This window comes from Microtus oregoni, unplaced genomic scaffold, assembly GCF_018167655.1.
Source record: "Microtus oregoni isolate MIOR12 unplaced genomic scaffold, Mior012 000006F_ref0000085, whole genome shotgun sequence".
Taxonomy (NCBI): Eukaryota; Metazoa; Chordata; class Mammalia; order Rodentia; family Cricetidae; genus Microtus; species Microtus oregoni.
Window position 1 is genome coordinate 48,901,638 of NW_024543065.1, and position 70,776 is coordinate 48,972,413.

Below are 70,776 nucleotides of genomic sequence, written 5' to 3' on the forward strand. Positions count from 1 at the left end.
GACGCAAATACGTTGTCTGAGGCTTGGAAGTAGCAAAAAGACTGGAGAAAGACGCAGAAGGACTTTCTTCTCTCTCCCCTTGAGCAGATACAAGATGGTTTAATCCAAAACCTTGGGGTCTGAGAGCCTTGCCTGGCCCGGCGCTTCACAGTGGCCGGGTCTTCTAGGTTCCGTCCCTCTCCTGAAGGTTCCATCCTCTGCCGGTACAGTATGCTGGGATGACTCAGCGGGTGAAGGCGCTTGCCGTCAAGTGCGATGATATGAGTTCGATTCTGAGGACTCACGTGGCAGAAGGGGAACCAGACTCCCACAAATATTCCTCTGACCTCCATTTGCACGCTGTATCAATGTAAACAAACATGGGAATTTAAAAGGTGCACTAGAGCAATATGTAGGAATCTCCACTTGACTCTTGACCCTCTCAGGATCTGTACCCAGGACAGTCTCTGGATGCAAAACCTTTTCATTCATTCATTGGGCACTGCTGTATGCAGAGATTTGGTGCTTGACTGGACTGAGGACATCACAGTTCTCATTCCCTTTCTGGTCCTTTAGACAGTGTGACTCCTTATTCTAGGATTCAAGACACAGAAGGAAAAAGAACTTATATAAGGGTAGCAGAGACTACTGTACTGTATAGCACAGTATATGGTACCGTATACTAACTACTATATAGTTCCTTCGTTTAGAATAGGCAGTGACGCCGGGCGGTGGTGGCGCCTTTAATCCCAGCACTCGGGAGGCAGAGGCAGGTGGATCTCTGAGTTCGAGGCCAGCCTGGTCTACAAGAGCTAGTTCCAGGACAGGCTCCAAAGCTACAGAGAAACTCTGTCTCAAAAACAACAACAAAAGAATAGGAGGTGACATTCGTTCATTCTCTCTCTCCTCCTCCTGCTCCTTATTCATTAATTCTCTCTCCTTCTCCTCCTCCTCCTCCTCCTCCTCCTCCTCCTCCTCCTCCTCCTCATTCATTCTCTCTCTCCTCCCGTCATTTATTCATTCTCTCCACCTCCTGCTTCTTATTAATTCTCTCTTCTCCTCCTCCTCATTCATTCATTCTTCCTCTCTCCTCCTTCCCCCTCCTCCTTTTCGAGACAGGGTTTCTCTGTGTAGTCGTAGCTGTCCTGAAACTCTCTCTGCATAGATAAGGCTTAAGGCTGGCCTCAGTTTCAGAGATCTGCTGGCTTCCCGAGTGCTGGGAGAAAAGGTGTGCACCACATTGCGCGGCCAGAGTTGACTCTTTGTTGTCCATCAGCTTCTCGCCACTGTGATTGGCTGAGAGACAGACGTGTTAATCCGGTCAGACAACATAACGCCCCATCCAGAATAGGATGTAGGCTGAACCAATGAGAACCCTGCCCTGGATTTCTGTCTCTGGAACTTCTGGGATCAGAAATCTTTCTTTTGAGGTAGAGGGAGGCCATGGGAGAATTCATTCTTTCTGTAGATGCTGCCTGTGGCCTCCTCCCAAATCTGCTCTCATCTTAGGAAAGAAAACGTCTAGAGCAGAAGGGAATAAACTGACATAGAGCAGAGGCAGAGAGGAGGAGGGATGGATCTTGGGCGTAAACCGCAGCCTCTAACGCAAGAATGACTACATATAACAGCGATTCTCAGCACGTGGGTCGCGACCCCTTGGGGGTTGCATATCAGATATTTACATATGATTCATAACAGTAGCAAAATTACCGTTATGAAGTAGCTACAAAAATAATTTTATGGTTGGGGGGTCACCACAACGTGAGGAACTGTATTAAAGGGACGCAGCATTAAGAAGGTTGAGAACCGCTGAGATATGCCATTAAACTGTGCCCTCCAGGCTGTAGAGATGACCCAGTCGTTAAAAGCTAGGTTCACAACCAATAAATAAAATGTCCCCACACCTTTTTGAATAATGGTATCTTAGTTTGGTTTCTACTGCTGTAATAGAGGCCATGTCCAAAAGCAGCCTGAGGAGGAAAGGGTTTATTTAGCTACAGTCCTTCTTCTTCTTCTTTTTTTTTTTTTTTGTTTGGTTTTTCGAGACAGGGTTTCTCTGTGGCTTTGGAGCCTGTCCTGGAACTAGCTCTGTAGACCAGGCTGGTCTCGAACTCACAGAGATCCGCCTGCCTCTGCCTCCCGAGTGCTGGGATTAGCTTGAAGGGAAGTCAAAGCCACAGCTCAGGGCAGGAACTAAAGTAGAGGCCATGGAGGAACCCTTGTCCTGGCTTGCTCCTTATGAATTTCCAGCCTGCCCCCCCCCCCCCCCCCCCCCCGCTTTTTTGTTTTTGTTTTTCGAGACAAGGTTTCTCTGTTTAACAGTCCTGGTTGGATGTTCTAGAACTCACTCTGTAGACCAAGCTGATCTTAAACTCACAGAAATTCCCCTGCCTCTGCCTCCCTAGTACTGGGATTAAAGGTGTGCACCTCATGGATATATATATATATATATATATATATATATATATATATATATATACTCTAACTCACAACATATCAAAAATGATCTTGATCTTCTCACGCTTCTGTGCCTGGTTTAATCAAGGCTTAGATTGAACTCAGGACCGTCTGCATGCTAGGCAAACACTCTACTGAGGCTGTCATGTTCCGGCCCTAAGCCTGAATTCGAGCTGCCAGTCTTTGCTGTGAGGGATCCCAGGAGCAGCACACGTATTTTTCTCTGATGTCTTGTCCTCCCACTTTCCAGAATAATTGATGGTTTTGCTAGCTGCATTGCTAACCAGAGTAAAACCAACATTTCCCAGATGACCTGCCAGTTAGGTGTGACTCCTAGATGAAATTCTACTGAAGTATGCAAGTGGAAATTATATGTCCAATTTCTGGACAATATCTTTAAAAGAGAGTGTGATAGCTTTTTTGGGGGGGGCGGTTTCTGTTCTTTTATTTTCTCTTTTCTTGTCTCCCCTTTCCTTTATTTTGGAGACAGAGTTTCTTTGTGTAGCCCTGGCTGTCCTGGAACTACCTCTGTAGACCAGGCTGGCCTCGAACTCAGAGATCCTCCTGCCTCTGCCTCCTGAGTGCTGGGATTAAAGGCGTGTAATCCCATGTTCAGTTTTTGTTTTGTTTTGAAACAAGAGGTCTGAAAATCTGAGGTCACCTGGGCTCAGGTGTCAAGGGAAGTTTTTAAAAATTATTTTATTAATTTGTTTCTATGTCTGTGGGTATTTTGCCTGCATGTATCTCTGTGCACAACATTTATGCCTGGTACTTGAGGAGGCCAGAAGAGGGCTTTGAATCTCGTAGGATTGGAGTTACAGATGTTTGTGAACTGCTATGTGAATGTGGGAATTGAACCAGGTACTCAAGAAGAGCAGGCTCCAAAAGGAAGTTTCTTTAAGCAAATGTCATAGCAGATTATTTCTTTCTTTAAAAGTTTTGTTTCTTGGGCTGGAGAGATGGCTCAGAGGTTAAGAGCACTGCCTGTTTTTCCAGCGGCCCTGAGTTCAATTCCCAGCAACCACATGGTGGCTCACAACCATCTATAATGAGATCTGGTGCCTCTTCTGACATACAGGCATACATGCAGGCAGAACACTATATACATAATAAGTAAATACATCTTTTTAAAAGATTTATGTATGTATGTATGTATGTATACAGTATTCTGCCTGCATATATGCTTGCAGGCCAGAAGAGGACACCAGATCTCATTATAGATGGTTGTGAGATATTATAGATGGTGGTAGTCATTGGGAATTGAACTCAGGACCTCTGGTAGAGCAGCCTGGGTTCTTAACCTCTGAGGCATCTCTCCAGCCCCTCAGCCTGTTTTCTTATAGAATCCAGGATCAGCACCCTAGGAATGGCTCCACCTACTGTGAACCAGGCCCTCCTGCCTTATTCATCATTCAAGAAATTCAGGGGCTGGAGAGATGGCTCAGTGGTTAAGAGCATTGCCTGCTCTTCCAAAGGTCATGAGTTCAATTCCTAGCAACCACATGGTGGCTCACAACCATCTGTAATGAAGTTTGGTGCCCTCTTCTGGCCTGCAGATACACACACAGACAGAATATTGTATACATAATAAATAAATATTAAAAAAAAAGAAATTCAACACAGGCTTTCCTACAGGCCAGTCTGGTGGGGGCATCCTCTCAGTTGAGGGTCCCTCTTCTCAGATGACTCCAGCTTGTGTCAAGTTGACATAAAACTAGCCAGCACATGATCCACCTCTAGTTTTTCTAGACACTAGCAGCCACATGTCCATATTGCTTTCACACAGATATAAAACAAATTAAAAGCAAATAAATACAATACTAAAATTTTGGAGGCTGGAGAGATGGCTCAGCGGTTAAGAGCACTGGCTGCTCTTTCAGAGGTCCTGTGTTTAATTCCCAGCAGGCACATGGTGGCTCACAACCATCTATAATGAGATCTGGCAGTTGTAAGCTACCTGATGTGGATTCTGGGAATGGAACTGAAGAAGTAAATGCTCTTAACCACTGTGCAATTTCTCCAGCCCCCAATATAGTCTTTTTGCTTGTTTCTGACACACGGTCCTGCTGTGTGGCCCTGGCTGGCCTGGAATGCACAGAGACTCTACCTCTCAAGTGTTTCACAATCTATTCTTGATAGTACACTGCAATTAGATATGTGCAAATTAGATATATACAAGTTACTAATTCTGCTGTGTTCTCCTCCATTCTTTCCTCTCCTTTTCTTTTTTCTGTAGTCCTTGTCCTTGAACTCCCAGCCAATCCTCCTATCGCAGCTTCCTGAGCCCTGGGGTAACAGGTGGGAGCCACCACTCTCAGCTCCGAGATCACTTTTTACGTTGAGTCAGCTTCACACTTGGTTCACTGTCCACGTCCCTTCCTAAACAGTGTTAGGGAGAGCAGAGGTTTCTGGCAAGTTCCCAGTCTTGTTGATTATGTGATCTTTAGTGATTTCACGGGCATCTCTGAACCTCAGTCTCTTTCTCTGTGAAATGGGTACTGCAATAATTTTTCTCCCAAAAATTATCAGGGGGATTTAGTGGGACTGTATTCTTGGGATGTAACATCTCAGAACATAATTTATGACAACCTTAGCTGTCTGGCTGTTGAGTGTCTCCTTGCCAACAGAGTTGTCTACTGTGACCCTTGTAAAGTATATGTGTGAAGTGATCTATCAGAGAGACCCGAGTTTCTTGTGTTTTGCTTTTTAAAATCTGTATCTTTATTTACTTTCTTATTTTTATCCCATCTGTGTGGGTGTTTTGCCTGGATATATGACTGTGCACCATGTGCGTGCCTGGTGCCCTTGGAGGCCAGAAGAAAGCATCAGATCTCAGAGACTGGAGTTATAGGCAGCTGTGAGCCACCGTGTGTGCTGGGGCTTGAGTCTGGGTCCTCTGAGAAAGCTGCCAGAGCTCTTAACTGCGGAGCCATGTTTCCAGTCCCGAGACCTGGGTTTAAATATGGAAATAATCACTCCTTTGGTTCCTGTCTGTGTGATTTCAGGCAGAAGACTTTTAACCTCTCTGTTAGGTGGAGAACCTGGGTGGGGGTGGGGGGGGCACAGGCAATGCTGAGCGTATAGTCCAAAAGGTGTCCTGCAGTTCACTCATGGGCCACAAGAGGGCGATCTGGCGAAGAGTCTTACTATCTCTCCTAACAGGTTACTACCAGGGTTGATGGAACCCTGACCCTCTACCGGGGCAAAGGCACAGGTCTTGGATTCTGTTCTTTTTGTGGGATAACATAATTACTGATCCTCTTCTGATTTGGTGAGGGAAAAATCTACCGGTGTGTATTCCTTTTTAACAGCTTTGGAAGTAACGGTTCTCACCATGGCCACAGAGGGAGGGAGAGAGCCAGTCGGAACCACTGGCTTATTGAGGGTGGCGATTTGTCTCGGGATACAGTAATGTTTTATGCTAGAACTTCACAAGACTCCCTTAACTATGTTTTCAAGAATTGTCTTTATTTATTTCATTTTTTTTCAGATGCTGGGAATTGAATTAGCACTCCACCGCTAAGCCATATATCTCCAGCATCTTTACTTTTATTTAATTTACTGTTTTTTGCTTGCTTGTTTTTTGAGACAAGGTTTCTCTTTGTAGTTCTGGTTTTCCTGGAACTCCCTCTGTAGGTCAGGCTTGCCTTGAAGTCAGAGATCTGCCTGCCTCTGCCTCCTGAGTGCTGGGATTAAAGGTGTGCACCACCATTCCTATTGTCTGTCTGTCTTCTGCCTCTCTCTCTTCAACTAGTCATCTGTGTTTGCGTGTTTGTGTGTGCGTGCGTGTGCGTGCGTGCGTGTGCGTGCGTGTGCCATAGTGAATGTGTAGAGTCGGAGGACAGCTTGCTGGAGTCATTCTCACCTTCTACTGTAGGTTCTAATTTATGCCGTCAAATTCGCTCAGCACGTTCTTACCCACAGACCCACCTAAGAGGCTCCCCTCCCTTTTTTGAGACAAGGTCTTTCTACATAAATACATAGCCCTGGCTGTCCCAGAACTCACTCGAGACCACGCTGGTCTCTAACTCACAGTGATCTGCCTGCCTTTGCCTCCTGAATACTCAACTTCATTTTAGTTTTGAGGTTCCATCTTCCTAAGTGGTCCAAGCAGACCTTGAATTTGTTACCTACGGAGGTGAAGTGGGCCTTGTATTCTAATCCTCCCACCTCAACAACCTGAGCGGCTGACAGGATAGGTACTGAGCCATAGAACCCAATTACATATCTCAATGTCCCCTCTCTCAATTACGGTTAGCCGCCATTGTCCACCAGGGGGCGCTATGGGCACATTTATGATCATCCTGCTGTCTCCCAAGGTTTAGGACCCTCGGGGCGCTAAACCTCTTTGAACGTATCTCGGAATGACAACGTCCAAAACATTGGGTATAGCAAGTAGGGTGGCTGTCAGGAGTAGGATGAGATTACAAGAAGAATCTGGCGGTGTCACGCATTTTCTGGCCGCCGTTGCAGAGAGTCATGTGGGGGGGGGGGGGAATGAGGGAACATGTCTCCAGCTCACAGCCAGTAAAACCTGAGGACTTTCTTCAGCAGGGTGTTTGAAACTGGAGGTCCAGCCTGAGGTACTTGCAGCCCCAGATGTCCACTGGCAAGAGCCACAGACACCAAGCTACCCTAACCAGGAGATAAAGCTGAGCATGGTATCTCATACCTGTCATGCCAATACTTACGAGGCAGAGAAGTCACATGATTTTGAAGCCAACTTGGGCTACACAGTGAGTTCTAGCAAAGCCTTAGCTACGGAGGGAGACTCTGAAAAAGCCAAAACCAAATCAAACCTATAAAGGAAATAAAGAAAAGGAAAAATAAATTGTTGATTGTTATTATTTTTTTTTTTGTGGGACTGGGGATGAAATCTAGGATCTAATATATGCTTGGCAGGGGCTCTACCACTGAACCACACCCCAGCCCCTCACTGGGGGATTCTAGGCAGGGGCTCTACCACTGAGCCACACCCCAGTCCTTCCCTGGGGGATTCTAGACAGGGGCTCTACTGCTGAGTTTGTTTATGTAAATATGAGGGTACAAAGGTCAGGAGGTGGACTAATTGTCACTCACAAACAAGCCTGACTACATGAGTTTGAGCCCTAGAATCCTTGATGAAAGGAGAGAACCAACTTCTGAAAAAAAAAAAATTCTTCTGTCCTGCACACACACAGACTCACAGACACACAGCAGACACATGGTTACGCCGCCCTCCCCAACACACATTTAAAAGAGGGGAGTCGCCTTTGTAGCTATATTTTACTACGGACCACCAGGTGGCGCTCTGCATTTGGGAGCCATCATCAGGATTTAAATCTGCGCCACATCTGAGTCCGTGCTTTTGCTAATTTATGTAAGACTAGAACCCTGTTTTCTTGTTAAAATCTAAATCTCGAAGAGCATTGTGCTCTCATTCCCTTATTTTCGCGGAAGAACAGAAACAGCCATTTTTCGATTTCATAGAGACACCCTCACAGGTATTTATCCTCTACAAAATAGAGGTGAGGGTTAGCCACCATGTCACCATAGCAACAGATAATAAAAGAGCAATCAGGCTTCTTTGGGGGATTCTTTTTGTTCAGAGCTGGCAACAGTTTCTAAGAGGATCTCACATTCTTTTGTTCAAATTATCCTGTCAAGGACAGACTTACATAAACAGTCTTCAGGCTACTTCTGTGTGCAAAATGGTACCCTTCCCCAAACACCCGCAGGGGAAAACACACCTCCTTCACCTCACTTTTACTTTTGTATTTTATTTATTTGCTTTTTTTGTTTATTTGTTTAGATCTTCTTGAGACAGGGTCTCAGGTAACCTTGGCAGGTCTCAAACTCCTCATCCTCCTGCCTCCAACACCCCCCCCCCCCCCCCCCCCCCCCCCCCGTTTTTCCTACTTGCCCTTCCGGAGTGCTGAAACAACAGGCCCGAGACAATATAACTGGCTTCACGCGTTGCTGGGGATCAAATCCAGGGTTCCATCGTGCTAGGCAGGTATCCTACCACCAAAACTACACCCTAGTCCTTGACTTTATTTGAACTGCTAAATGGTGTTAATCTAAGGGTTTGTCTCATTTCCTGGCATCCAAAAAGGTGTGTGTGTGTGTGTGTGTGTGTGTGTGTGTGTGTGTGTTTCCCTGAGACAGGGCCTCTCTGTGTAGCCCTGGCTTTCCTGGAGCTTCCTCTGTAGACCATGCTGGCCTTGAACTCAGATCCATCTGCCTCTGCCTCCTGAGTACCCAGCTCAGAAAGTTCTTTTTTTAAAAAATTATTTATTTATTTATTATGAGTACAATATTCTGCCTGTGTATATGCCTGCAGGCCAGAAGAGGGCACAAGACCTCATTCCAGATGGTTGTGAGCCACCATGTGGTTGCTGGGAATTGAACTCGGGACCTTTGGAAGAGCAGTCAATGCTCTTAACCACTGAGCCATCTCTCCAGCCCTCAGCAAGTTCTTTATTGGTGTGTTAATAGTGGCCCCTCCACCACTGATGCTCCACGGTTGCCGTGATTCTTCTAGAAACGTCCTGGGTGCTGTACTTCTCTCTACAGGTAGAATCCATGGCTACTAAATCTCAAATAAGCCCACCAAACCCTCCTTGTGGTTGAGCAAATATTAGATCTAATCCGTCCACCCCTCTTCTGTGAAGCTTAACAGCATGGCTGCCTAAATAAGACCTGAATACTGACACTAGTTGGTGTACCAATGTGGGGGGAGGAGACCTCCCGAGACTCCCATGCCTGGAAGAACTACAGATGAGTAATAACTGCTGAGGGAGGGAGAGAATTACTCTTCCCCAGGGATGGACCCCTTATTGATTCTCCGCTGCAAGTGGTTAGTCCTAAAAAGCATAGACATATGAGCAACAATAAATGGAGTGAGCATTAAAAACTATATTCAAAGGAAACAAAATCCGAGCTAAAACTGGTGACTTCTTTACCTGAAGTCATCCTGGGGCTGAGCCACCACACCCAGCCTAAGAGGTTTGAATTTTAAAGGGCTCCCTCCTCCTGGTTCTCCCCTTTCCTTTCTTCCTTCCTCCATAGTTCCCACAACCTACTCCTGAGTGCCATAATCCCTGTGTTGTGGGGTTCACAGACACATAACACCGGGGCAGAGAGACCTTTATTTTATTTTTGGATTTATTTTATATAAATGCACGTTTTGCCTGCACAACATTTGTGCCTTGTGCCCACAGGGGTCAGAAGAGGGTGTCAGGTCCCCTGGACCTGGAACTACAGATGGTTGTGCGCTTCCATGTGGGAACTAGAAATTGAACTCAGGACCTCAGGAAGAGCAGCCGTATTTTATTTTTTAAAGATTTATTTATTTATTATGTGTACAATGTTCTGCCTGCATATATGCTTGCTTGTCAGAAGAGGGCACCAGATCTCATTACAGATGGTTGTACGCCACCAGGTGGGTGCTGGGAATTGAACTCAGGACCTCTGAAAGAGCAGTCAGTGCTCTTAAACTCAAGACAGAGTTTCATGTATCCCAGGCTAGCCTTAAACTGTACAGGTAGTTGAGGAAGACCTTGAACTTTTGATCCTTTCACTCACAAGTAAGGGGATTCCAGGTCTCCGGTTTATGTGGTCCCGGGGTTAGAACTCAGGGCTTTGTGAAAGCTGGGTAGGTACGCTCCTGACAGAGCCACAGCTCCAGCCCTGAGCAGGACCTTTAGTCTAGAAAGACATAGGAGGAGAATTCAGGGCTTGCTAGATAAGATTTAAAAAAGTGTGTGGTTGGGGCTGGAGAGATGGCTCAGAGGTTAAGAGCATTGCCTGCTCTTCCAAAGGTCCTGAGTTCAATTCCCAGCAACCACATGGTGGCTCACAACCATCTGTAATGAGGTCTGGTGCCCTCTTCTGGCCTTCAGGCATACACACAGACAGCATATTGTATACATAATAAATAAATATTTAAAAAAAAAAGTGGCTGGGCGATGGTGGCGCACGCCTTTAATCCCAGCACTCGGGAGGCGGAGGCAGGCGGATCTCTGTGAGTTCGAGACCAGCCTGGTCTACAGAGCTAGTTCCAGGACAGGCTCCAAAGCCACAGAGAAACACTGTCTCGGAGGAAAAAAAAAAAAAGTGTGTGGTTCCTCCACAGGCATTGGGGAGCCACAGAGAGGCTTAGAAGAGGGGAGGAGCAGAGCTAACTGTTTGTAAAGGGTGCACGGTGAAGGAATGGAAACGGAGCCTGGAGCTGGACCTGAGGCGGCTGCAGAAGGTTCAAACTGGGGATGATGAGAAGGCAAGAGGCATTTTCCTGGAGCAGAGGAGAGGGAAGAGGAAGAGGGAAGGAGACACTGGGCAGGGTACCTCTTCAACCGTCTGCCCACCAGCTTCTAAGATCTGGACAGGTGGTCCCTCACCCAAGATGGAAGACTGGGCTGCCTACTTAGGAGACACCAGGTCAGCCCAAGGAAAATGCCTAGGCATGGTGTAAACACCAGGGGGCGCCAGAGATCCGGTTAAAGATGATTGACGTGTATCTGGGGCTAGGTCTGAACCTGTATTCCCTGGGCACCTCACTCACACCGTATCCACACATCAGATACCTACACATTTTTTTAAAATGTATACATTTATTTACTTACGGTATTTTTTGGGTTCGGGGTCTTGATATATATAGCCTAGGCTAGCCTCCTGCCGCAGCTTTCCTCACTACTCAGTGCGCAGGCGCGCACTGTCTTCTGGTAGCGATGTCCACTTTCCAAGAACATATGAAAACAAAACTTTAGCATAAAGAAAAAAAGTGAAGGATCGCTCAGGAAAGGGGAGGAACAGGAGAAAGGAACCATTTTGTTTGTTTGCTTGCTTGTTTGTTTTTTAAAGGAATATTTTACTGGACACTGTGGGGCACGTTCCTCCTCCCATTACCAAGGAAGTAGAGGCAGAAAGATGATCAGGGATTCCAGACTAGTCTGGGTCACATGAGACCTGTCTCAAAATACCAGCAAGCAAGCAAACAAACAAACAGGTAAACAAACAAAAAAGAGAGTCATTTTAAACGCACGGAGGCAGGCAAGATCAACAATTCCTTATTTAAGTTAATTTATTTTAATGAACTATTATTAATTAATTGAAAAAATCCCAGCTCTTCAATACACGTATTCTGGGGGGCATTACCTCTTCCAGGATTCAGACGCGAGGTGGTTAAATGGATTTTGCGCTAATCTGGTTGCCAGGGCAACAGTGCCAGTGGGGCTGAAGAGGCAGCAGAAACAGGAGACAGAGGACCAACCTGTGTGCTCTCAACTCCCACACAGCTCAGTCATAGCCTGCTGCGCAAACAGCCCCGCAATCATTTGCTTATCTGGGGGTGCCAGGGAACATTGTGATGTATTCTCTAATGCACTGCCGCCTCTGACTCTCAGAAAATTCTAGAGTTTTCTCTTTCATGTTCTTCTAGCTGTCTTAGAAATGATCTTTTTATTTTTCTTCTCTTATTCTCCCTTCTCCTCCCCTCCCCTTTCCCCTCCCTCCTTCCTTCCCTCCCTCCCTCCCCATCTCTTCTTTTTGGAGACAGGGTTTCATTGTGTAGCCCTGGCTGTCCTGAAACTCTGCTTTGTAGACCAGGCTGGCCTTGAACTCAGAGTTCCATGCATCTCTGCCTCCCAAATGCTGGGATTAAGGGCATATGCCTCCATTGCCCACTTTTTGCTTGTTTATCATCCATCCATCCATTTGTTTTTTTATTGTGTGTGTGTATTCTCTTGCACAGGAGTGCATACTGTGTGTGTTTGTGTGTGTGTGTGTAGGTCAGGAGACACTTGCAGGACTCAGTTCTTTCCTTCCACCATGTGGGTCCCGAGGATGGTGTAGTGTGGAGACTGCTTGTTTGTCCCCTGCTGCCCAGAACTGAAATAATCACACTGAAACTGTATTAATTACAACACTGCTTGGCCTATTGGCTTATGCATACTTCTATCTCACTCTTTTTTTTAATGTTTTTTTTCCATTTTTTTTTTATTGAGAAAAGGAGAAAAAAAAGTTTCTACCTCTTCCCAGCCTCCCATTTCCCTCCCCCTCCTCCCACCCTTCTCCCCCTCTCCCCACTCCTTCCCCCCCCTACTCCTCTCCCCCTCCCTCTCCAGTTCAAAGAGCAGTCAGGGTTCCCTGCCCTGTGGTAAGTCCTAGGTCCTCCCCTCTCCGTCCATTCCTAGGAAGGTGAACATCCAAACTGGCTAGGCTCCCACAAAGCCAGCACATTACGTAGGTTCAAAACCCGTACCATTGTCCTTGGCTTCTCATCAGCCCTCATTGTTCGCCATGCTCAGAGAGTCCAGTTTTATCCCATGCTTTTTCAGTCACAGTCCAGCTGGCCTTGGTGAGCTCCCAATAGATCAGCTCCACTGTCTCAGTGGGTGGGTGCACCCCTCGTGGTTCCGACTTCTTTGCTCATGTTCTCCCTCCTTCTGCTCCTCATTTTTTTTAAATTTATTTATTTATTATGTATACAATATTCTGTCTGTATGCCTGAAGGCTAGAAGAGGGCGCCAGACCTCTTTACAGATGGCTGTGAGCCACCATGTGGTTGCTGGGAATTGAACTCAGGACCTTTGGAAGAGCAGGCAATGCTCTTAACCACTGAGCCATCTCTCCAGCCCCTCATTTTTTTTTTTTTTGGTTTTTCGAGACAGGGTTTCTCTGTGACTTTGGAGCCTGTCCCGGGCGATGGTGGCGCACGCCTTTAATCCCAGCACTCGGGAGGCAGAGGCAGGCGGATCTCTGTGAGTTCGAGACCAGCCTGGTCTACAGAGCTAGTTCTATCTCACTCTTATCTCTTAAATTAACCCATTTCTATTATTTTATATTTTACCATGTAGCTCGTGGCCTACCAGCAAGGGTCCCACTGGCGGCTTGTGTCTTTCCCCTCTAGTGGCTCCATGGCATCTCCTTGACTCCGCCTTCTTTCTCCCAGCATTCAGTTTACTCCCCCCCCCACCTAGCTCTGTTCTGCCCTGCTATAGGCTCAAAGCAGTTTCTTTATTCATTAACCAATAAAATCAACACATATGCAGAAGGACTTCCCACACCATTTCTCCTTTTCTGTTTAAATAAAAAAGGAAGGTTTTAACTTTAACATAGTAAAATTACATATAACAAAACAGGTATCAAGCAAGAATTAGAGTCACAATTTTTGTATCTGCTTTATCTTTTATCGTAACTAAGGAAAACTATAACTATTCTCCAACTCCATCAAAGATCCCAGAAAGATATATTACCTAAGTTAACAGGAGGTGCATTGTAAGCAACTTCCAAAACTCTAGAATTGACAGAGACATCTTGCTGCCTAGACAGTCACTCAAAGTTCTTCTGCAACATGGGGATCCATCTTCAGCCCACAGGCCCATAGTGTCTGGCAGACTTTTCTATGAAGCAGGAAATTTCAAAGACAGTTCCACCTATATTGGCAGTTTGTCAGTCACTTTCTTCTGTGTCCTGCAGAATGTCTGGAAGTCTCTTTCATGAAACAGGACAGTCTCACCTTTAGGCAAGTTCAACAGTCATTTTTCTGTGGCTCCTGCAAGTCCAACTGAACAATTCAAGCAAGGGCAGTTTCTTGCCTAAATGGCTAACAAACTCCATAAGGAGCCTCTTTGATACCCATCTTCCTCTTGAATTAATTGGTGCTGTTAGAAGTAGATGTGTCTCATTGTCATGAAAAGTCCTAAGTTATTAAAAACATTTTAAATGCCATATTCTGAAGATCTCTGAAAGATTTGAAGAATACTTATCTAATGAAAATATATCTCTATATACCTAGAAAACCTAACTAAAATGACTACAAGCTTGACTATTATAAATGACTATCTATTAACCTGTATTTCTTAATTATACATTACATTTTTAAATGAGCTACACAATCACAATACCTTAATCAAGAACAGAAATATACGTATAACAAGATTGACCTAAAATTTGTATCAATAGAAAAAGATCCATATCGCCGGGCGGTGGTGGCGCACGCCTTTATTCCCAGCACTTGGGAGGCAGAGGCAGGCGGATCTCTGTGAGTTCGAGACCAGCCTGGTCTACAAGAGCTAGTTCCAGGACAGGCTCCAAAACCACAGAGAAACCCTGTCTCGAAAAACCAAAAAAAAAAAAAAAAAAAAAAAAAGAAAAGAAAAAGATCCATATCAATGCAAATCTCTACAGTATATCTCCCTTTAAATGTAAACAAACATTTATAAACAATATTTGGAAATTTAGGTGTAAGTCTCTCCAAACTGCTTCCTGCTTTTTTCATTGAGCAAATCATTCTTTTGGGGGTGTTCATGGCAACATTTCAGGGGCTCTTTGTCCATCAAACCACATTAGTCTGGAAGGATTCCACAGGTTCCACAGGTTCTCACAAAAGAACCTCTTTTCCAAAACAACATTTCATTAGATCCATATTTTTAAGTCAAGGCACCTTTAGTATATATATATAATGTTGGTCTAGCTTAGCAGCCTGTACAATGAAACGTCTCTTTGTACTTAGCTCCTTCACAGTCAAAAAATTCAAAGAAAACACAATAATATACATAATTTAGACTTTTTGTGTATATTCCATCTTTATGGGGCTTATTTGTTTTTACTCTATTACTTTTTAATATTTATTTTATTATCTTTACTCCTTTAATTTATGATTGCTTGTACTCTCTCTTTTTTTAAATATTTATTTATTTATTATGTATACAATATTCTGTCTGTATGTATGTCTGCAGGCCAGAAGAGGGCACCAGACCTCATTCCAGATGGTTGTGAGTCACCATGTGATTGCTGGGAATTGAACTCAGGACCTTTGGAAGAGCAGGCAATGCTCTTAACCACTGAGCCATCTCTCCAGCCCCCTGTACTCTCTCTCTTTAAAGACTTGGTTTTATTTTTTTTAAACCATTTACCTTCTTTTATAATTATACTATTTTTCTTCTCTCTCCCAAGCCTACATACATTTTTAAACACACTGTGTCTTATTTGGACTTTTTTTTAAATGTCTGAATCTGTCCTATCGTGTATCTGTATCTGAAATCTTTTTCTGTCCAGAAGTGCTTCTTGAGATGTTAAATAGCGTTAATAGGACTAAGGCTGCTTTGCCTTTTGTCTCTGTCCAGTACAACATGACAAAGGTCCATTCACTGCCTCTGAGAGCCAGGGTCACAGCAGATGTGTGTTGCCATTAAGTAGCTTGTAGCACTCTGTTCACAAACTCCATTTAAATGCTCTGTAGCTGGGCTGCCCTAAAAAGTCAGAGTCTGCTAGCAGCACAGCTCAGGAAGCTGCAGGTTCAAACCACGTGGGTTTGTTTTTTTGTTTTTTGTTTTTGCTACCACTGAATCAGGAAAACCTCTCTTAAAGGAGCTACAGCATGCCACCAGCAAGTAGAGCCCATCTCAAAAAAAAAAAATGCTGCTAAACTTTGCTTTTTAGTGTCTAGAATTCCTTTCCAAGATTTCTCAGGTTTTATGGTGGATGTAGTCAGTCACATTGGGTGCCAGTCTGTAGTGTGGAGGCTGCCTGTTTGTTCCCAGCTGCCCAGAACTGAAATAATCACACAGAAATTATACTAATTACAGCACTGCTTGGCCTATTAGCTTATGCATATTCCTAGCTCACTCTTATCTCTTAAATTAACCTATTTCCATTATTTTATATTTTACCACTACGCTCATGGCCTACCAGCAAGGTTCCAGCTGGCGGCTTCTGTCTTTCCCCTCTGGTGGCTCCATGGCATCTCCTTGATTCTGCTTTTTTTCTCCCAGCATTCAGTTTAGTTTTCCCCGCCTAGCTCTGTTCTGCCCTGCTATAGGCTCAAAACCGTTTCCTTATTCATTAACCAATAAAATCAACACATATGCAGAAGGAATTCCTATACCAGGATGGAACTCAAATCATCAGGCTTAGGAGCAAGAACCTTTACCCACTAAGCCAGATCGTCCAGCCCCCACCCCTGCCTTTATATTTTATTGTTTTGAAGAGGATCTGCTGAGGGTAACCTTAAACCTCTGATCCTCCTGACTCTACCACTGAAGTGTAGAGTACAGACGTGTGCCACCACACCTTGTTCTGTGATGCTGGGGCCTTGGACACGCTAGGCAAACACTGTGCCAGTGGAGCTGTATCACGAGTTGTTTTTGTTTGTTTGTTTGTTTGTTTATTTGTTTCTTTAAGATTTATCTATTTTATTTTATGTGTGTGAATGTTTTGCTTGCATGTATGTATATAAGCACATGTGTGCTTGGTGCCTTCAGAGGTCAGAAGACAGCATCAGAGTCCCTAAACTAGAGATGACAGACGGTTGTGAGGCACCATGTGAGAGCTGGCAACTAAACCTGGGTCCTTTGGAGAGCAACAGTGTTCCTAACCCCTGAGCCATCTCCCCAGCCCCCAACCCCCACCACAAGGTCTCACTATACAGCCCTGGCCGGCCTGGAGCTCACAGAGATCCTCCTGCTTCTGCCTCCCTAGTGCTGGGATTAAAGGTGAATTTCACCACTCACAGCCTTTCTCAAGTATGTTCTCTTCGTGGACAGATGTTCCATATGAGGCTATATGATTATGTGAGTGTGACAAACGCCAGTGGAATGGTCGCTGCCAGGCCTGGCCACCCGAGTCCAATCCCACGGACCCACTGGATAGAAGAGAAGTGACCCCTTCACGGCCTCCAGCCGCCACACAAGCTTGCTCACGCATGTTCCCTCCTCACACATACAGACACACAGAATGAATAACATGTAATAAAAGCTAAACAAGCCAGGCAGTGGTAGTGCACACGCCTTTAATCCCAGCACTTGGGAGGCAGAGACAGGCTGATGGCTGTGAGTTCGAGGCCAGTCTGGTCTACAGAGAGAGTTCCAGGACAGGCTCCAAAACTACAGAGAAACCCTGTCTCAATACCCCTCCCCCCATAAACAAGAACAAAAAAAAACAAGTAGGTTTGACCTTTTTCCACAAAGCACTTCAGTCTTAGTCTTTAGAGGTAGAGAAAGGATCATAAATTCAAGAAAGAAATAAAAGGGGGGAACCACCAAACCCAGCTATGTTTGCCACCCCAGTTCCTAGGAGGCTGAAGGGCTTGAGTCTGGGGCCAGTCTGGGCTATTCAGAGGGACATGTCTCAAATAAGTTATATTTGTTCTTACATTTTTGACTGTAAAAAAAAATGATGAAGGCCCTCCAACTTTATTTCTTAAAGTGCATTTTCTTTCTTTCTTTTTTAAAAAAATTTAATGTTGGCAGTTTCATGCATGGATGCCACGTATTGTGACCAGACTACCCATCCCTTGCCTCCTATCCCCCTTCTCATTCCTGTCGGACCTACTCCATTCCAGTTGGTTCCCCTTCTGCTCTCACGCCTTTTTTCTTTTTTGTGCAGGTCTTGAGCACACAGCCACAGCGGCTGTGGGTTCGTGACTGCATGGGCAGCGTCATACCCCAAAAACATCATTTTCTGGGCACTCCTCCCAGTTCTCCGGCTCCTACAATGTTTCTGCCCCCCTTTTCCTGGGCCTGGGAGGGGAATTTTTCTTAGGATGTTTTTGCAAATTTCATTCATGCGTCACTCCACAGCCCGCCTACCTACTCCCTCCTGTCAGCTGCAATATCAAATACCACACAGTCTCTGGAAAATTCCACTGAGCGCTGGGAAGAGACCGGCAGTGAAAAAGGCAGCCAATGTTTTTGTGTGAGAATTCTTATTCCACCATTACTTCAGCATGTATGTTCCCCCCCGCCCCAGCTTGTGTGCGTGCGTGCGTGCGTGTGTCTCTGTGTGTGTGTATAGGCAAAGGCTGGTGTCAGGTTTCTTAAATCATTCTCCACCTCAATTAAAAACAAAAAACAAACAAAAAAACTTGCCAGCGCATACATTTAATGGAGGCAGGCGGATCTCTGTGAGTTCGAGGCCAGCCTGGTCTACAGAGCTAGTTCCATTACAGCCAGAGCTGTTATACAGTGAAAGCCTGTCTTGAAAAACCAATCAACCAGTCAAACAAAAACAACAAAAAACAAGTAAACAAAAAAATTAAGAAAATCATTACATTTATATCTGTGTGTGTGTGTGTGCTTGTGTGTGTGCTACACCATGAATGTAGAGGAAAGGGGACAGCTTACAGGAGCTTGCTCTCTCCTTTTTTTTTTTTTTTTTAAAAAAAGTACTTATTTATACAGTATCATGCCTGTAGGCAAGAAGAGGGCACCAGATCTCATTACAAATGGCTGTGAGCCACCATGTGGGTGCTGGGAATTGAACTCAGGACCTCTGGAAAAGGAGTCAGTGCTTTTTTTAACCGCTGAGCCATCTCTCCAGCCCTGCTCTCTCCTTTTTTGAGGTGGTCTTCTGATATTGAATTGGTATTGAATACAGGTATTGAACCAGGTCCTCAGGCTTGGCAGCAAGCCTCACTACCCATTGAGCCAACTCACTGGCCCTCTACTTTACTTTTTAACGCATGGTCTTTCGTTAAAGCTGGAATTCACTATTTCAGCCAGATTGGCTGGTCTAGCGAGCCCCCGGGAGCCTCAGCACTGAGGTTACAGGCGAGTACAGTCTCGCTAGCTTTTACCTCAGTGCTGTGGGACCAAAGTCAGTACATTATACCTCTGTGGTAATGCTGTGTTGACCAACTCTTCTCTCCAGCACCGCCCCTACTCCAAATCCCAGCCTCATGTAGCTCAGGCTGGACTGGCACTAGATAGTCAAAACTGCCCTCGAGTTCCTCATCTTCATTCCTCCATCACCACAGTCTTGGGGCACCAGGGTTCCAGGTGCTAGCATGCCAGACCCGTGGCCTCATACGTAGGTTATTTATTTTTACCTTCCTCAAAAGCAGGAATCAGAAGAGAATTTCATAAAACATTTTATATGCTCCATTCTTCCAGCTGTTTCCATGGAAACCTCGGGGGCTGCAGCTAGGGCAGTCACGGGTTCTTCCTGGATCTAGAGGGACAACGACTCTAGCGGGAGTGTGTGTGGGGGGGCTGGAAAGGACATTTGTGGGGCTCTGGATGCCCCTCGCTGGTCCCCACTTTTGCTTAGAGGGATCAGGATTCAAGTCTGTCCTCGAATGCTCTGGAATTTTTGTAAATGAAGTGGCTTCTGCTTCTTCAGTACTGCACCTTACTTTCTGGAAATTTCTGAGTCCCTCATTCTCCACCCAAACTTAAGAAAAACAAAAAGCAATCCAAGATCCCAGGCATGGTGGTATACTCCTGTATTCCCAACACTTGGGAAGCAAGGCAGAAGGATCCCGAGTTCAAGGATAGCGGGGGCTACATAGCTACACTGTGTCTTAAACAAAACAAAACAACACGAAATTGCAAAGGCTTGGGATGAGTGTATCCATGTGTGCTTGCAGTCCTAGCTCTAGGGAAGCAGAGGCAGGAGGATTCCAGGCCAGCCAGGCTATGTAGTCAGACTCAATGTTACCCTTCCTATCACAGACTTTCAAGCTGGTATATAGACAGTTTGACAGATGCATATCACCATGTAAGCAATGACTTGGACACTTTATATTTTTAATTAAAAATTCATTACAGGGCTGGAGAGATGGCTCAGAAGTTAAGAGCATTGTCTGCTCTTCCAAAGATCCTGAGTTCAATTCCCAGCAACCACATGGTGGCTCACAACCATCTGTAATGGGGTCTGGTGCCCTCTTCTGGCCTACAGGCATACACACAGATAGAATATTGTATACATAATAAATAAATATTTTTTAAAAATTCATTACAGTTATTTGTTTCCTCATTCATTGATTTACTTTATTTTGTATGTGTTTGGGGATACATGGGTACCTTGGAATGTGGAGGGGGGTTCAAAGGACAGCTTGTAAGAGTGAGTTCTGGTCTCCTTCCACTCTTTGGGTCGTGAGGGTGGAACTCAAGTCATCAGGCTTGGTGACAAATGCCTTAATCTGCTGAGCCATCTTGAAGGCTTTTTTTTTTTTAACTAAAAACCTTTCATTTTATTTACTGTTATTGTGTGCCCGTGAGAGTGCATGAGTGATTGCCATGTGGATGTGGGGGTCAGAGGAAAGCTTGCAAAAACGTTCTTTTCTTTCACTGTGGGTCCTCAGGCTTGTCAGCAGGTCCTTTACCGGCTCGGCCATCTCTCCTGCCGTGAATCACATACAGAGCTGGGAGAGTGTATCTGTTGTATGTTCATTTTTACGTGAGCTGTACCACAACCACCCTCGGCAGACAGGAAATCTGTCCCTGTGGGTACAAATCACTCCAGTGCCTATGCTCACACGCACACGTCCCTAATGAGTTCCTCAGGATGGATTCCTGGAAGCCATCTGTGGCTGCTGACTCGTTACGAACAAGAGAGAACAAGAGAATGTACTATGGCCCTTTCGTCGCTTTGTGTAAGGACACGTGCACATAACACAGTCTACAGCAGGTGTTGGGGGTCACTTCCTACAATCCCAGCAGCGGTTGGCTGAGGCAGGAGGATTGCTGAAAGTTCAAGAACAGCCTGGGCTACAGAGTGAAAGCCTGTTTCAAAACAAATGAACAAAACTCAGTGTAGGGACGGCAAGATGGCTCAGTGGGTAAAGGCGCTTGCTACCAAGCCTGAGCTTAACCCTTGTCCCACAAAAGTGGTAGAAGAACAGAACTGCCCCAGGTGTCTTTTCAGCTTCACACGCTTGCCAAGGCACGTAGGTATTTGCGCGCGCGCGCGCGCGCGCGCACGCGCGCGCACACACACACACACACACAGTGAAAAAATTAAAAAATAAATTTTTTTAGAACCCAAGTCAAATAACCGTGTGTCTCTCAGGGGTGGATGATGGATCTAATCTATTTGTAAAATTCCTTTCTGCTTTTTATTTCCTGACGAGGGCTACTGTGAAATGTCATCACGCAGGTATTTTGTGTTTGAGGCTGTCATGGCATTTCTGTCTGAGGACATCCATTTTAGGATCAGGAAGATGAAAGAAAAGCAGGGGAAACAGAGAGTAGGTGAGCAGGTTTGCGCAGCACCCGGTTGCCATGGGAACTGTGCCGTCCACCTTCTTTCTGCAGAAGAAAACAAATAACAAAAGCCAGAGGAGGGTGGGAACCTGAGGGGGTTTGTTCTGTTTATTTCTTTATTACTTAACAAATTCTTATGTAATGGCAAGCCTCGGTAAACAACACACACAGCCAGCCCCACCCCCTGCCCTCTCGTGGGTTAGGGTCCCTAGGAGAACCCTTACAAGGAGGAAAAATGCTGCCACCATTTCACAGAGGAGCAAACAGGCCTGGAGAAGTTCTAGAAGATTCTTAAAGTGGCAGCTGGGAAGCGATAGGAATAGGGTACAAATCCAACAGTCTACTAGACACTGTAGAGTAGGAGACAGGTGGCTCAAGAGCCTTTTTAGGACTGGGCCATGGGGATGGATCAGTGGGTCTCCCAGAGTTCAAATCCTGGTTCCACATGGGAGACGAGGGAGCTGACCTCCTGCAAGATGGACCCTGACCTCCATACATGTGCTGTGGCACACACATGCATCACACACAATCTATAAATACAACAAAGATTTAAAAATAAAGACTTTGGAAGATCTGAGTACAGTAGTTCACACCTATGATCCCAGCATTTGGGAGACTAAGGTAGGAGGGTTGCCAGGAGTTTGAGGCTAGCCTGGGCTACATAGTGATACCCTGTCTCAAAACAAAACAAAACAAAACAAAAACACAAAATAAAAAAAGGATCTAAGTGTGTTGGTATACAATTTTAATCCCAGTATTTAGGAGGCAGAGGCAGACAGATCTCTGTGAGTTTGAGGCTAACCTGGGCTACAAAGTGAGATCCTGTTTCAAAACAGAATATAAGAACATTCATGAGTGAAACCTAAATGATGACCCTCAGCTCATAAAGGACTGCTAACTTGGCATCCCTGGTTGGTATTGAGACATCTGTACCATGAAATTAAAAAAAAAGATGGAGCCTGTGTGAGGTGACATCTCCAAAGAACAATTTGGTTTGGGGCTTTATAAGCAGAGCTGCACTTGTCCCGCGGAAGTGGGGAAGCCGTTCAGTTGGTAGAGTGCCTGCGCAGAATACATGAAAACCCTGGCCTCCACCCACCAGAAACGCATTAAAAAATAACACAGGCAAGAAGTCACACAGGCCAGTAATCTCAGTACTTGTTGATAGGGCAGAAGCAGGAGAATTTGAAGTTCAAGGTCATCCAAGGCTACTTGACCAGTTCAAGGCTACCCTGGTCTACAGGAGACCTTGCCTCAAAAAACAAAACCAAAGTAAATACCCCTTGTGGAAGCATCTACGCTTTCAAAGGCGATCTTTATCCCCTTCAGGGAGACTGATCCTCTTCAGTGGTGAGTAGGGCCCAGTGACTTTGTCCTTGCTCTTAGCTTCGATCCCGAAGCACTCCTTCCCACCTGGCCCTTTAAGAGCAGAGGCTGTGTTCACAACAGCAGAGACCCCAGCTGCTGCCTGCAGTGTTACTATGGAGACGGTGACTAGCAGGAGGGGGCGGGGAGGGGACTGGATCCGCGCAGGCGCAGTCTGAGGCTGCCTTACTGCAGCGGCCCCGCTGAGCGTCTAGACCAGGGTGCGCGCTTCGCTCCAGACTTCGCGGGAGCGCAGGCGAGCTGCCGCTCCCACCCCCCACGCCCACCAGGTGCGTTGATAGTCACCCTCCTGCATCCCACCAGCGGTGGCCCGTCACCCAGGCTGTCAGGGACAAAGGGAAGGGAGGAACAGCTCTGGCCAGCCGGGAGATCGGACACGTAAGTCCCCTGCGGACCCTCGGATTGCCCCGGGAGAAAATCATTGCGTTCCGCTAGCCAGCAGGTAGCTAGAGCCCGGAGCCCCAAAACCCGAGCCTGAACTCTAACCCCGCGGGTGGTCCTTCCAGAGTAAGATTGACCAAGCCTGTGTTCTGCAGTCCACCCCTTCCTCGGGCTCCCTCCCGCCCCAAGATTAGCCTCTCTACTGGGCAGCGCCTTGACCATGAACCTTCTGCAAGATTGGTGCAAGGAGCTGGAAGTGGAGGTTCACAGGGCCCTGCTGATCACCGGCATCCCTGAGCGCCTGCAGCAGGCGGACATCGAAGCCACTCTGAGGCCGAACTTGCAACCCCTGGGCAACTACAGGCTTCGGACTGTGAGAGCAGTGACCAAGGAAAAGGCTCAGGCCGCCTTGGTGGAGTTTGGGGCAGATATCGATCACTCTGCCATCCCCATCCATATCCGGGGAGATAATGGTACCTGGAAGATCCTGAGTAAGGACCGCGGGCAAGATGCGCGGGTCCTTAGGCAGATGAGGCGCCTGTTGCTCGATGAACGGCCCATGGATGACTTCAGAGAAATAGCTATCCCTCTGGTATTGGAGGCCCAAGCCCAGGCCAAGGGGTTGGGGAAGGAGGCCAAGAAGGCTGCTTCCTCCGAAGGGGCAGCCAGGAACGGCCGTCGGGGCCGTCGGGGAGGCAAGCGCAGATCTAGAACCCACACGTTTACGGCTCAGAAGGGCAAGAAGAGGGGCCGGAGAGGGCGCCGAGCCAGGAGTGAGTCCGAAGACTCATCTGATGACAGCCTGGGCATTGTCATAGAGGAGATCTATGCAGAGGACCTGAGCGTAGACGAGGACCAGAGGGCCCTGTATGCCACGCTGCAAGCAGCCGCCAAAGAGCTCACCAAGAAGTGGGCCTTCCGGGGAGACCAGGACGAAGGAGATGGCCCCCGAGAGTTTTTGGCACTTGTCACTGTCACCGACAAAGCTAAGAAGGAAGCGATCGAGAAAGACCTTCCTGGGACAGAGTCCATCTGCCTAAACATCAAAGACGAAAAGAGTGGAGTCCCGGATTTAGTTGCGCTCCTGGCTGTAAGAGATACCCCGGTTGTGGATGTAGATAGCGAGGGGGAGGAGGAAGATGAAGATGAAGAAGACGAAGAAGAGGAAGAAGATGATGACGACGACGATGATGATGATTCCGACGGCGAGTCCCTGGAAAATGGAGAGCGAGGAAAAGAAGGGGTAGACAACCCCGAGTTTGTGGCTATCGTGGCTTATACCGACCCCGCTGACCCCTCTGCCAGAGAGGAAATGCTAAAAATCGCTTCTGTGATCGAGACCCTAGGCTGGGGCGATAAGAAAGACAAAAAAGATGTCCTTCCTCAAGTCCTGTCCGTCATGTCCAAGGACACCTCCGGGCCCAGAGTGAAGGTAGAGGAAGCAGGCCGCCAGGTGGACGCCATGGTCCTGAGGAAGGCGGAGGAAGATGGGAATCTTCTGGAATGTATTTCTACCTTGGCCGAAGCAGAGAACTGCCCTAAGGGAAAGAAGTCTGGTCTTGGTCTCCTCAGAGGCTGGACCGCTGAGGGCCACCAGGGTGGCCTCTTGGAGCTGGTGGCACTCCTGGCTGCGCAGGATATGGTGGAAGCTGTGAAGGAGGAAGAAGCCAGCAGGTGGGGCGGTGGTGGCGGTGGTGGCAGGAAGTGTGATCACAGCCAAAGTGGCTTATCCGATGTCCTGGCTTTCCTGGCCTCTCAGGAGAATCTAGAATCCAACGAGGAATCGGACGAGGATTCAGACACAGAATCAGAGGGAGATTCCGACGAAACTGACAGTTCTGAAGAGTCAGAACCTGGTGACAGCGTATCCAAGAAGCCTCGCGCCAAGAGAGCGCGTACCGGCTCCAAAAGCCTGGCTCCTGCTGGCGCCACCGCGGTCTCCACCGCATCCAGGGCACGTAAAACCCGCAGGGGTGGCCGAGGTCGTGGTCGGGGCGTCACTCCAGAGAAGAAAGCCGGGAGCGGGGCTGCACCCGAAGACCACGTGGGGAACAAGAAGAAGAAGGGGTCTGCAGGCGCCGGGGCCCGTGCCAGGGCTGGCGAAGCCAAGGGACAGCCAGCTGCTGTTCCCAAGTCTACACGCGGGAAGAAAGCTCGTCGGGGCCCAAGGCGGGCACCCAAATGCCGTTAGTGCCACAGATAACCACTACGAGCCCTGTCTCTTCTGTGTGGACCCCCTTCCCCTCCTACTATTCTCTCTCCTCCCTGCTTCCCCCTCTCGCTTAACCGCGTGCATTTGCTTTGTGTTCTGCTGCGTCCCTGGCTGGTTATGACCGGTGCCCAGCCTTCCCTCTTAGTTCCATGAACAGATGGTGTGAACGATCGTGATGGCCGAAGCCTTGATACGACAAAGAAAAAAGAGACAAGACACTTGGATGCAGTGGCCAGTGGGTGCAGAGGAGATGCAGTCCTGGAAGACTCTGGAGGGGCTCTGCTCTACATTCGGAGCCCCAGCGTGAGTGTGTGTGGGTGCCTGGCTCCCCTACCTGCCCATTCTTCCAGGAACCTGCTTCTGGCCAAACAGCTGGGATGACTGTGAACCACCTCTGGCCTGACGGGGCCTGGGGGTGAAACAAGAGAGTGTTGGGCATTATAGGCATTAGCTGAGTTTGGAAGGGCTAAGGGCCGTGTGTGTGTGTGTGTGTGTGTGTGTGTGTGTGTGTGTGTGTTGAAGGGAAGGTACTCCAGAAGTGTAAGTCTGAGGGGGCTGGGAGGAGGAGGAATAGAAATGGGAGGAAGGAGAGGAGGGAGAGGAAGGCTGGTGGGGGATGAGGAAAGGAAGAGAGGGGAGGGAGAGGAGGAGGAGGAGAGGTGGTGGTATTAGCCTACCCATCCGAGGCTCTGCAGGTGGCTCCCCCACCAGCCCTTGTCTAAAGGTTGAACTGGTAACACTCTGACAATGTGTTCTGATTTTGAAAGACTCACAGGAAATCCAGATTTCTGGCTTCTCTGGGCAAGCCCTGCCCCTCCCACTGTGGCACCCCCAACTCAATCGCACCAGCTGTCCCTTGCCACTCCTCAGCTGTTTGCCCTTGTAACTCTTAACTTAATATGACAATGGAGTCCCTTGTCCATCCCCCCAACCACCATGTGCAGTAAATATCCCAGGTCTCCTTAAAGGGTCAAGTGCCCCTATTGTAGGAAGCAGTTGCTCTCCCCCATCCTGGTATCCGCCTCCATAATCCTGGCTGACCCTGGCCAGGCTGCAGCCCACTGCTATCCCTGAGAGCAACCACTTCAGCTGTGTTTTCCTGTAGTGCTATGTGCCAAAGCCTGGCTGCTCAGTTCTGTGTTACGCTGTGTAGATAATGCCTTCCCTTGCACAGCACTTTTCACCCTCTTGTTTGTGTGCGTGTGTGTGTGTGTGTGTGTATGTGTGTGTCCAAGTTTCTATCCCTAGGAAGTGACCAGTTCGTGGTGCCTGGACCCTCGAGGATGTAAGAGAAGTTCTGACCTGCCCTCACAGCCCAAACTGGATAGTCCAACCCTGTAACAGGGACATACAGAAACTGCAAGGGCTGTGGGTACCTCTTTGTACTCAGAAGCAGCTGTCTCCTTGCTTCCCAGGACCAGTGATGATGAAGGGGCGGATGGAGAAGCAGGCCAGAGTGGCCTGTGACTGGAGAGGAAGCCTCTCTTCATGTGGGCTGATGGACTTGGGGTCTGGTGGAATTCCTGAGTAACCTGTGGCTGGGGAGGGCCCCACGTGTCACCTCTTTCTGCATAGTTATAGGTACCTGTCCTTGTGCGCCGTGTGACCCCGGGATCCTCCAGTGAAACAAAATGAAGCACCTTTTGGCTGTTGTCTCTGTGGTCTGAACAATGGTGTGTGTGTGGACTGGGCTGAGTGGCATGCCTTGCCATCATGGCTGACACACATCCCTGGCTCCTTCTCACTCCATCCCACAGCCCTATGTGGAGTCTCATGCCCCTCCACACTCCAATTCACCCGGAACCTTGCCACTTTTATTGAGCCCTTCTGCCCCATGGGCCCTGATAAAGCTCACATTTGTCCTCAGCCCCCGTTTCCAAGTCTTGTCCCAGTCTCTACCGGGACCCCAGAGCAAAGTCCTGCAGCACAGCTTGGGGTTTTAGCTTGGTCTGCATTTCCCTGCCAGGAATGGGCATGGTGGCCCACGGGGAATGCCTTGGCAGCCTTGTCTGTCACCTGGCAGTGCCACTCCTCTCTTCACAGGCTAGCTAAGCTTGGTATATCTCCACAGCTCCAAGCCAAATATTTTACAGAGATCTGGACCCTCTTTGTCCAATAGTGTCACCTCTGGCCACCTAGGAGCCACTTAATTTACATAGAATCTAAATGAAATAAAGCGAAACATTTGCATTATTTTGGCAGTCCCATCCACGTGGGCTCAAGTGCTTCACGTGGCCAGTGGTGCCACATTGCTCATTATAGATACAGGACATCTCTATGGTCACTGAAAGTTTTCGTCATTGTGGTCCACACATGGTATCTCCTCCGATCCCTGCCTCATTTCCCAGAATCCCTTCTGAGTCTTTTAGTGACTTTAATCCTCTAGGTCCTAAGACATAATGCTTTCTCCTACCTCAGGGTCTTTGTACATGCTGTTCCAGCTGCCTGGAATGCCCTCCCCCAGGACAGATCACTTCAGATATCACATTACCCAGGAGGGCTCCCTGATGACCCTGTTTAGAAGTGACGCTCTCCATAGAGAGAACTCTGACTGCACCTTGATACAACGACTACATAAACGGGCACTTTTAGGGGTGCAACACGAGGATGGGTACATCGCTCATGATGAAGTAGCAGCTCTCTTCCGGCGTTGGAGGTACCTCTTCTGAAAAGCCGACAGCCTGGAATCCAGGTCACTGGAGTCTGGAGACCCCAAACCCAGAGGCAGTTTTGCTGAAGACGGTACAGGGGCTTTGGTTCATCCATGTTGCTGCTTTCTGCTGCTGCCTTCAGGATCGGGCAGTCTTCCTCCCCAACTTTTCCAGCCCTAGTGCACCATCCAAGATCAGTAGCCCCTGGGGCTAGGTCTTTGGGGTCCTACCTGGCTAGGGGAAAGTGTGTGAGCAGGTGGAGGGAAAGCAGAGCCTCTTAGAGTCAGCTCCCAGCAGAGCGAGTGGGGTGTATCCCACAGCGTCCCCAGCGCCTATCACCATGTGCAGCTAACAGTGTAGTTCTGATTGGCGGTTGTTGAATGGTTACAACGGATAACTCTTTTGCCTTGGCTAAACCAGACCCTAGATGCACTTGGTGAGGAACCTTCCAGAACCATAAGGTCTCTGGAGGGAGCCGAGGGTCGAGTAAAGAAAAGCAGAAGGAGCTGTGAAGTGGAGGCCCTGAGGTTGCCCGGGGGTGGGGGGAGAGGGTGTCAGACTCAAAGTCCGTGCGCTGAAGCAGGTGCAACCTACAGGGAGCCCCAAGTGACGTAGGTGGGTGGGGCACGGCTGCCCCCTGGCGGCGGGAAAAGCAATCACAGCGTACGCTGCAGCAATGCGGATTCCTCCAGGCTGCGTTCTTGGGTGCAGGTGCGTTCCTGGGTGAAAGGACAGGTGACGTACTCCCTAGATAAAGATAAGATCTGTGTGTTAGACTTCCGGAGCTGCTGACTGGAAAAGGCCCCCAAGGCAGAAGCTTGTGGACGACAGAGGCGACAGAGGCCTGTGTCAGGGAAATGCCTGAGGGGAGAAGCATCAGCTGAGAGGCCCCAGCCAGCGCAAAGCAAAAGCAACAAGTCAAGCATACGACTACCAGCGTGTCATTCCTGGTCCCTTCTGTGCAAGGATCAAAGCTGGGCATCGGGGGAAGCAGTGTCACCAAAAGACCATTTAGCCTCATGTAGTGGTGCCCATCTGTAATCTGAGTACTCAGGAAGCGAAAGCAGGGGGAGCAGAAGTTCCAGGTGAGCTGGGGCTGCAAAACAAGACCCAGCTCTCGATGGGCCTAAGGCATGGAGGAGCTTGTGAGCAAGGATAGAACCTGAGTTTTATTCCAGCTGAACTCTGACCTACAAACGTGAGCCATGGCAGAAGCATGTCCAAACACACACACACACACACACACACACACACACACACTCATCCCGCCCCATTCCACACCCACTCCACCCCCAAAAAATACAGTGAAAGAAGAAACAAGGAAACAAAAACCCTAGTAGAAAACTTCAAAACAAAAGGCCACCTGGCTCTAGCAGGGCTGCTGGCTAATAGAATTCTAGAGAGCCGAATTTAGGAAGAGGAAGCTCGGGGTGGAGTGATCCATGCAGATTTTCTTTTTTTCTTTTTTTCTTTTTTCTTTTCTTTTTTTTTTTTTTTGATTTTTCGAGACAGGGTTTCTCCGTAGCTTTTGGTGCCTGTCCTGGAACTAGCTCTTGTAGACCAGGCTGGCCTCGAACTCACAGAGATCCGCCTGCCTCCGCCTCCCGAGTGCTGGGATTAAAGGCGTGCGCCACCACCGCCCGGCCATGCAGATTTTCTGGATGTATGTCTTTGCCTGACACCTATCTTTATCCTGTCTCACAGCTGTCTCAGATAAGGACATCAGCGCTGGAGATTCTTAGGGTCGTGAATAGGTGCAATAAAGGGAAAGTGAGGGTTCTGGGGGCCCTATAACGTCACCCCTTCCGGTATCCAAAGTCTGGTGCCTACAGAAAGCCCAGATCCTTAGTGAAGAGTCCTCCCATTTCCCCCAGGTTGCTGCTTCTAGCATACAGTTACACAGAGGCGTCAACTCACAAGAGCTGCAGAAGCCCTATTGTACCACGAGAGGGCGCTCAGAGGCCGCGGGTTCAAACCACATGCTCACCACCATTTCCCTGTGCAGTTGGCATGGAAACCCAGAGTCAGGGTCGGAGCCTGGCTGCTTCAGGAGATCCTGGGAATCTGCGAGAAAATGCATATTCCTGGGCCCACCATGGATCTATTGAGCCATTTTGCGGATGGGCTTCCTAAATCTGTTGCCAAAAGCTACCCAGGTGACGGTGAGGACATGGCCAGTCTGAGAACTGCCACTCTGGCCACTGAGTCTCTGCCTGTACCTTGAGATCTAATGCTTGACTCCAAGTTACCCAGAAGAACTACCCACAGAACCTTTTCGTTTTAAGACAGGCTCTCTCTATGTAGTCCTGACTGTGTAGACCAGTCTGGCCTCCAGCTCACAGAGATCCCGTTTCTATCTCGAAGTGCTGGGGTTAAAGGTGTGCACCACGACGCACGGCCATGCACTCCGCGCCTGTAGGAGCTATATAAATACTGGGCTGTCTTGCGCCCTAAAGGAGCGTCCTGTAAGCAGGTGGTTCAGCTCTGACCTGGGTCCTCTGTCAGGAGTGGAGTGTTTGCTTTGATGAGGAAGCTCCTTCGATAAAAAGCAAGAAGGGGGGTGGGGCTGGAGAACGCAGGAAGTCTTTTCTCTTTTGGGACGACAGCTCTCTCCTCTTCATGAGTTCTGTGCCATTTTTCTTTCTGGTGACATCAAGAGGCATTGAGGTTGGTACAGATAGAGGATGAATTAGAGCCTGACTTTTGGGGCTTCCTCCCTGGACACCCCTTTCTTTCGGAACAAAAAGTCCGGAGGTATCAATCACGCATTTGGGACTGGCCTGAAGGCACCACCTACACCTCCTAAGATGACCAAAGTACCGAACACCCTTAGTATTCGGAGACAGTTTATGGGAGAAATGCTTCAGACTTATAGCTTCAGAGAGAACTCGGTCCATCGTGCTGGGCAAGGCATAGCCGCATGGAGTAATAACAGAGCCTGTTGCCGTGGTGACAAACCCAGAAGCAGAGATACCACTGCTAGAACATGGGGGGGGGGGGGGTAGGACCTTCAAAGCCCGTCTCTGGTGACCTACTGCTGACAGTCAGACCTTGACTTCTGTACAGCCTTTAAAAGAAAGCCTCAAGCCCGTTGTGGCAGCATATTCTAGCAGGCTGATGCTGGAGAGGTGGAGGCAGGAGACTCATGAGTTCAAGGCTACATCTATAGGACTAGGGAGATGGTTCAGTTGGTAAAATGCAGGCTATACAAACATGAGGATTCAATTTTGGATTCCCAGTATCCAGGTAAAAAATTGGGTGTGGTCAGCACAAGCTTGTACTGCCAGCACTGGGGACACAGAGACAGAAGTGTTCCTGGTCCTGGCCAGACAGTCTAGCCAAATTGACAAGCTCCTGGTTAGTGGGAGACCCTGCCATAAAAGTAAGGTACCGGTTGGGAGGTGGTGGCGCGCGCCTATAATCCCAGCACTGGGGAGGCACAGGAGGTGGATGTCTCTGAGTTCAAGGCCAGCCTGGTCTACAGAGCAAGTTTCAGGACAGCCAAAGAAATCCTGCCTTGGAAAAGACAGAGAGAGAGAGAGAGAGAGAGAGAGAGAGAGAGAGAGAGAGAGAGAGAGAACCAAAAAACGAACCACTGGCGAGGAGGCTGGAAGTCTGCACCAGTATTCGTCCCTCGTACCTCAGGGCTCTTCACTTGCACTTTCGAGATCGGGTCTCTCACTGACGTGCAGCTCCTAGTTTCAGTGAGCCCCTGGGATCTGCTTCTCTCTATACCCGCTAATCCTGGGCTGGGGTTACAGATCTGTTCCCCTGCACATGGTTTTACATGGGTGCTGGGGAATCGAACTCAGGTCTGAATGTGAAATAAACACATTACCTAGAAAGTCATCTCCCTAACACTGGCTTATATTTAAAAATTATTTTTTTGTGGTGCAGTGAACAGAATGCAGAGCTTTATACCTGCTGAGCAAGTGCTCTACCACTGAACCACGTTACAACCCTTGCATTGGGGCATTCTAGACAGGGCTCTGCCACTGAACCATGCCCCCAGCCCCTCACTGGGGGATTCTAGACAGGGCTCTGCTACTGAGCCACGCCCCCAGCCCCTCATTGGGGGATTCTAGGCAGGGGCTCTACCACTGAGCCACACCCAGCCCCTCACAAATGAAAGAAGCCTACCTGACTGTGTTTTGTGCATTTGGTTGGTGAGTCTCTTAGCAATGTGTTCTACACTGTTGGGGCTCAAGTTTTCATCTGTGAAACAATCTAGGAAATGATTTTAGCATTTACTTGGCTGCTGTAACCATGAAGGTAACCTCAAACTTGTGGTCACTTGAAGGCAATTTTAAGGGCAGGGGTGGGGGAAATGGCAAATGTTAAAGATTTTGCCATGTAAGTACGAGGAGCTGAGTTGAGTCTCCAGCATCATGTGAAGGCCTGGCACAGTGTTCCCCTTAATCCCAGTGCTGGGGAGGAGGATTCTGGATCCTGGGACTTGCTGGGCAGCCAGCCTTGCCAAATCAGTGGGCTCTGGGTCCAGTGAAAGAACACTGCTTTTCCAGAGGACCCGGGTTCGATTCTCAGCTCCCATACCAGGTGGCTCTCAACTTTCTGTAACTCCCTTTCTAAGGAGTTCAGACACCATCGGGCCTCAAGGAAGACACACCTATGTCAACTGCTGGCTTCCACATGCACACACACGTACAAACACCTGCACATACACAGAGACACACACATAGACACACATACACACAATAAGTTTTGTGTGACAACTTGACACAGTTAGAGTCTTTAGAGGGAGCCTCAGTTGAGGAAATGCCTCCATGACATCCAGCTGTAAGGCATTTTCTCAATTAGTGATCAATGCAGGAGGGCCCACACACGGTGGGTGATGTCATCCCTGGGTTGCTGGTCCTGGGTTCTATAAGAAGATAGGCTGGCTGGGCAGTGGCGGCACACATATTTAATCTCAGCACTTGGGAGGCAGAGGCAGGCAGATCTCTGTGAGTGCAAGTTCGGCCTGGTGTACAGAGTGAGTCCCAGGACAGCCAGGGCTACGCAGAGAAACCTTGTTTTGGAGAGAGAGAAAAAAAAAAAAAGAAGGTGGCCTGAGCAAGCCATGGGAAGCAAGCCAGTAAGGAGCTCCCCTCCATGGCCTCTGCATCAGCTCCTGCCTCCAGGTTCCTGTCCTACTTGAGTTTCTGACCTGCTTTCCTTCAGTGATGAACAGCAATGCCGAAGTGTAAGTCAAATAAACCCTTTCCTCCCCAACTTGTACTTTGGTCGTGGTGTTCTGTCACAGCAATAGAAATCCTAGTGCAAACTTGAAAAGTCATGGACTAGGTGCCTGGCAGTGGTGATGCATAACTTTAACTCCAGCACTCGGGAGGCAGGTGGAGCTCTGACTTTGAGACCAGCTTGGTCTACAGAGGTAGTTCCAGGACAGCCAGGACCGTTACACAGTGAAACCTGTCTCAAAAAATAAAATAAAATAAAATAAAAAAGTTGTGGATTAGATAATGTACTGAAATTTTCCCCAGTTGGTTTAGGAATCAGTAATGCTTCACGAGGAAGAGTGAACGGACATTGGGGACAGTCACAATCCTAGCATCCATTATTACAGTCTTTTTCTTTTCTTTTCTTTTTCCATACAGGCTTTCTCTGAAGCTGTTTTGGAGTCTGTTCTGGAACTTACTCTGTAGACCAGGCGGGCCTCCAACTCACAGATATATGTCAGCCTCTGCCTCCCAGTGCTGGGATTAAAGGCCTGTGCCACCACTGACTGGCTCAGAGGATGACTTTTGAGAGTCCATTTTCTCCTTCCACCATGTGGGTCCTGGGGATGGAACTTGAATCCTAAGGCTTAGTGGCAAGTGCCTTTCCCCTCTGAACCATCTTTCTGGCCCCAGAAGACCCTGGTGCTTTTCTCATTCCACATCCCTCCTGTCCCAGGCTGTGCCTTTTGTGACAGCATTTCTGCTTTTGTAACACAGGCTGTACAGTCTCACTATATAGCCCAGTCTGGCCTTGCACTTGTGGCAATCCTCCTGCCTCAGTCTCCTAAGTGATGATATTACAGTGTGAGTTTATTTCCTTAATTTTCTATAAATGCTTGGGCTTATTGCCCAACTGTGATTTTCTCAACACAGTGGGCTGGACTATTTTTGAAATATGTATGAAGGCAATACTGCTGACTGTTGTCTTGGATAGTTTCATGTTAACTTGATATGGAGTCATCAGAGGAGGGAACCTCAATTAAGAAAATGCCTCTAGAGTAGAGAGGGCTCAATGGTTAAAAGCACTGGTTGCTGCTCTTCCAGAAGTCCTGAATTCAATTCCCAACAACCACATGGTGGCTCACAAACATCTGTAATGAGTTTTGGTGCCCCCTTTTGGCACCCAGGCATACATGAAGGCAGAACACTGTATACATAATAAATCTTAAAAAAAAGAAAGAGAGCTGGGCGGTGGTGGCTCATGCCTTTAATCCCAGCACTCGGGAGGCAGAGACAGGCGGATCTTTGTGAGTTCGAGGCCAGCCTGGTCTACAAGAGCTAGTCCCAGGACAGGCTCCGTAGCTACAGAAAAACCCTGTCTCGAAAAAAAAAAAAAACAAAAAAAAAGGAAGAGAATGCCTCCATAAGAGTGTGCTGTAGGCAAGCCTGTAAGACATTTTCTTTCTTCCTTTCTATCTTTCTTTCTTTCTTTTTTTGTTTGTTTCTTTCTTTTCCTTCCTTCCTTCCTTCCTTAGATTTATTTATTATGTATACAGTGTTCTGTCTGCATGTATGCTTGCACACCAGAAGAGGGCGCCAGATCTCATCGTAGATGGTTGTGAGTCACCATGTGGTTGCTGGGACTTGAACTCAGGTTCTCTGGAAGAGCATCCAGTGCTCTAAACCTCTGAGCCATCTCTCCAGCCCCTGTAAGGCATTTTATTAAGTAATGATTAACGGAGGAGGGTCAAGCCCATCATGGGGGTTGTGCTGTCCTTGGGCTGGTGGTCCCTGGTTTTTATGAGTAGGCCATGAGAAGCAAGTCAGTAAGCGGTGTCCCTTCACAGCCCCTGCACCAGGTCTTGCCTCCAAGTCCCTGCCTTGTATGAGCTCCTGCCCTGACTTCCTTTGGTGATGAATAATGATGTGGAAGTGTAAGCCAAATAAACCCCTTTCTCCCCAACCTGCTTTAATCATGGTGTTTCATCACAGCATTAGTAATCCGGACTAAAAACAACAAATCAAAAGGCCCGGCCCGGGTTCCTGGTTCTGTGGCTACAACTTCTCTCTGGAATGCTGCTCCAGAGCAAGCCAGCTGCCAGAGCGCTTATTCCCAGGCAGTTCAGGCTGGCAGCTGGTGCTGTAATATGAGCCTCGTCCCCCTCCACATAATCCTCGGATTTTGTCAGTTATTTACCGAAACCTGGTGAGAAGAAACTCAGAAAGGGCCAGGATAAAGTTGCCAAGACGAAGCTGCTGAACCACTGGGTTATCTTCTTTTCCCCCATATATAGATACATACACAAAATATGCAAACACCTGAATAATTGTAATAAAAGCCAAGGTTATCTATGACCTTCACACAAGCACTGTGACATGTGCACACTTGCTCCACACATACATACCTCATCTGTGTTCTTCCGTGCATGCACACATACACACTAATGATAAAAATTTAAAAACAGGCGCTGGAGAGATGGCTCAGTGGTTAAGAGCACTGACTGCTCTTCCAAAGGACCTGGGTTCAATTCCCAGCACCCACATGGCAGCTCACAACTGTCTGAAGATTCAGTTGCAGGGGATCTGACACCTTCACACCATTGCACATTAAATAAACCATAAAAAATGTTTTAAAAAAATTTAAAAACAGAGTAAGTATGTTAGGGTCATTTTGGAAGTTCTGTTTCAATGACAATAAAATTAATTTAACTGATCTGATATGAAATTCAACTCAGCAACTCAAATAACAATTTAAAAGATTAGCTTTTTAATTTTTTACTTATGTGTGTTTGTATGTGTTTGAGCTCACGGAGGCAGAGTAGGTTGAATCCCTTAGAGCTGGACTTCTTACAGGCAGCCAGAGACGACTGATATGGGTGCTGGGAACTAAACTCAGGCCCTCTGCAAGAGTAGTACATGCTCTTAACTGCTGAGCCATCTCTCTAGCCCCACAAAAAGGAAATGAAAAACACTTTATTTTATGTGTGGGTGTTTTGTCTACAGGTGTGTATGCCCACCACATGTATGCGGTGCCTTGAGGAAGTCAGAAGAGGGCGTTGGGCCCCCTACAATTGGAATTGAAGATGGTTGTAAGCCACCATGTGGATGCTGGGAATAGAACTTGGGTGTTCTGGAAGAGTAGTCACTGTTCCTGAGAGCCGAGTCATCTTTCCAGTCCCTGCCGTTTTTTAAAAATTAGAAATTGTTGTTTATTATTATTGTATTTGTGAGCTTGGGCACCCATGTGCCATGGTATTTGTGTGGCTGTCCAGGGATGGAACTCACTGGCCTGGGGGCCATTGTGATAACTGAGTGCTTATTCCCAGGCAGTTCAGGCCGGCAGCTGGAGCTGTGAGAAGGCCCAGGCCCCTGAGGGTGGTGCCATTGGCTGATGGTCATGGTGGCACGCAGGACTTTAATCCCAGCCCAAAGCAGGGGAAGGCTGATCTTGGTGAATTTGAGGTCAGCCTGGTCTACTGAGTGAGTTTCAGGACAGCAGAGATCCACAGAGAAATCCTTTCTTGAAAAACAAAAACAAAACAAAGAAACAAACAAAAAAGTAAGAGAGAGAGAGAGAGAGAGAGAGAGAGAGAGAAGAAAGGAGAGTAGACTTCTTCCATGTTCCTCCAGGTTCCTGCTGGAGTTCCTAGGCTGACTTCCTCAACAATGAGCTTTTGCCTAGAAATGTAAGATGAAGTAATCCCTTTCCTTTCTTTACTGGCTGGTTTTGTGGGTCAGTGTGACACAAACTAGAGTCATTAGAGAGGAAGGAGCCTCAGTTGAGGAGATGCCTCTATGAGATCCAGTTGTAAGGTATTTTCTCACTTAGTAAGGGCTCAGCTCGTGGTGGGTGGAGTTATCCCTGGGTTGCTGGTCCTGGATTCTATAAGAAGGCGAAAGTCAGGGAAAGCAAACCAGTAAGCAGCACCCTCTACGGCCTCTGCATCAGTTCCTGCCTCCAGGATCCTGCCCTGCTTGAGTTCCTGTCCTGACTTCCTTCAGTGATGTCTAATGAAGCTAAGGTGTAAGCAAATAAACCCTTTCCTCCCCAACTTGCCTTACGGTCGTGGCGTTTTGTGGCAGCATTAGGAACCCTAACTAAGACTTTTTTTTTTTTTAAAGATTTATTTATTAATTATTTATAACAGTATTCTGTCTGCATGTCTGCTGCAGGCCAGAAGAGGGCACCAGATCTCATTACAGATGGTTGTGAGCCACCATGTGGTTACTGGGTATTGAACTCAGGACCTCTGGAAGAGCAGTCAGTGCTCTTAACCTCTGAGCCATCTCTCTAAGACTTTTTTCAAGCTGCTCTTGGTCAGAGTGTTTTATTACAGCTGTAGAAAGATGGTGAGAGGGCTGGAGAGATGGCTCAGAGGTTAAGAGCACGGACTGCTCTTCCGGAGGTCCTGAGTTCAATTCCCAGCAACCACATGGTGGCTCACAACTATCTGTAATGAGATCTGGTGCTCTCTTCTGGCACCTGCATGGAGGCTGAACACTGTGTACATAATAAATACATAAATCTTAAAAAAAAAAAAAAGAAAGAAAGACGGTGAGACACTGGGCTTGTGAGGAATCAAGTTAAACGGAAAAGCCTTGAGCACAAGAGGATCCCTGACAGGACACAGGACAGGACGATGTCAGCCGACCATCTCTGTCCCCAAGGTGGGGGGTTAGCACAACTTTTTGGAAAAAGGGAATCTAGGAGGAACCCATCTATCCTTGTTTTGGGTACTTTTACTTATTGTGACTATGATTATTATTTGTCGACTTGACACGTGTTAGGTTCCTCTGAGAAGAGGAAAGCTGGACTGAAAAAAATGCCCCCATCGGATTGGCCTGGAGGCAAGCCAATTGACAACTGATGTAGGGAGGGCTCAGCCTCCCGTGGGCAGTGCCACCCCTGGTCTAATACTTCTGGGTGTATAGGAAAGCAGCTGAGCAAGCCAGTAAGCAGTGTTTCTCTATGGCCTCCCTGTGAGTCTCTGACCAAGGTTCTTGCCCCAACTTTTCTCAGTGAAAACCCTTTGCTTCTCAAGTTGCTTTTTGGTCATGGCATTTATCACAGCAATAGAAAACAAACTAAGACCCCCTAAACTTTCTCTGGAGTTGGTATTTCTAGAAATTTGATGGGTTCTCAACTAAACTATACAGCAGGGTAAAGGAGAAACCCGAAGTCTAGTCAGGTAAAATGGCTCAGGCCTTCCATTCCAGGACTCAGGGCGCTGATGCTGATGTGTGTGTGTAGGGGGGGGGCACTTGAATTTGAAGCCAGCCTGAGCCACACAGTCAGAACCTGTCTTAGAGCGAAAGAAATGGAACCGGATATGCCGACTCACGTCTGCAATAGCACTAGGGAGGCTGCAGAGCCGATGGGATCAAAAGCTCAAGGCCATTCTTGGCTAAATAGCAAGTATGCGGCCAGCGTGGACAATATTACATCTCATTTCCAGGCAAAAAACAAAAACCAATCAAACACAAAAGAAAACCAAGGCTAAAGGGAGAGGAAGAAGATAAAAAAAAAATAGCCCCAAACACAAAGCAGAAATGGACAGAAAGGTTGGAGTTGCAGAGATGTGTTGTCTTGGAAACCACTCTGCAAAATGTTGTCATGGAAACCAAAGGGCTATGTGTCGTCATGGAAACCACAGTAAGACTCCTATTAGGGATGCTTTAGAACTATTTTTAAATCCTCTGGCAATCTGGGTGGGTCCTTAATAAGAGACCGGGCAGGCAGCTGATGCCACTAAGCACCTGTGTGTATATAAACACACACACACGTATATAAAGTTTACCTATTTATGTATTTTTTTTCTACATGAACATGACTTATTTATCTACTTTTTGTCATGGCGGTCTCTCAAACCCTAGACTGGCCTCAAATTTGAAAAGCATGTATGTAAGAATGACCTTGAGCTCTCTCTCTCTCTCTCTCTCTCTCTCTCTCTCTCTGTCTCTGTCTCTCTCTCTCTTTTGAGACAGAATTTCTCTGTGTGGCAGCGCTGGCTGTCCTAGAACTCTCTCTGTAGTCCAGGCTGGCCTCAAACTCAGAGATCCCACCTGCCTCTGCTTCCTTCCTGTTGGGATTAAAGGATGCATCATCACTGAACAGCTGACCTTGAACCCTTAATCCACCTGCCAAGGGATCACATGTGTGCCCCGATATGCTGACTTTTAATTAATTAATTGATTATTGAGACACAGTCATTGTGTAACCTCGATCAGCCTGATCCTTCATTTGCATCCCTGACATTCCTTGAACTTTCTGGGACTCTCCTCCTGGGATAACAGGCACACACCACTATGCCTGGCTTTATTAATACATTTTAACTTAATTTATTTACATTAACATTTTCTCCCTCCCTTAGGGTTTCTCTGTGTAGCTCTGGTAGTCCTAGAACTCACTATGTAGAGCAGGCTGGCTTTGAACTCAAGAGATCCTACATTCACACTTTTTATTTCATGTGCATAGTTGTTTACCTGCATGTATGTATTGCAACATATGTGCACTTGTAACCAAGGTGACCAGAAGAGGGGTCATATTCCTTGGAGGTGGACTTACAGAGCGCTGCAAATGGAACCAGGGTCCTACCAAGAACAGCCAGTGCTTTTGTTTATTGAGCTACCGCTCCAGTGTGAGAGTCTCACTATCTATAACAGTCTGGCCGGGGACTCACAGAGTCTGCCTCTGCCTCCCAAATTCTGGGATCAAAGGTGTGAGCCACCACACCGGGCCATAAACACATTTAATTTAAATACTCTCTCTCTGTGTATGTATGTATACACATAATATTGGTTCATTTTTCACTTACTTAAGATATTTTTACATCTCATTTTTATTGTTCTCCAGGTAATCATTTTTTTAAATATTTATTTATTATGTATAATTTATTTATTATGTATACAATATTCTGTCTGTATGCCTGAAGGCCAGAAGAGGGCGCCAGACCTCTTTACAGATGGTTGTGAGCCACCATGTGGTTGCTGGGAATTGAACTCAGGACCTTTGGAAGAGCAGGCAATGCTCTTAACCACTGAGCCATCTCTCCAGCCCCCCCAGGTAATCATTTTTTTAGTTTTACCTATTACCACTGCATAGAATGGCAGATAAGGTACAAGTTTTGGGATGGTGAGGAGGCTCAATGGGTAAACATGTCCCCTGCACAAGCCTGGGCCCTGGGTTCAGTCCATGTGGAAGGAGAGCACTGACTCCAGCAAGCTGTCCTCCAACTTCCACGTGTGCCTTGACGCACACACCCTGACACACACTTCATACACACATACTCAAATGAAATCCATTTGAACTGCAGTCTTAGAAATATGACTTTCTCCAAGCCCACGTTTCATTGGAACGCTATAATGCAAATGCATTATTTTTGTGTTTGTGTGTTTGGAGGCGGGGTTTGCTTGCACAAGTGTGCTTGTGGTGGCCAGAGGTCAGTGTTGGTACCTTCCTGGATTGTTCTCCACTTTCTTTATTTAGAGTTTCTCTTTGTAGACCTGGCTGACCTGGAACTTGCTCTGTAGACCAGGTTGGCCTTGAACTTGGAGATCCACCTGTCTCTGCCTCCTGATGCTGAGACTAAAGGCATCATCACCATGAAATTTGAGGCAGGGTCTCTCACATGCCTGGACCACGCTGTCTGGATAGACTGGTCAGAGGAGTCCCACGGTGCTGCCTCTCTGTTTCCAGCACTGGGATTCTAGGCCTGAGATGCTGCCCTTGTTTCTTTCATGGGTGCTGGGGATCTGAACTCAGGTCCTTGCATTTACAGAACAAGTACTTTACCCTGGTAGCCACAATCCTGCCCTTCAGTTTCTTTTCTTTTTTGGGTGTTGTTTTTGTATTTTGAGGCCAGAATTTCTCTGTGTCGTGCTAGCTGTCCTGGAACTCACTCTGTAGACCAGGCTGGCTTTGAACTCACAGAGATCCTTCTACCTCTGCCTCCTGAGTTCTGGGATCAAAGGCCTTCGCCACCACTGCCTGGCCTTCAGTTTCATTTTTGATGACAGAGTCTTCCAATTATTCTTCGTCTACAGGGTAAATCTCAGTTTCTGGGGTAACAGAAGTTGCCTTTTTTATAGTTACTTATGATGTGGTTGCTTAGTTAGATTCAAACATAACCCTAGTCACGAGAGTTTTCGTCTAAGTTACCTCAACTTTAGTGAATTTCGTAAGGTAAGTAGTTTTCTTTCTTATCTCTTTGTTTACTTATCCAGCAGTGCTGTGATTCACTCCAGAGGCTCGAAAGCCTTCCTTTGCCGGTTGTACCCAGAGGTTAAGTTATTTATTTTAAATGCGTGGGTGTTTTGCCTACATATGTATCTGTGCCCCACATGTATGCAGTGCCCACAGATGCCAGAAGATGGCATCAGATTCCCAGGACTGTTGGCTGCTGGGAATTAAACCTGAGTTCTATGCAAGAGCTGCCAGCGCTAACTGCTGAGCTGTCTTTCCAGCCCCGTCACTTTATATTCTAGCAAAAACAAAACAAACAAAAAAGGAAGAAAACCCCCCAAACTCCAAAATAATAATTTAAAAATTAGGGCTGGAGAGATGGCTCAGAGGTTAAGAGCATTGCCTGCTCTTCCAAAGGTCCTGAGTTCAATTCCCAGCAACCACATGGTGGCTCACAACCATCTGTAATGAGGTCTGGTGCCCTCTTCTGGCCTGCAGGCATACGCACAGACAGAATATTGTATACTTAATAAATAAATATTTTTAAAAAATTATAAAAATTGTCAGACATGGTGGCACATGCCTTTAACACTAGCACCCTTGGAAATAGAGGCACGTGGATCTCTGTGAGTTCCAGGCCAGCCTCATCTACACAGAAAGTTCAAGGACAACCAGTAGGACCCTTTCTGAGGTGTGAGGGTGAGATATATGCGCGTGCATGTGTTTGTTTATGTATATAATTTAAAGAGAAAAAAATAGCGGTAGAAAAAACAGCCCTGGAGGGATGTAGGATACGGGCTTTTTGTCCAATGGACATCTGAACAGTCCCAGTGGCCACATCTTTTGTCCATCCTTCTTATTAAGCCCAGCTACAGAGCCCACAGCTAGGCAGCAATGATGCCTAGCAACCAGTGGCTGGTTGCCATGGAGACCGCCGGGGATGCAGATCTGAGGAAGCAAAGTGCGCATGAGCGCTCTTCAACGCCAACGCCAAAGCCAGGCCAGCTCGGTGGGGCTCAGGGGGATCAAGGCCGTTTGACCCTTGTAGACTGGAGCTGGAGCCGGGCATAGACACAACTTCTGGCTCTTTGGGGCCGGGGCCTGCTCTCCGCAATCTAGCCTCCTGTCCTTGGCCTGCCTAGACTATCGGAAGCGGGGGTGGCCAGAACATCCCCGTGAACCAGCAGCGCTCCAGACAGACTCCAGGAAGGGGCCAGGGCCGATTGCACCATATCCGGTACACGTGAGCACTGGGGGCCCAGGTTGGGGAGGAGGATCTTGAGGGGAGAGGAGTCAGGCCTCTTACAAAGCCAGCTGTGTAAGAGACAAGGGAGATCTATGGTTTTGAACATCTTCCAGGGAATCTGACCTCACTGTCTTGTGAGATTCATATTTGGGAACCAGCTCACCTCCACTCCTCTCCCTCTCAGAGTCTTTGTTCCCTGCACAGGTAGAGCAGGAAGATGTCGGAGCCCATGGCGATGAGCTTGCTGGAAGACTGGTGCCGGGGCATGGGACTGGACATCCACAGGTCCCTATTGGTTACTGGCATTCCTGAGCACTGTAGCCATGCAGAAATCGAGGAGACCCTGAATGGGGTCCTCTTGCCACTGGGCACATACCGTGTGGTCAACAAAATTTTTTTGCGGCAGGAGAACGTCAAAGCTGCGCTTGTTGAGGTTAGCGAGGGTGTGAACCTGAGCTCTGTACCTCGCGAGTTCCCGGGGAAGGGTGGTGTCTGGAAAGTGGTCTGCAGAGACCCCACCCAGGACGCTGAGTTTTTAAAAAATCTGAACGAATTCCTGGATGGCGAAGGGCGCACTTGGGAGGACGTGGTACGTCTCTTGAGGCTCAACCAGCATCCATCGTTCCCGAACCCAAACCAGCCCCCACCAAACTGGGCAGAAGCCATGGGGCTGCTCCTGGGTGCCGTCATACAGGTTATCTTCTACATGAATGCAGAAATGCGTAATCGGGAGGAAGAAGCGAGGGCCGAGGAGGCCGAGCTGATGGCGACTTGGGCGTCAACAGCAAGGAGAATGGTAAAGAAGGAACCCGGACTGGGTGTAGAGGTGGGCTCGACTTTCAAGATGGAGGACCGAAACTACTGGAAGACTGCAGAGGACCGTGGTGACTCTCCAAAACCTCCATTTCGCCGGGCTGGAGGTAAGATTCGCTCCAGGAGAAGGAAGCAGAAAAAAAATCCTAAACAAGAACCAATATGCTGGAGAAAACCCCAAGGCAACAATTACAATAAGGCGAATTTAGAAGGCGCTGAAGCTGCATCTGCCCGAAACTCAGAGATCCCGGAGTCTGTCAAGAACAACAAAAAACCCTTTGTGAAGCAGGAGGAGACAGTTTGGAAGAAGAAAAGAGTCTGGAAGGATCCCAACGATCTTCCTCGGCGTTCACGGGCCACAACAGAGGGCCCTGGGAATCTGGAGGACTCAGATCAAGAGGGTGGTCCTGAGAGCCCTCCAAAGAAGAAAGCCATGACCTGGGCCACAAATAAGATCCCTGCCCCCATGAAGAAGAAGAAGAAGATGGGCATGGGCTCCCTCTCTTATGTTCTGATTGATTCTGAAGCTACCAAGAACACGCCCGTGATTCCCAAGAAAGGGCCTGGTTCTAGAAGGGCCATGTTGGTTCAAAGGCCTCCTCGGGGGCCCCAACCTGCTAATGCACCTGCTAATGCACCTGCTAATGCACCTGCTAATGCACATGCTTCAGCTTCCAGTGCTCAGAAGACCAAGCCAGGAGGCTTCCCTCATGTCTCCAAAGGTGAGTGACTATAGACATGATGTGGTTAGTTGAAACAGGGGTGCGGTGTGGGGGCAGGGGGCCTAACAGGACCCCAGTGCATAAGGGCAGTGTTTGAAACCCCCTCCCAGGTGAGGGTTAGTGAGAGAGCCCAGTCCTCCCTCCTAGAGCCCTTGCTAGGCATCGTTTGGGTTTCTGTCAACCCGTGACTATCTCACCCACTTCCTTCCACAGCAATGTAATGGTTTTGGGGTGTGTAATCGTGTATCCCCAGCACTTTAGAGACCGAAGCAGAGGGCTGAGAGTCTACGATCAGCCTGCACTACATAAAAGTTTATAATTTGATATTCTGTTGTTTGTTAGCATGCAGGACTCTAAGGCTGCTGTTTCTAGGGCTTGACTAGGTGGGGATGGGGGGTGGGGTGGGCATGGTCCTGGACTCAGGACGTTCCCAGGCAATAAATATCTAATTATGCCTGACCCTGTTACCCTTCTGGGGATATTCTGATTTATCCACAGATTCCAGAAAGCTATGATTTGGGGAACCCTGCACCTGAGGAGGTGGAAGAGCATTGAGAAAGAAGTTTCAAGTTGGAAGCCGACTTTTTCTTTGTGGTTGAATGAAACGTGACTTTGGACTCTGTAGGGGCCTGTTAAGTGTGTGTGCTCTGACCCGCACAGGTAACGGGTATAAGGCCTAAGGAGGCGTGTGTGCCGTGGTAACTCTGTCTTTTCCTCAGTGGGAGCTTCTTTTCATCTCTGCTCACCCTCAAAGGCAGAAGAGGTGATAAGTAGCTTTGGAAAATGCTAGAACATTCTTTCCCTTTTACCCACAAGAGGGCTCTTGGTTATGTTTACCCACATTTAGCCTTTATTTTCCTCTACCCTCTGCTTTTTCTTCTGGAGGCCCAGCCCACTTGTAGAGCCTGAAGTCCCGAAGGGCAAGGTGGCCATTTTGTCCCTTGCGCTGTAAGCATTCGGTAAGTCAGGCCTTGCTCTTCGAAGCTTGCTTTGTGTACTTCAGCTTCGGTCCTTCAGCAGCCTAGCCAGAAGTTGGTTAGGTCCCAAGAGTTAGTTCTGGAGAAAACCCAAATATCTACTTGCCCTTGAATTCTTCAGATTTCAGAATCTTTAAAAAACAAAAAAACAAAAAACAAAACGGAGGGCAGGGGAGATGGCTCAGAAGGAGAGAGGACTTGCAGTGTAAACACAAGGACCTAAATTCTAATCCTCATGTAAAAAGGTCCTGCATGGACGGAATTCTATTCTCTGAATTTAGTGCCATTAAGTCTGACCATGCTGCCCTGCACCTCTGTGTGTGTGAAGGAGAGAGAATGGTGTCTTCACCATCTGTGGTTTCTAAGCTACATCCTGGGGACTCTTTTTTTCATGTTTAGCAGCACGAAAGAGATGCTGGAGATATGACTCAACGAGAAAAGGGGCAGGGGCTTGCCACCAAGTTCGAGTCCCTGGGTTCAATCCCCAACACCCACATAATGGAGAGAGAGAAGCAACACCCCTGATCTCCACAATTATTTCATGGGCACAAGTACGCCCCCAGGAAATAAATATAATAAAACATTTTAACATTCAGAAGAAGCAGCTATGGTGACACGTGGCATGTGGAGGTTGAGGCAGGAGAATTGCTATGAGTTCAAGGCCAGCTTGGGCTATAGAGTGAGACCCTGCCTCAAAATGAATAAGTAATTAAGAACATTTTGTTTAAAGTGTAGAAAAATGAAAACTCAACTGTGTTGTAATCCAAAATATCTAAAATATTCCCTTGTGTGTATAGGATAACTGTAACTAGCCATTGACTCTGTATTTTGTATATAGTTGTATTTTTCTGTGTATGTGTGTGTCCATCTGTGCATGTGTGTGTATGTGGAGGCAGAGGGTTACTTTGGGTGTCACTCCTCAGCCACCACCCACTTTTTTATGAGACCCAGTCTCTCACTGTCCTGAAACTGGCTAGGAGGCTGGCGGGGCAGTGGACCCCAGGGATGCCCTCCCCGCCCCAGAACTGGGGCTACAAGCCTGTGTTACAACGTTAACTTTTTGTTTGTGTTTGCACAGGTTTTGGGGATCAAAATCAGATCCTTCCTCTTGCAACATAGTTTTCTAATGAGGTGTCGGGTGTGTGTGTGTGTGTGTGTCCCACTCTCTAAGTTTCTTGTAGGTGTGAACTTTGAGGAGAAAGGTCGGAAGGGAGTGGAAGGGATCTGGTCCCCTGCATGTCCTGTAACACAATATCCAAAATGAGTCTGCACCTGTGTGTGTTTCGCTTTCCCGTTCAGCTGTGACAGCGAGGTCCCTTGCTAACCTGTGCTAACCTGGTACACAGCAGGCTTTCCGTCCTGGACTGCCAGCCCTCGTGAGTTTTCATGCCCTTTTCCCCACTGCAGATTTCTCGACCCAGAAACTGCGATCAGTTGTTAAACATTTGTCAGTGAATCAGTCAGCCGCCAGCCGCTTTTCCTGTGATAATCCTTGAGACCCCTTCGTGGAAGTAGCTCATTGATACAACGATCAGTGACTGTAAATGTGTGAGTGTAAAATAAAGTTGTGCAAATGAAGTCTCCGTGCAGTCTGTCTTGTTGGAGGAGGGAGCTTGGCGGAAGATTTTTCCTGCTAAGCAGTAAGAGATTCACGCGACCGTTGTTTGTTTCCCATCAGAGAAGTTATTTGTTCTTGGTTGTTGTGGGCTGTCATCCATGTCTCCAATGACGTTATGGTTTCTAGACTAGGGGATAAGTGAGGCTGAATGATCTGAAAGTAGTTTATTTAGTTATTTATGTTTTGGTAATAGGGATTGAACCTAGGGCCTCACATGTACTAGGTAATCACCCCACTGCTGAACCACACCCCCATTCCCTCACTGGGGGATTCTAGGCAGGGGCTCCACCACTGAGCCACACCCCAGCCCCTCACTGGGGGATTCTAGGCAGGGGCTCTACCACTGAGCCACACCCCAGCCCCTCACTGGGGGATTCTAGGCAGGGTCTCTACCATTGAGCAACACCCCAGCCCCTCACTGGGGGATTCTAGGCAGGGGCTCCACCACTGAGCCACACCCCAGCCCCTCACTGGGGGATTCTAGGCAGGGGCTCTACCACTGAGCCACACCCCAGCCCCTCACTGGGGGATTCTAGGCAGGGGCTCTACCACTGAGCCACATCCCAGCCCCTCACTGGGGGATTCTAGGCAGGGGCTCTACCACTGAGCCACACCCCAGCCCCTCACTGGGGGATTCTAGGCAGGGTCTCTACCATTGAGCAACACCCCAGCCCCTCACTGGGGGATTCTAGGCAGGGGCTCCACCACTGAGCCACACCCCAGCCCCTCACTGGGAGATTCTAGGCAGGGGCTCTACCACTGAGCCACACCCCAGCCCCTCACTGGGGGATTCTAGGCAGGGGCTCTACCACTGAGCCACATCCCAGCCCCTCACTGGGGGATTCTAGGCAGGGGCTCTACCACTGAGCCACACCCCAGCCCCTCACTGGGGGATTCTAGGCAGGGTCTCTACCATTGAGCAACACCCCAGCCCCTCACTGGGGGATTCTAGGCAGGGGCTCCACCACTGAGCCACACCCCAGCCCCTCACTGGGAGATTCTAGGCAGGGGCTCTACCACTGAGCCACACCCCAGCCCCTCACTGGGGGATTCTAGGCAGGGGCTCTACCACTGAACCACACCCCTAGCCCCTCACTGGGGGATTCTAGGCAGGGGCTCTACCACTGAACCACACCCCCAGCCCCTCACTGGGGGATTCTAGGCAGGGGCTCTACCACTGAACCACACCCCAGCCCCTCACTGGGGGATTCTAGGCAGGGGCTCTACCACTGAGCAACACAACCAGCCCTCTTTTTTGGTGTGTTTGTTAGGTTTTGGTTTTTGTTCGTTGTTTTTGAGACAGAGTTTTTCTATGTAGACCTTAGTATCCTAGAACTTGTACGGTAGACCAGGCTGACTTCAAACTCAGAGATCCAGCTGCTTCTGCATCCCAAGTGCAGGGATTAGAGGTGTGCGCCACCTCCATCTGGCTCTCTACACTTGAATTTTTATGTGGGTGCTGCATATTCACAACCAGGTCCTTACGCCTGCACGGGAAGTACGTCACTACCTGATGCCCAGAACTGGTGTCTTTACGAGCCTCTGGGGATTGTAATGTGCACGGACTGAGAGCTGTAGGTGGATGACTGCGGGGGAAGTGGGGTCCAGAGGGTAAGGTAGGGCTTCTGTGAAAAGCAAACAAGGTGAGTTCCGGAGTAGCAGAGACCTGCGGCTGTACAGGAGTTGATCTGCAACACTGCCATCTGTCGGCTGACTTAAAAGTCGTCTTTGGGCAAGGTCTTCAAAGAACTCCATGATGATCATCTGTTGGGGTCCAGTAACTCACTAGGAAACTGAGAAAATCCCCTTGGGCCTAATGTAGGGAGGTCTACGGATCGGACCCAGGTATGGGGCACATGAAGGTAATCTCAGAGCCAAACTGCCTGCCAGCCAGAGTTGCCAGACATATCTGACAGCCAGGGATGAGATGAGAGTCCTGGCCTTCTGGAGCTGGTGAGGGTGGGGACCCAGAGTCAGATTCTGTTTCATTTTGTGACAGGATCTCATTCTTTTTTTTTTTTTTTTTTTCCTGGACAGGATCTCATTTTGTAGCTCCAGCTAGCCTGGACTTCTCTTCGAACTCATTGTGATTCTCCTGCCTCAGGCTCCCAAGTGTTAGGATTATAGGTGTAAACCACCATGATCAGCTTATATTTTTCAATGCTGAGGTTTTGAACCTGGGACCCCCCCCCCGGATTAGACAAATATTTTATTACTGAGTTACTCCCCTAGTCAATATCCAACCCTCTACACCTTCTGAGATGGGCTGTCCTAGAACTTAATACACAGCTGAGAACAACCTTGAACTTCCGACCCTCCTCCCTCACCTCCTGAATGTTGAGAGGGATGCCCCAGCCCTGATGTCAAAATCTAATATTTTGCGATTAGTGCTGTACCAAGGAGACAAAGAAATGCTTAAACCGAGTTCATTGTGTGGAATGTTAGGGAGAAGGTGAGAAGCGTTTTCACTTTTTACACACACCCCGCCTTCCGTTAGCACACACAGTGGGGAGTGTGGCAGGCTTGGTGCTGGAGCAGTCTGCAGGCAGGAGGCTGAGAGAGAGCGAGAGAGAGAGCGAGAGAGAGAGCGAGAGAGCGAGAGAGAGAGAGAGAGAGAAAGAAGAAGAAGAATCTGTTTCAGCCAGTAGTTTAGCAGAATAGAGCAAGGCGGGAGTTCCAAGCAGATAGAGGAGGAAAGAAGGCTGAGTCAGGGAGACACCATGTCGCTTCCACAGAAGACAGACGCCTCCACTGGAGCCTGGTAAGACTTTGCCAGTAGGCCACGACCTCGTGGTGATGCACAGATTAATGGAGATGGGTTAGTGTAGGATATAAGAGCTAGCTAGAAACACATCCTAATCCTAAACAGTTCACTAACTGGAGACCAAACATTCAAATATACGAGTCTATGGGGGCCATTCTCATTCAAACAACCACATGCACTGAATTTTTTATTTTTTCTTTTTTTGTAATTTTTAAGATGTTTAATGTGAAAAATGTCTTCTAATGTTACATTTAAAATTTTAAGGTTTATCTTATGTGTATATTATTCTATGTATATTTTCTTTAATGTTTTGCTTGTATATTGGAAGGGCATCAGATCTCTGCAAACTGGGGTTGTGAATGGTTGAGAGCCACCATTGGGTGTCGAGAGCTAAATTAATAAGTGCTCGTAACAGCCATCTCTCAGCCCTCCAAAAGTCAACCCCCAACAAATGTCACTTACATGAGTAAATGGCCCTGGCTGAAAGAACACTTTTTAAAAATTTTTATTGAGCTCTACATTTTTTTCTGCTCCCCTCCCTACCTCTCCCTTCCCCTTCAATCCTCTCCCAAGGTCCCCATGCTTCCAATTTACTCAGGAGATCTTGTTTTTTCCACTTCCCAGGTGGATTATATCTATGTAAGTCTCTCTTAGGGTCCTCATTGTTGTCTATGTTCTCTGGGATTGTGATTTGTGGGCTGGTTTTCTTTGCTTTATGTTTAAAAACAACTTATGAGTGAGAACATGTGATAATTGTCTTTCTGAGTCTGGGTTACCTCACTCAAAATGTTGTTTTTTTAGCTCCATTCATTTTCCTGCAAAATTCAAGATATCATTATTTTTTTCTGCTGTGTAGTACTCCGCTGTGTAAATGTACCACATTTTCCTTATCCATTCTTCAGTCGAAGGGCATTTAGGTTGTTTCTAGGTTCTGGCTATGACAAACAAAGCTGCTATGAACATAGTTGAGCACATGTCCTTGTGGCACGATTGAGCATCCTTTGGATATATACCCAAAAGTGGTATTACTGGGTCTTGATGAAGGTCGTTTCCTAATTTTCTGAGAAATTGCCTTTTTTTTTTTTTTTTGACACACAGGGTTTCTCTGTGTATCTCCAGCTGTCCTGGAACTCACTCTGCAGACCAGTTTGGCCTCGAATTCAAGAGATCTATCTCCCTGAGTGCTGAGATTAAAGGCCTGCACCACCACTGCCTGGCTCACTTATTTTGTTTTTAAAAATGTCATCACACACACACACACAAACACACACACACACACACACAATAGTATCATTATGTAGCTCAGACTAATTTGTTCTCAGGATCCTCCTGCTTCAGGCCGCTGGGTACTGAGATCACCATGGCTGGCTGAACCATACCCACATGTTTTTATTCATTTATTTCATGTATTTTGAGGCTCTGGGATTGAATGCAGGACCTCTTGGGTATTAGGCAGGTGCTCTGCGGCTGAGTTCCTCTGCTAGCCCCTTCCTCCTGGATCCAGGACAGGTCACTGAGTTGCCCAAGCCTGTCTTAAACTGTGAGTCTCCCCAGGCGCAGGCCCAATTTGAAGCATATGCCATTTTCCCCCTTCTGGTTTTTGAGACAGGGTTTCTCTGTGTGGTCCTGGCTGTCCTGGAACTCGCTCCGTAGACCAGGCTGGCCTCGAACTCAGAGAGATCCGCCTGCCTCTGCCTCCCGAGTGCTGGGACTAAAGGGGTGCGCCACCACCATCTGCTGCCTTATATCTTTAAAAACTATCTCCCCAGGCTGGAGAGACAGCTCGATGGTTAAGAGCACTGGCTGCTCTTCCGGAGACCCTTAACTGGGTTTCCAGCACCCACGTGGCTGTAGGGGTGAAGTGAGGGGGTGGCACTTGCAGATATTGTGGGAATGTTCCAGAACAATGGCAAATGTGTAACCATTGTCAGCAATTATAGGCTATTTCTGTGCCCCAGGAGAGCGTTGGATGTTTCTCTCTGCTTTTTAATCTTCCATGAGAAAATCACAGAATGTTTCAGATTAAGTCTGAAGCAAAAATGTCCTACTGCTACTTTCTCATGACCGTGTAGACTTAACTGAGCTTTCTTTTATCAGTGCAAGGCAAGCTGTTTCTAAAACTGTCAACAGGGGAAAAGGAGGGAAAAATCTGAGTTAAATGACCAGAAAGGAAAGATGCAGGGGCAGGGCTCACGATGCCCACCCCAGCTAGGAAGATGTTGGCAGTTAATGGTTGCTGGGGGAGGGGTGTGGCCACTGGTATTACAGTGGGTTATATTGATTAGCCTATTAAGTAATTTTAGCAGTATTAAGAATGATTTTAGATGCAAGCTCAAGGACAATATTCTATTTTTTTAAAGATTTATTTATTTATTTATTATTTACAACTTTATGCCTCCATGTATACCCACACGCCAGAGGAGGGCGCCAGACCTCATTACAGATGGTTTGGAGCCACCATGTGGTTGCTGGGAATTGAACTCAGGACCTCTGGAAGAGCAGACAGTGCTCTTAACCAGTGAGCCATCTCCCCAGCCCAAGGACAATATTCTAGAGTACAAAAGAAAAACACCCTAGGGCAGGCAAGCTGTAAATCTTGCACCTGTAGCCTGGATGAAGGCCGGTCCCATAGTGGCCTGCAGCTGTGTGACACAGAGAGTTTTAGAAAAAAAGAGAAATAAAAAATCAAGCCCAAAGTACCAGAGACCTTATTTTACTTTTATTTTTGTTTGTTTTTAAGACAGGGTCTTACTACATTAGGCCAGTTTTAAAACACAAAACAAGCAACACCAAAAAAAAAAAAAAAAAAAAAAAAAGCGAAAGGCAGCCCAAGGCCACTGACATAGAGCTGGCTAAACAAACTGGAGCCTCGCCATAGGGATGAAGCCCCCAGAATAGGAAAGAGAAACCGGGACTGGAGAGATAGCTCAGCGGGTGAGAGCAGTGACTGCTTTTCTGGAGGGCTTGGGTTTGATTCCCAGAACCCACGAGGCAGCTCACAACCGTCTGTAACTGCAGTTGGTGCCCTTTTCTGGCCTCTGAGTATGTATGTGCAGACACTCACACAGGCAAAACACCCACAGACCTAAAGTAATAAGAATAGATTAAAATGATAAAAATAATAATAAAAAGCCAGCCTGCTGGGTGTTGTGGCACACGCCTTTAATCCCAGCACTGGGGCAGCAGAGAAAAGAGGATCTCTGTGAGTTCCAGGACAGCCTGCTCTACTGATAAGTGACGCTACCTACTGAACCATCTGGTCGGCTCCAAAATTATACCTAAATAAATAATTAAATAAATAAATAGGGGCTGAGAGATGGCTCAGAGGTTAAGAGGACTGGCTGTTCTTCCAGAGGTCCTGAGTTCAATTCCCAGCAACCACATGGTGGCTCACAACCATCTGTACTGAGATCTGGTGCCCTTTTCTGGCCTGCAGGCACACACATGCAGGCAGAACACTGTGTACATAATAAATACATCTTAAATAAATAAATAATAGAAATTAATGGCTTCTACAGAGCCATTCACACATGTAGGTGACATTTATTTATTAAACTTGAGTACTAGATCGGGGTCCCACACCCATGGCCGCGCTGATGGAGTCCCCCTGGTCCTTTCCCATCCAGGCTGAGTCTACTCTGTGAACAGTTGCTGGACTTTTTAAAGCCCCCCCTTTTTTTTTTTTGGTTTTTCAAGACAGTGTTGCTCTGTGTAGCTTTGGAGCCTGTGCTGGAATTTCTCTCTGTAGACCAAACTGGCCTTGAACTCACAGAGATCTGCCTGCCCGTGCCTCACAGCTCTGGCATCAAGGTATGCTCCACCATAACCAGCTACTATCATTTCGTTTGTGTTTTGAGGCAGTCTGAGCAGGTAACACAGGCTGACCTTGAACTTGCAGCAATCCTCCTGTCCCAGCCTCCTGAAGATTACACGAGTGAGCCACAATACCCATCATTTTGTACATTTTTTTTAAAAACTTTGCCTGCACATATGTCTGTGTGAGGGTGCTGGATTCCCCGGAACTGGAGTTACAGACAGTTGTGAGCCCCCGTGTGGGTACTGGGAATTGACCTGGTTCTCTGAAAGAGCAACCAGTGCTTTTAACCGCTGAGCCATCTCTCCAGCCCCACTTTGTACATTTTATTGATAATATATAATTAGTGGGTTGGTGAGATGGCTCAGGGAATAACGATGCTTGCTTCCGAGTCTGACCACCCGAGTTTGACCCCCAGAACCCACACCATGGAAGAAGAGAAGAGAACAGTCTTCCTCAGGCTGTCTTCTCTGTGTGTGCTACTGAATAAATAAATACAATTTAAAATCTGAATGATTAAATTGTAAGTTAAGTCCAGTGGTGTTGGGCTTTCTGTGCTTTGCAGAACATTCAAAGGAGAGCCACCCCAGAATGTAATTTTAGGCTCTCTGGCAGCAGGGAGGAACGGTTTTTATGAACTAACTCTTGGACCTCCATTCAGAAGCATATTTATTGATTGTACACAAAGGTTGTGTTTGGAGTACAACAAGTTCCTCATACCAAAGCCCCTTTTCTACTCACCACATTCTCTGAAGGAAACCATGACACCCTGCAGCTGTCTGCAGTACCCAGTAATGCAAGACCACCAAGTGTGCCTGGGTAGTCTTGTGACCAAGGCCATGCAATGAATGGAAAACCTCCCCAGAAAAACAACTCCATAAATCATGGAAAACAGTCACTGCTCTCGACGAGATTTCAAGGTCCAGGTACTGCCAGCAAACACGGTGCGTTCTGCTCTTACCCGAGACCCGGTGAGAAACAACTAGACTCTAACGTTTACCCTAGCCACAGTGACAGCTAGATTCCCACGACACGGGGCACATGCCTGTCATTTCATCACGTGGGAGGCTGAGGCAGGAGGATCTCTCAGTGTATTAGAGGCCAGCATGTGTCCCATAGTGAGACGCTGTCTTTAATATTCAATGTGTGCAGATGTTGTCTACGTGTATTTCTGTGCATGCCGGGTGATGATAGAGGTCAGAAAAGGGCATCAGATTTCCTGGGATTAGGGTTTCAGATGGTTGTGAGTGCCATGCGGGTGCTATGATTGAATCAAGGTCCTCTGCTAGAGAAGCCCCAAGACTCCATCTTTAAAAAGAAGGAAATTACTTTTGTTTTGGCACCATCCTTCCTCACTCCAGTCTTCAGACAAGTGCTGACCCTAGCTTGGTCCCACAGATCCTGAAAAATCCAAGAGTGGTGTGATGGGGAATTGAAATAAAAATATGTATTTCTGAATAGAAGTACAAAATCTTCTCTCATTTGCAAGGGAAACCACTCTGACTGGCCCTCTAGAACAGTAAGCCGTGTGTTCACACCCATTGCAAAGTGTCATGCTGTTTTATTGCTCTTATGTCATCGAGGGTGCACACATCCTTGGCAGAGACTCTGCCCATTCTTGGACAGGGAGAAATGCCCACCATGTGGCTGCTGACTTGGGCAGCCTCACAGGGAGGACGTGCTCCTGCGGGGTGGGGATGTCCTGGCCAGGCCCTCCGTGTCTTATTTGGTGACAGATATCCAAGAAGAAGTCACATGAAGGAAACGTTTGGTGTCAGACTTGGAGAAAGAGGAGAAAAAGGCAAAAGAAGGACTTGTGGTTGTGACATATAACACAGTCTTGGCTTTCTAACATGCTTTATTTTTAGGCCATGTGGTTTGGTCTTTATTTTCAAAGGAGACAAACACAAGAAGTGGCCTGAAAGCTCATTGCCAAAATACCGCATGGAGACATTTTAAAATAAGAAACATGGGGCGTTAGACATTTGAACAGTACAGAGCTGAAATTACGGTGGCCTCTTTGCTTGTCCCTTACTTATCGTCAAAGCCAGTGACCACAGTCGTTTTCATTTTCCTTCTAAAAGAGAAAAATATTTATGTATATATCAGCATGCGTCTCTTTGTGTTTATATATGCATTATTGCATATATGGATGTCTGCATCTATGTGTCTATATATGTTTGGGTATATGTACATAGTGTAAATATGTTTGTTTTTGTGCATCTATTTGTCTATGCATGCTTATTCATATGTGAATACTAATGGATTACATGAAATAATAAAAATTAAATATAATTCTTTTTTTATATGTATGGTGTTGGGGCTAGAACTCAGGGCCTTCCGCAAACTAGGTAAATGCTCTATCATTGAGCCACATCCTGGTCCCTCACTGGGGTATTCTAGGCAGGTGCTCTAAACACTGAACCATACCTTCATCCCCTCACTGGGGGAGTCTAGGCAAGTGTTCTACCACTGAGCCATATCACAACCCCATGCACAGAAAAAACCCTTTCCTACTAAGTGTGAAGGTATGTGCCTGCAATTCCTGTTTTCTCTAGGTTAAGTCAATCATATCACAAGTTCCAGGCTAACTTGGGCTACACAGTGAGGCTTTGTCTTAAAAGACAGCAGCAAAACCTCTTACCTCTGTAAACAACCAGCCGTAGATATTTTGTTATAGCAACATAGCCTGGACCAACACATCACCTTTGTCTGTAATCATAGTGTGGATATAGAAGGCTGTGTGCTTCCAGGAGGGACAGAGATCCCAACCTTGGATCAAAATGTAAAAGATTCAAGAAGCCTGGCTCATAGTTAGACCTGAGAAAGAACAGTGTAAGCACTGGCAGGGAGGCGACGTGTCTGTGATGCGGAGAGGTTAGAGAATTGTATGCCCGGAAAGACAGTGGACACAGCAACTACTAGAAAGAATAATGTTCCAAGCGCTAACTTCTCCAGCGTAGCTGCAATGAAGCCAGCACCGCCCCCTCAACGACAGCAAAATGTGTTCCAGACTCACTGAGCCCAACCAGTGTATTCTACTCACCCCACACTGGGGCCTCATCTCTCTCCGCCAAACGCTCCAGTCTCCCCGCACTGTAAACAGACAGAGCAAGCCTGCCATAACCACGATCTGGGCTCCTAAATGCATAGTTTGTCCCATCTGGACACCCATGTATGCTCAGACGTCACCCGCAGCCTGGTGAAAGGTAACTTCTCCGTAAACACTGCTCTGTCAAACAAATGAGCCATTCTGTTGCCGCGCTCTCGATTTGGAATGTGCCTAATAAAACCGGGGCCATGCAGCCAAGTGCCAAAGACTCATAAACCCAATAGCAAATATTACGGGTCAGCATTTTTACTTCCCTCTTGAGGGGCAATGCATCTCTGGGTTACAGTGTACAATGTTATCTATGCACAGAGATGAAGTGGAGTGGGGCCGGAGAAGTGGCATATGGGTTAACAACGATTCCTGCTCCTGCTGAGAACCCAAGTTCCATTCCCAGTATCCAGGCCATGCAGCTCACAAGCCCCTGTAATGCCAGCTTCAGGGGATCTGACACCCCTTCTGGCCTCCTAGAGGACCTGCACACATGTGGCACACACACACACACACATATAAAAATAAAGCTTACAGAGAAGAATCGAAGGCGATTTCTCTCCCCACAATCTTCTTCTTTTAAATGTGATTACAGATGGCTATGAGCTGCCATGTGGATGCTGGGAACTGAACCCGGGTCCTCTGCAGTTCTTAACTGTTAGGCTATCTCTGCAGTCCCTTCCCACGCTCCTTCTGAGAGACTTGCAGTAACGTGATGGAAGCCAGGCCTGGAAGTTACGAAGCAAATGCTCTGTTGTTGAGCTCTGCCCCAGCTCAGTGTCTTAGGAATTCAAGAGAGGAAGTGTGTCCTCAGGATTGGCGCCACACTTGCTTCCATATTGCATAAACAATTTTTATACAGTACAATTATGTTTAAAATATTTAAGATTTATTTTTAAGTGTGGGTGCTTAAGGGAAACACAGAGTGCATTATATCTCTGAAACTGGAATTATAAGTAGCTAGCTTTTTTTTTGTTTTGTTTTGTTTTTTGAGACAGGGTTTCTCTGTAGCTTTGGAGCCTGTCCTGGAACTAGCTCTTGTAGCCCAGGCTGGCCTCAAACTCACAGAGATCCACCTGCCTCTGCCTCTCGAGTGCTGGGATTAAAGGCATGAGCCACCACTGCCCGGCAGTATTTAGCTTTTTAATATTTGTTTCTTTAATGCCGGTCTCACTATGTAGTCTTGGTTGGGCTGGAACTCGCTATGTAGATCAGGCTATGTAAACCAGGCTGGCTTTGAACTCAGAGAGCAGCCTTCCTCTTCCTCCTAAATGCTAGGAATTAAGGTGTATGCCACCAGTCTTGGCTATAGGTAATTGTGAATTGCCGTATGGTTGCTGGGAACCCAATTTAGGTCCTCTGCAAGAGCCACCAGTGCTTTTAACCACTGAGCCACCACTCCAGGCCCACTTCCTGTTTTTCCAGAGGTTCTGAGTTGAGTTGGAAGTCTTCAGGAGGGCTGGCTTCAAACTGTATTTCCAGTTCTAGGGGATCATATGTCCTATTCTGACCTCCATAGCACCAGACACACATGGTACACAGGCAGACACACAGGCAGCACACACAAACACAAATACATAATAAAAAAGGAAAGATTTTTTAAAATAACTTTCTACATGTGTATATTTACACGGATCCAGCTGTTCTTATTTTATTCAGGAAGTAGCAGTGTTACAGTCTGTTGCTTTTAACGTTATGCTCAGCCTGGGGTGTATCTCGGTTGGTAGAATGCTTGCCTGGAAGCCAGGGGCCCTAGGTCCCATCCCCAGCGCTGAATAAATCAGGCGCGGTGGTGCAGGCATGTAGTAGCTAGCCCGGATCTTAAGAAGTGGAGGCAGGAGGATCAGAAGTTCAACATTTTGTTTACATAGCAAATTCAAGATCAACCTGGGAAACATGAGATCACGTCTAGAGGTGGGGGTAGAGACAGAGAAAGACAGAGAGAATCAGAGAAAAAGAAAGGAGCCTCTTAGTGATACTCAAAACTCTGAATTGGCTGGTGGGTACCCTTCAATCTGGCTTCTGTGCCCTTATCAGTTCTGTCATTATTCTTTTACTATTTCCTAACTTTCTGAACCTAAACGAAGTTGCAGGCTTACTTTGTTATTTTCCGTGTCCCCCTGCCCACGCCCTACCTGAGAAAGAAAGCGAGGAGCTGACCCTTCGCTTCGTTTCCCATATCTCGACTTTTCTACGCCTAGGTCTCTGATTTCAATGCAGCTGGACCCGCCCTCCGATGGCAGAGGCGATGCTCTAGCGGTTGCCAAGGAGACCGCAAAACCGCAGCGCACAAGGAAGCTATGACGTCACTACCGGAGCAAGTGCAGCCGCCACCATCACATCCTGGTCTTTAACTCTGTCACAGTGCACATGAGAGCGACCTCTGGGCCAGCAGTGAGAGGCGACCTACTCCAACCTGCCAAGTCGCAACCTACGACACTGGGAGACCAGCGGTTGTCAAGGCCACCAGCAGTTCAGGGGAGTCCGCATCACCAAACTCCTTGGAGAGGCCTTGTCCAGGACCTGGGAGCCACGACCACCCAGCTCCAGTTCTGTGGTCCATGTGAGTAGCTAGGAACTTCCAGGGGTGAGCTCAGAGGGGCAGGCTGCAGAAGGCTGGTTCCCCTTGACTGAGTAGGACCAATTGGTTCTGTTAGTAGCCTCACCCGTGAGGCCTGGTTTTCTCATCATCCTCGGAACGATCTCTCAGCACCCTGGATCCTTCTGTGGGTTCTCGAGGCAGCTCCACCGCGCAGCAGCGCGCGTACAGCTGCCTCAAGGAGCTGGGCAAGATGGTATTTGGAGTCCAGGACATTGCATTGTTAGAACATGGGTGCAAGGCCTTGGAGGTGGACAGTTACAAGTCCTTGATGATCCTGGGGATCCCAGAGGACTGTAGCCACCAAGAATTTGAAGACATCATACGGACTCCTCTCAAACCGCTGGGCAAGTTCGAAGTGGCTGGGAAGGCCTATCTGGAGGAAGATAAGTCCAAGGCGGCCATCATCAGGTTGGCAGAGGACCTCAATTACGACGTGGTGCCCAGGCAGATCAAGGGCAAGGGCGGTATGTGGAGAGTGGTCTACATGCCCAAGTGGCAGGACATCGAATTCCTGACCAAGCTCAATTTGTTCCTGCGGAGAGAGGGCAGGACGGTAGAGGATGTGGCCCGCATCCTCAGTCGCGAGCTGTGCCCCACCACAGTAGTTCCCGAAGAGCTATCTTCCAGGGAGTGCAGTCTGTCTCTGCAGGGGGAGAACGCAGACAAGAGGGCCACCACCAAGGCAGATGAGATGCCCCTTCTCAAGGACCCAGAGAAGGAGAGCAAGGCTGAAGAGGGCAAGAAGGGCAAGAAGAAAAGCAAGAAAAGTCGGCGCCAACAGCAGGCTTCTGATAAGAAGCCGTGAGGTGATGTTGGATGACCGTGGATGGGGGATGTGTGTGGCAGGGGGGTGGGAGTCATCCCAGTGGGAACGGGATGACCGTGGGGGGGGGGCACATAGCATTTGGCGCTTAAGACTGAGTGTGGATAGGAGGTGCTGGACCGGTGAGTGGCGACTTTTGAGCCAGAATGAGCGTCACCTGGGTGTTTTGCATGGCATTTGATTCTGCGAAGAAAACTTATTTATTTTGGTCAATGCTGAGAGTTGCATTTGAGCATGCTACTCACGTGCTCTATCAGGAAACCATGTACCCAGCGCCTCACTAGGTGATTCTAGGCAAACTCTGTTAACGAGCTAAGGCTTCAGCATGAGCCTGGTACTTTCATCTGAGCTGACTTGTGGACTGCAGCTGAGTGTGTGTGTGGCTAACATCTGGTTGATGTGGGTCATCTCTTCCTGTTTTGTTTACGCCGCACGTGTCTATTTCATACCTACGGTATCCTGGAATGGCACTTAGATCTTGGAATAAAGAAAGTGGAAAATCCCAACAGAAGTGTCTGTGACACTCAGGAGTAATAATGGGAGTACTTGCATACGTCTAAGGGAGAGAATTTTTCATTTAAGTTTAAAGTTAAGGGATCGTAGATGATTGATTGTGGGACACTTTATTCATTCAACCAACAAAAATTTCTCCAGCATCTGAAATGGGCCAGGTACAGGACACACAGTTAATGATTTTTAGTCTTACCCTCATGGCTCTAATTCTGTATTTGAAGAATTGTAGGTAACATTTGAGACTGTGCAAGGAACACGGAAGTGTGTGTGTGTGGGGGGGGAGGTATTACTTGAGTAAAGGAGAGCAGCTTCTGATTGAGAAGAGTCCCAGAGACTTGTAAAAGACTTTTAGCAACTGGGAGGCCAACAGGACCAGCCCCTCAGAGGGAGCCAAATCCACAACGGTGCATGTGACTGTTGCCACGGAGACCACAGAGGGGACAGGTGCTTGCTAGCCATTGCCTGAAGAGAAGCTCCTTGATGGCAAGCTTTTGAGACCATTTTTGCTAGTCTTGCCAAAACGGGAGCTGACCCCGGAAGAACCTGTCCTGAAGACCCTAGCTGGGAACAAGGGTCACCATTCTGCCATCACCAGAGACTTGATGTTGAAGACAGTTCAGAAGCCAAGGCTGAAACGTGGGCTATCTGTGGGCTCCACTAAGGACTCTGTCGTTCTGCATGTGTCCCTAAATAGCTGTGACTGTTCAATAAATGTCAACTCTCCCTTCCTGAAGGGAGGGTCGGGGTGAGACCCTTCAACCCCGATTGGCACCTGAGGTTGGCATGTATATAAACATCCCCAAATTAAATCCCAGGAGTCATGCCTTGGAGGAAGAAAAACACTCTTTAAAAAAAAAATGGGGAGGGGGTAGGGCAGACTTCCCGTTGAGAGAGAGAGAGAGACAGAGAGACGGGGGAGGGGGGGCGGGGGGGAGAGACTGACTAAGCCAGGCTTAATGGCTCATGGAATCTCAGCACCACTTGGGAGGTGGGAGCAGGAAGATCAAGAGTTCGAGGTCAGCCTTGGCTGTATAGTAAGTCTGAGGCCAGTCTGGGCTACATGGTATTCTGTCTCAATAAAAAATAATTGGTTCTCAAGTCTATAAACTGAGTATTATGTGAGGGTGGCGAAGAGGAAAAATATTGGGAGCACAGCACAAAGGTTCCTGAGCCCACAGATCTCCAGAGAAACCAGGAATGTTGAACACACAGGATTGTCTTTCCAATGGGAAAGATGAAAACCTGTTCTTCCATCCAGAAAGCTGGGAACTGGAAGTGATTAACAGCTTGGTGAGTTGTGTTTTCTGTTGGGTCAGGCCATATCCAGCTCCTATAACTAGGACCAGAGGAAGTTAGTAACCTAAATGACCCTAATAGCCAGAGGCTCCCCCAAGCTCCCCAACCAGGACCAGCGGTGGCTAATAGCCCAAATGACCTCTGTGCTGTCTGTGTGACTGAGACCAGGCCAGATCCATAGCCCCTTAAGCTAGTACAAGTAGTGTACCTCCAGAGCCCTTCTTCTTGGAAGAAACGACACAGATCCTGAGTTGTTGCGAAGTAATCACACTTCCTTGTGCAGTGGGGATTGATTCACAGCAGGGAGCTTTTCCCCCAAATTACACTGGACTTAAATACACTGGGAATAAACCACCTGTTATTAGACTTCCCCAAATCTGATCCACGTTGATGAAGTCAGTCTGCACCAGGTTTTCATTCCTCCCTCTTCGAGGGGTTCGCTTCCCTCTATGACACCTTCAGGGACCCCTCAGAAAAAACAAATAGTGTAATCCAGCCTGGCACAGGTAGAGAGAACACCTACAAAGTTCTACTACTTCAGGGATCTATGAGGGCTCCAGCTGAATTTCATATCAAAACTAATTTATGGGGGCTGCAGAGATGGCTCAGGAGTTAAGAACACTAACTGTTCTTCCAGAGTGCTGGGTTTAGCATCCACATGGCAGCTCATACTGTCTGACCCTCTTACACACACACAGGCAAAAACACCAGTGCACATCAAGTAAATAAACTAACCCTTCTTTAAAAAAATGTAGGTATGTACACACAAAAATTAAATGTTTTGAGACAGTCTTGCTATGCAGCCTATGCTGGGCTGAAACTTATGTATCCCAGGCTGGCCTTTATTTAACTCACGATCTTCTTGCCCCAGTTCCCCCTAGGGTAGGAGTTACAGACTTGCACCTATGCCTATGTATTGATTTTTCTCCTATCTTATAACATGGAGTTGCCATATCCTGTTTGTTTTGGGATACTGTGGTTCTCTATTAGCATCAAACTCCCTCAGCCTCCAGAGTGCTGGCATTATAGATAGGAATCCTTCACTCATCTTTCCCTCAGTGTCTGTGATCCACTGCAAATACCTCTGGAGTGTGGGGATTAAAGGTGTGCGTCACCACGCTCAGGTATGCGCAGGTCTACCTGTGACTTTTCCTTCCCCCTTTTGATTTCTTGGAAGTTACTACCTAATGTCAGAACCAAAGGCTGTCTACCTTTCCATCTGGGACGCCATGCCATCGGAAAAGCCTGTTTCTGTCCATACTACTTATGTCCTCAGGAGTGTCAAGACACTAAAGGGAGTTTCCCAGTTCAGTTGATTGACATAACCTAAAGTCTCAGAGACATTGGTTTCTATCTACTTCCTCTTTCTGGTATCAACCTCAACTTTCTTTTCTTTAGTACAGTGATTAGCAGGATAGAGCTTTTCCTGCTGTCTCCACAAACACTTTTGAACCTCTTACACATCTGTAGTCAAGAAGCTTGTGGCTCTTTTTGCTGTTGAGATGATGTGAGTTTGATCCCCAGGTCCCATGTAGTGGGAGATCTCCACATGAGAGCCATGGGCATGTACACCCACCACAAAACACACATACACACACACACACATACACACATACACAATATATATATATAATTTTAGATAAAGAAGAGATTCTTGCCAGGCGGTGGTGATGCATGCGTTTAATCCTAGCACTCGGGAGGCAGACGCAGGCAGATCCCTGTGAGTTCGAGGCCAGCCTGGCCTACAGAGTGAGTTCCAGGACAGCCAGGGCTACAGAGAAAAACCCTGTCTTGAGAACAAAAGACAAAACAAAACAAAGAAAAAACAAACGAAGAGGTTCCTGGCTCCATGTTTACCATTTTAGCCCTGGCCCTGACGTTGCCACTCTCAGAGCACTGTGTGTCTGTGCTAATTATTACATTAGCCTGATCTTACGTAGATGCCGCACGGCCTCCAGCATGTCTGTCTGATGCATGCTGTTTAACATCAAGGTACAACGGTTGTATAATAAAGGACTATGTGACATTTTTTCTTCTTATTCTGCAGCCTGAGACATGCATGCTTTTCCCAGTATTTCTCATATGGCCACTGTATCTGTGACAGGTAACATGAATCGTTATTAAATGCTGCCCACAAATCCAGACCAGAGACAGTTTCCTCAGGGAGATTGCTGGGACCAGGTGACATTTCCTGACACTGCACTGCAGGCTGTTGTGTGACTGCAACAATTTGGTACCTACTGCGTCCATGCTGCAGATGTCAGGCAGAAATCCCCAAGGAAATTACAGCAACCCTCCCCACAAACCCCATTCAAGAAGTGGGTTTACCCTTCTTTGTTCTTTGTGGTTGATACTCCAGTGTATGCTTATGAACTAATAAAATAAATAAATAAATGGATGCTAACGAAACCACAGTGTGTCCTGAGTATGTTGGGGAGGTGGGGAAGCCACACAAGACTACACTTGGGAAAATTATCTGGTTGCTAAAAAAAATTAGGCCAATGAAATGGCTAAGTAGATAAAGATGCTTTCGACCAAACTTGCATATGGTAGAAGGGGTAAGCAAATTCTCAACAACTAAAAAAAGAAAAATCTCACAAGTGGTTCTCTGACCTCCACATACACGTGTGTGCCTCTCTCCCTCTCTCTTTCTCTCTCTCTCTCTCTCTCACACACACACACACACACACACACACACACACACACACACAAAGGCATTATTTTTTAAATTCCAAACACTCCTTTGATAAGTTTTGCCTCACGATTTAAAAGCGATGGTATCTGCCGCCACTGGCTAGAGAACACTCTCTGACCTCCACATACACGCGTGTGCCTCTCTCTCTCTCTCTCTCTCTCTCTCTCTCTCACACACACACACACACACACACACACACACACACACAAAGGCATTATTTTTTAAATTCCAAACACTCCTTTGATGAGTTTTGCCTTACGATTTAAAAGCGATGGTATCTGACGCCACTGGCTAGAGAACGCGGAACACCAAGCTTTCTTTCACCTGGCTGACTTTCCAGGACCCCAGGCTGTTTTCCAAAGCAGAGGTGAAAGGTGGAACACTTTGTTTAGAATAAAAACAAGTGGTGGAGCGATGGGTTTACTGGGCTGTGATTCCTGTTCTTGGGAGGGGGAGACTGAAGGATGTTTAAGGCCAGCCTTAGCTACAGGAAACCCTGTCTCAAAAACCTTCAAAACCGTGGCTGTTTATGTAGCTCTGTTGTGGACTGCTTGCTTACCTAGCTGATATGCGGGAAGCCTCTGGGGACCATCCCAAGTGTTGCAAAACTGAGGTGGGGGTGCACATCTGTCATTCCATTACTTGAGAGGAAGAGGCGGGAGGATCAGAAAAATCAAGGTCATTCTTGGCTACGTACTGAGTTCACTCTGTCTCAAAAATGAGATGGGGGAGGGAAGATGGCTGACTTCAGAGCACTGGTTGCTCTCCCAGAGGACCTGCCTTCAGTTCCTAGCGCCAAGCGATGACTTACTGCATCTGCAGTTCCATGTCTAAGGGACATACTGCCCCCTTCCACCCCCTTTGGGTGCCAGGTGGGCAAGTATGTACACACACACACACACACACACACACACAAAACACACACACACACACACACACATGCAGGCAGAACACCCATACATGGAAAATAAATTTTGTTTAGAAATTGAAAAAAAATGGAACAAAATACACACACAAACAAACAAAAAATTAAAAACTAAACCAAACCACAAAACAGTGATGGGTCCTATCCTTCAAGTTAGGCATGTGGTTCATTTTTTTAATCCCAGCACTTGGGAGGCAGAGATAGGAGGATCTCTGAGAGTTCTAGGTTAAGCCTAGTCTATCTACATTAGAAGTTCCTGGACAGCCAGGGTTACAAAAACAAGCAACCCCCACTCCAAAAAAAATCTCAAGTTGCTCTTCAGGCAGTCAGACCATCCGCGCTTAATCCTGAAGAAAAAAGGTCTGGCTTATGACTGTGATTGTTCAAAATCAAACTAACGAGAAAGAAGCTAGAAAAGAACATTTTTTTCCTTAAAGTTAAGGAGTCTGGGGATCCTCGTGGGAAAGGGAAGCCAGAGGCAATGAGCAGGGTGAGATACTTTGTAAATCTTGGACACAAAGAACCCTCAGGTCTTCACATTCTCTTACAGAGAGTCAGGGGTCTTGCTCATAGCAGGCAACAGCTCTACCACGGTTTACACTCCAGACCCCAAAACAATCAGAGCAAGACAGGACAGGCAGAGACTCAAAGAGAAACAACGGAATGCGGATACGAATACGGAGGAGGGTTGGTTGGTTGACTCCTCCCAGCTCTCTCAGGCTGGATCTCAGCTGTCTCACCTGGCAGAGGATTTGTGTCCTGCCTTGAGGCAGCCAGAGGGAAGGAACAGTGAGAATCTCCCGTGAAAAGTTTCCTCAGGTCAGTAACTCTCAGACAGAAGGAAGAATGACTCACTTCTCCAGGTTCCTTCATCTGTAAACTATAGCACCACAGTCCCATAATGCCCTGGCATACTTTGGTTCAGATATCAGCTTTTGATTTTATTAAATTCAATTGCTATTATTAGGGATTGAACTCGACCCAGGGCCGTGCTACGTATAGGCCAGCACTCTACCCCTGGGCCAGGTCCCCAGTCCCTAGCTGAGGGATTCTAGGCAGGGGCTCTACCACTGAGCCACACCCCAGCTCCTCACTGGGGGATTCTAGGCAGGGGCTCTACCACTGAGCACACCCCAGCCCCTCACTGGGGGATTCTAGGCAGGGGCTCTACCACTGAGACACACTCCCAGCCCCCTCACTGGGGGACTCTAGGCAGGGGCTCTACCACTGAGCCACACCCCAGCTCCTCACTGGGGGATTCTAGGCAGGGGCTCTACCACTGAGCCACACCCCAGCTCCTCACTGGGGGATTCTAGGCAGGGGCTCTACCACTGAGCACACAATTGTTCTTAATCACTGAATTATCTCTCCAGCCCCCGGGGTGATTTTTTTTTTTTTTGAGACAGGGTTTCTTGTAACTCTCTTTGTAGCTCAGAATGACCTTACCTTCTTGATCCTCTTGCCTCCAAGTACTGGGATCACAAGAGTACACCCCATGTTAAAGTCACTTTTTTAAAAACCTCATGTCTGGTAGATGTTTTTATATTGGTATTAAAATCACTTTTTTAAAAATGTGATTTATTTTTTATTTTTTGTTCGTTGGTGTTTTTCCTGCATGTGTGTCTGCCTGAAGGTGTCGAATCCCTGGGAACTGGAATTACAGACAGTCGTGAGCAGCCACGTGGGTGCTAGGAATTGAACCCGTGTCCTCTGGAAGAGCACTCAGTGTTCTTAACCATTGAGCCATCTCTTCAAATCCTGATGTCACTTCTTTACTTGGCTTTTGTTGCTGTTGAAAATATTATCTTTAATCCTGGTATGGTGGCCCATGCCCTTAAGGCTAGTACTCAGAGGATTGCTGAAAGTTTGAGGTCATGTGAGATATATAGTAAGTTAAGAACTAAGGGTACCACAACACCTCTGTGATCTTAAAGATTCATTTTTGTTTCTAAGAAAAATATTAGCCAGGTGGTGTTGGTGCACACCTTTAATCCCAGAACTCAGAAGGCATAGACAGATGGATCTCAGTGAGTTCGAGGCCAGCCTGTCTACAGAATGTGTTCCAGGAGAGACTCCAAAGCTACAGAGAAACAACACATTTTAATTAAAAAATTTATCATTGTGTCTGTATTTGCATATGTATAATCTCTGTGTGGAGGTGCACTGTGGAGATCAAACAGCTTTGTAGAGTTGGTTTTATGTGGGTTCTGGGGACTGAATTCAGGTTGTCACACTTGCATGGCACATGTTTTTACCCACTGAATTATCTTGTGGGTCCATTTTTTAAAAAAATATTTATTTATTTATTATCTATACAATATTCTGTCTGTGTGTATGTCTGCAGGCCAGAAGAGGACGCCAGACATCATTACAGATGGTTGTGAGCCACCATGTGGTTGCTGGGAATTGAACTCAGGACCTTTGGAAGAGCAGGCAATGCTCTTAACCACTGAGCCATCTCTCCAGCCCGTGGGTCCATTTTTTTATGTGCACGAATGTCTTGCCTGTGTGTGTGTGGGGGGGTGTGTGTGTATGCACCATGTGTGTGCAGTACCCACAGAGATCAGAAGAGGGTGTTGGATCCCCTGGGCCTGGAGTTACAGAGGGTTGAGGACCATCATGTGGGTCCTGGAACTCAACCCAGGTCCTCTGCAAGAGCAGCTCCTGCTCTTATCCATTTATCAATCTTCCTGGTCCCATCCAGGTAACAGCAATGGCCTTCAAAAGATCTCGGCCATAAGCGGCGCAAGCATAGTCTTGTCTTGCCTCTAGAATAGAAGGTTGGAGACCCAGTGACTTTCGGCCAGAGACGCCCTGGCCTCAACGAGGCCCTGGGGGGGGGGGGGGGAGGGTGGTGGAGGGGCGGCCACACCTCTGTGGGGGAGGAGAGGGAGGCTGACCTGAAGGGAGTGGACAACTCAGCTGCCAGTCTTTTCAGTCTGAGAATGTAAGATGAGATGGAGAAGGTGGGCCTCACTCCGGAGGGGAGGGCGCCCAGAAACTTCCTGCGACTCTCTGCTCCACAGCGCACCGCAGACTGCAAAACAAGGTCAGCCTGGAGCGGGGTGGCAGTCTGCCTGGGGGCGGGAGACCCTCCTCGGGGCTGGGCGGAGGCCTTTAAGCGCCTCGCCATATTGAGCAGCCACGCTGAGACGCCTTTGTCTGTAGAGTCCACCCACAAACTTTCAGCTACACCCGGAGTTTCGCGGCCTAGCCCGTGCCTCCCCAGCTTGGAGCCGGGACACTGGCGTCTCCCGTTTGAACCCAGCTTTTAGCCTCGGGACTGACCGCGCCTCGGTTCACGTAAGCATCCTGGGAAATCGCTTACTATAACTCCGAGGGGGTGAGGGAAAACCCAACTTGGACTTGTTGCCTGCGAAGAAAATTGCAGGGAGGTGACACTCTGCATGAGCAGAGTTGCTAGGACTCTCCCCTGCCCCCTCCCTAAGACTAGAATCTAAGTTTTTTGTTTGGGCTTCGTGCCCCCCACCCCAGAATCCACACTGGAGATCTTAAAGACTCTCGAGAAAAGCCACGTGGGGGGCTGGTTCCCCTGGGGCTTCCTCCCCTCTCCCGATCGCCTGATCCTCTGGAGCGTCCCTGATGTCTGCAAAGATGTCGATCTGGACGTGTTAGTGGAAGCCTTAAGGCCCGTGGGTACCTTTAAGAAGATCGGGAAGGTGTTCCGTAAAGAGGAGGACTCCACGGTGGGAATGCTGCAGATTGGGGAGGATGTTGACTATCTGCTCATCCCCCGGGAGGTCCGGCTGGCTGGGGGCGTGTGGAGAGTCATCTCCAAGCCCGCCACCAAGGAAGCTGAATTTCGGGAGCGCCTGATTCAGTTTCTGCAGGAGGAGGGCCGCACCCTGGAAGACGTGGCTCGAATCATCGAAAAGAGTACTCCACACCCACCCCAGCCCCCCAAAAAAGCCAAAGAACCCCGAGTGAGGAGAGTCCCACAGATGGTCACTCCTCCACTTCGGCTAGTCGTAGGCACCTATGACAGCAGTAACGCCAGCGACAGCGAGTTGAGTGACTTCGAGACCTCCAAAGTCAAAGGCAATAGGGGCTCCCAGAGGACCAGAAAGGTGCGCAAAATACCCGTCAGTTACTTGGGCAGCAAATTCCTGGGCAGCGATGTAGAGAGCGAGGATGATCAGGAGTTAGTAGAAGCCTTCCTCCGCCGGGGGGAGAAGAAGCCCAGCGCGCCTCCTCCACGTCGCCGAGGCAATCTGCCAGTGCCCATGTTTGAGGACAACCTGGGACCCCGGCCGTCCAAGGCCGACAGATGGCGGGAGTATGTCAGCCAGGTGTCCTGGGGGAAGCTAAAACAGAGGGTGAAGGGCTGGGCACCCAGATCAGGCTTGGACAATGTCGAGGCCCAGCAGGCCTCCATCGCAGCTGAGAGGGCTGGAGAATTGAGATGTAGCCATACCAGTCGGGACAATAGCTCCAGAAGAAACACAGGAGACGGGAGTGACCAGACACCGGGTACCAGGCACTGGAAGCCCAAGATCAAGTGGGTCTCCTTGAGGCGGTGCAGGAAGGAGCAGGAGCCCTCAGAGGCTGCAGAGAACCAGAGGGTAGCTGTTCCAGCTGAACGTGGAGTAGAGACTGCACCTAACCCGAGACCAGAGGCTGCACCTAACCCAAGACCAGAGGCTGCACCTAACCCAAGACCAGAGGCTGCACCTAACCCGAGACCAGAGGCTGCACCTAACCCGAGACCAGAGGCTGCACCTAACCCGAGACCAGAGGCTGCACCTAACCCGAGGGCAGAGGCTGCACCTAATCCAAGGACAGGGGCTGCACCTGAAGAGAGGGCAGAGGCTGCAGCTAACCCGAAGGTAGAGGTCGCAGCTAATCCAAGTGTAGAGGCTGCAGCTAACCTGAAGGTAGAGGCTGAAGTTAATCCAAAGGCAGAGGCTGCAGCTAACCCAAAGGTAGAGGCTGCAGCTAATCCGAGGGCAGAGGCTGAAGTTAATCCAAAGGCAGAGGCTGCAGCTAACCCGAAGGTAGAGGCTGCAGCTAATCCGAGGGCAGAGGCTGAAGTTAATCCAAAGGCAGAGACTGCAGCTAACCCGAAGGTAGAGGCTGCAGGTAATCTGAGGGCAGAGGCTACAGCTAACCCGAAGGTAGAGGCTGCAGGTAATCCGAGGGCAGAGACTGCAGCTAATCTGAGGACAGAAGTCATAGGTAGGCAGAGGGTAGAGGGCCCAGTTAACCAAGAGACTGGAGCTGCAGAAAGTGAGAGGGTGGAGGCCCCAGCTGACCAGAGGGCAGGAGTCCTCCATGACCAGAGGGAGGAGGCTGGACCTCAGGCTATAGTGCAAGCCTCAGCTAGCTCTGTTACCATAGGGACAGCCCCAGGATCTAGGGCCCAGAAACAGGTAAAGACAGTGAGGTTCCAGACCCCAGGACGGTTCTCATGGTTTCACAAGCGCAGGAGGGCCTTCTTGCACACTCCCCGGTTGC

At 47.9% G+C, this 70,776-nt stretch overlaps 4 protein-coding genes across 5 annotated transcripts in view; all 4 read left to right on the plus strand.

Annotated features, from left to right (window-relative positions):
* Positions 1–23,310: 23,310 nt before the first annotated feature.
* Pnma8b (PNMA family member 8B) lies at positions 23,311–27,038 on the plus strand (the record flags this gene model as incomplete). The annotated part of the gene is made up of 1 exon (XM_041654574.1): positions 23,311–27,038. A coding segment is annotated over one exon (2,052 nt), but the record flags the coding sequence as incomplete, so codon positions are not given.
* Positions 27,039–42,348: 15,310 nt separating this feature from the next.
* On the plus strand, positions 42,349–46,721 carry Pnma8a (PNMA family member 8A). 2 transcript variants are annotated; one of them, XM_041654681.1, is made up of 3 exons: positions 42,349–42,636; positions 42,844–44,174; positions 44,673–46,721. In XM_041654681.1, the coding sequence occupies exons 2-3, from the start codon at positions 42,857–42,859 to the stop codon at positions 44,687–44,689; spliced, it is 1,335 nt and encodes a 444-aa protein (XP_041510615.1). In that variant the 5' UTR covers positions 42,349–42,636; positions 42,844–42,856; the 3' UTR covers positions 44,690–46,721. The 2 variants fall into 2 exon arrangements, with proteins under 2 accessions (XP_041510615.1, XP_041510614.1); XM_041654680.1 differs by having other exon boundaries at positions 42,350–42,630.
* A 12,048-nt stretch (positions 46,722–58,769) lies between these two features.
* On the plus strand, positions 58,770–62,394 carry Pnma8c (PNMA family member 8C). The gene has a single exon (XM_041654377.1). The coding sequence runs from the start codon at positions 59,240–59,242 to the stop codon at positions 59,852–59,854; it is 615 nt and encodes a 204-aa protein (XP_041510311.1). The 5' UTR covers positions 58,770–59,239; the 3' UTR covers positions 59,855–62,394.
* A 5,918-nt stretch (positions 62,395–68,312) lies between these two features.
* Positions 68,313–70,776, plus strand: part of Ccdc8 (coiled-coil domain containing 8) — a 2,778-nt gene continuing 314 nt past the window's right edge. Inside the window, exon 1 of the mRNA XM_041654064.1 lies at positions 68,313–70,776. This exon is cut by the window's right edge and continues 314 nt beyond it. Within this exon, the coding sequence (XP_041509998.1) occupies positions 69,015–70,776 (1,762 nt within the window). The 5' untranslated portion in view covers positions 68,313–69,014.

Excerpts from the sequence above, each read along its gene's own strand:
- Pnma8c (XM_041654377.1), top strand. The coding sequence starts at position 59,240 with ATGGTATTTGGAGTCCAGGACATTGCATTGTTAGAACATGGGTGCAAG.
- Pnma8a (XM_041654681.1), top strand. The coding sequence starts at position 42,857 with ATGTCGGAGCCCATGGCGATGAGCTTGCTGGAAGACTGGTGCCGGGGC.